Here is a 65,784-nt window from a genome sequence, read left to right as displayed (position 1 = left end):
TCGAGGAGATATGGGAGCTCAATTACTATGGCGAGATGGTGCCAATGTTTCATGTGATGTGGGCCAAGAAGCTCGAAAAAGAAGGCCGATATTTCACCACCATGGTTATACCCGATGCAAAATCGAAGAACGCATCCGCGAAAAATGAGACATGGGTACTCAGTAGCCAAGTTGACCAATGCTTCTTCATCACCGATCCGTCGAGGCCTAGCCGTGTTGTCGTGAGGAGGGGCAAGAGGAGCATCATAGGAATGCAAGGAGACGCCAACGAGGAAGACCTGGACAAGAACGGTGACCCGAAGATCGAGGAGGAATTCGACAAGCACTTCGACATGCCTACTACTAGCAAAGTAAGAAGGAAGACCTCCCTACCCTCTAAAGGTTTTCCGTTCATGCAAAGAAATCTCAAGGTGGCCGGCATAAAGTATTCAAACACCAACAACCGAAAGGGCAAGAAGATTGCGAAGAGACGCTAGAGCTCGGAGCCGAGACGAAGATCTTTTTTTGGTCTATCACATGTGTGTGAGTGTGTGTGTTAGACAAGTACATGCATGTGTGTGTGAGAGAAACAAGAACATGTTTGTATGAGACAAGTAATTTATAATTCTCTACAAATTACTAAATAATGTTGTGTTATTTATTGAAATGTAACTAAAATATGAAAATAGGAAGAAAAATTGTGTGGCAGCCAGGGTTCGAACCTGGCTACTAATGGGCTAACATTGGCCTTAACCACTAGGCTAGTGCTAAGTATCTGTCAGGACACAGCAGTAACATGTTTTGTTTTGCTAAGTGTCTAAATTCTGTGGCGCACTACACAGCCGGTGCGCCACAGAATTAAGGGATTCTGTGGCGCACCTGCTGGGTAGTGCGCCACAGAATTTAGACACTTGGTGAAATAATCGACTCGTTTCTTTCTTCCCCACTCACTAGCAGTTCTTCCCCAACGAACCATAGCGCCCACTATGCTCTCGCAACCACCGCTACCACCACCGCCTAGCGCCACCACCTAGCGCCGCTGCTGCCGAGGAGGAGGAGGAGGAGGACCGCCACGCCGCAGCCGATCAGGACGCCCGATCGAGCCCGAGCCGCCGCCGCAGATCGAGAAGGAGGAAGCGCGATCCCGAGCCGCCACAGCAGAGGAGGATGAGGAGGACAACGCCGCCACCACCACAACCCCGCGCCGCCGCCGTTTGGTGAGAGCCTCTCTCCCCTGTCCCCTGTCCCCTGTCCCCACTCCCTTGTCCCCCTCCCCACTGCCCTGAGCCCCTCCCTTTTCCATGCTCGTCTGGTTGCTCTGCTAGAATTCTTGTTCTAGATGAATTGCTTGATCTAGTACTGTTAAAGGTATTGCTCTGCTAGAATGGCTCTGATGGCTTCATGCCTAATGCTCTACTCCTCTGATGGTTTAGGCTTTAGTAGCTAGGTGTTCTTCTTATTGACTTCTTGGATGAACTGTGTTAATTGAGAAAATGCAGTAGAGCTAATATTGTTCTTGAAGTTCTCTCTGAAAAAGAATGAAGTTTGTTTAAATGAAAATTAAAATGAAGCTGCTACTACTCTGTTGATGTACATGGTTCAATAAAATGAACAATGGCAGTAGGTTTTTCAATACAATGCAGTAGGTTTTTTAATAAAATGAAATGCAACTGCCTAGTTGATTTTGAATTACTGCTAGGATTTGTTGGCAATAGAAAATTTAGGTTTAGAAAATGAAAATGCTTGGGTTAATAAAATGAAATGCTACTGCCTAGGATTTGTTGATTTTGAATTACTGCTTGGGGTTTCAAGAATGCTACTAGTACATGAAATGCTACTATTTGAATTCATTTATGAAATGATCATGCTCATGCTCCCTGGTTGCAAGATGAGAATCCATAGATGGTTTTAGTTCACCTCTGGCCACTGATTAAATAGATGGTTTTAGTATATATACAGTATATATGAAGTGAATATGCTAGATAGAAAATATGAAGCTCCATTTGATACGAAGCAGATGGTTCATATATATAAATTGCTAGGAGATGGTTGAATTGGCAGATGCTTGATTGCTGTATGCTTGTCCATTATATTGGTAGTTTCATATATAAAAATTTAAATGAAAAGCTATGGTGCAGTAGCAAGAACCATTAGTACAATTTTAAAATTTTGGATGCCTCTACCTATCAATATGACAGATTTTGTAGAATATTCCTGAACCAAAAATGCCTCTCCCTAGCAAGAACCATCAGTACATTGTCTCTCCTAACCAAATATGACAGATATTGAAGAATATTACTGAACCAAAAATGGACAGTCTCTCCTGACCCATTTTGGAGAATATTCCCAATGGCTTGTCTCTGACCCATTTTGGAGAATATTCCCTCTTGTGGATTGACATCACAATTCATAAAAAGGAACTTATGGCATTATCCTATGTAACACAACTGTTCAGCTTGTGTTCTCATACCCTCTGTGCCCTCCATCCTATATAAATGCCTAGTGTAGTGAACCAGAAATTCACACCAAACATGGACAACCTCTCCTGGAGTGCAAAGAGGAGGAGCACTGGCTCCAGTGGTGCCTCTAGCTCCAGGGATGGCTCTATTTCCAAGACTTTTTCTATAGGTAGGGCAGACAAGGAGTTGTTAGTGTAACATATGATAAGTGTGTGATGACCCACAAGTATAGGGGGTGTATCGCAGTACTTTCGATAAATAAGAGTGTCGAACCCAACGAGGAGCAGAAGGTGTTGACAAGCAGTTTCGATGAAGGATTCACTATAAATGCTCACAGACAAGTTTTCAGGAGGTTTTGATATAGCAGATAAATGAAATACAAGTAAGTAAAATGCGAGAATAATAATTGCAGCGAGTGGCCCAATCCTTTTAGCACAAAGCACAAGCCGGTTTGTTTACTTATGATGGCCAAACGTTCTTGAGGACACACGGGAATTTAGTCTAGTGCTTTCGCTTCATATAGTTGATTAATCTTCATTGTTTTGATAAGTGTTGTGTGGGTGAACTTATGTTAATGCACCGCCCTTCCTAGGACTAATACATACTTGTGATTAAACCCCTTGCAAGCATCCGCAAATACAAGAAAGTAATTAAGATAAATCTAACCACAACCTTAAACTCTGAGATCCTGCTATCCCTCATGCATCGATATACCAACGGGGTTCAGAGTTCGTTGTCACTCCGGCAACCCCACAATTAGCAAACGAATACAAGATGCATTCCCCTAGGCCCTTAAAGGTGAAGTATCATGTAGTCGACGTTCACATGACACCACTAGAAGAATAACACCACAATTTAAATATCAAACCATTAAATATTACTCAACATAGTTCACTACTAACATTTACACTTCACCCATGTCCTCAAGAACTAAACGAACTACTCACAAGACATCATACGGAACATGATCAGAGGTGATATGATGATGGATAACAATCTGAACATAAACCTTAATTCAACGGTTTCACTCAATAGCATCAATAACAAGGAGTAATCAACAGCGGGAGGAGTTTCCCCTATGAAATAATCAAGATTCAACCCTAGATGTTATAGCGGAGACGAGGTACAGCGGTGGAGATGACGGTGTCGGTGATGGAGATGATGATGATGATCCCAATGAAGTCCAGCTCGATGACGGTGACGATGGCGATGATTTCCCCCCTCCGGGAGGGAATTTCCCCGGCAGATTTCTGCCTGCCGGAGAGCTCTTTTCTCTCTGGTGTTTTCCGCCCCGAGGAGGCGGCTATGACTATCCTCGATGTTCCTCCGCACCTTAGGGTTTCGGGTAGATGAAGTACGCGAGAGGGCGATGGCCGAGGGGGTCGTGGGCCCCCTCCCCACGTGGCGGCGCGTCGACCCTGGTGGCCGCGCCGGCCTATGGGGAGGGCCCATGGCGGCCCTCCTCGGCCTCCCCTTTTGGCTGGCTCCGTCATCTGGAAAAATAGGAGCTTCGGTATAGTTTCCGTCAATTGTTGATCTTCAGAAATATTGTATCTCGACGGTGCTTTTTCCAGCAGAATTCTGACTCCGGTGAATAATTCTCCAATAATCATGAAACATTCAAAATATGTGAAATAACATAAGTATCATCTCTAAATATGAAATATATCAATGAATAACGAGTAAATTATGATATAAAATAGTGATGCAAAATGGATGTATCAACTCCCCCAAGCTTAGACCTCGCTTGTCCCCAAGCGAAACCGAACTCGATAAACAAGACCACATGTTTATGGAGTGAAGAGTCGATAAATAAAATACAGACAAGAAGCATCACATTTATTAATTCACACAAGACATTCTAGTAAACAACTTCCTCATATAACTCAACTTGAAACAAGTAAAGGGAAATCACAAATAAAGGTGCATAGGAAATCATAATTGGTGATGGCAAACTTCGTTCTTGGTCAAAGAACAATTAACAGATTTTACTTATATTTTGAGCAGAGCCTTTATATTAGAGCTTATATGGCAGAACTTACATGCTCAATCATAACAATCTCCTCATAATCATTGATAACCTTCAAAGTCATATTCATTCAGATAAAATTTGTATTAAACAAGGAAAAATAAAAGACATGATTAAATAGGTCACAATATAAATGGTTGGATCACAACAACTCAATTGCTTGCTTGAGATAGAGGGAAATAGGTTTACTGACTCAACATAAAAGTAAAAGATAGGCCCTTCGCAGAGGGAAGCAGGGATTAAATCATGTGTTAGAGCTTTTCAAGTTTTGAAATCATAAAGAGAGCATAAAAGTAAAGTTTTGAGAGGTGTTTGTTGTTGTCAACGAATGGTAGTGGGCACTCTAACCCCCTCGTCAAACAGACTTTCAAAGAGCGGCTCCCATGAAGGACGTTATTGTTGTGAAGTGTATATGTGGATTGCCTAGCCCTTTCCATCAGTTCGGACTTTTGGTTCAAGTGGCTAGTGCATGAAGCTTAACATGGTATCAGATCCCCGGGTCTCAAGTTCAAATCCTGTCTTTCACATGGTTTTCGCAATTAAGCCTAAAAATTGTTGTTGCCCCCTATTTAGCCACTGCTGTTTCTGTGTGCTCTTCTTCTTTCACTTGTTGACTTTCTCTTCTCCCATCACACGCGAGTGGGGGTGTTGTAAAGTGTATATGTGGATTGCCTAGCCCTTTCCATCAGTTCGGACTTTTGGTTCAAGTGGCTAGTGCATGAAGCTTAACAGTTATCTCTACCAGCAAGGTAGATCATCCCTCTTCTCTTTTGTTTACACATGTACTTTAGTTTTATTTATGGATGACACTCCTCCCAACCTTTTGCTTTCACAAGCCATGGCTAACCGAATCCTCGGGTGCCTTCCAACATTTTGACATACCATGGAGGAGTGTCTATTGCAAAATTAAGTTGCTTACTGATGAATCAGGGCAAAACATGTGAAGAGAATTATTAATGAAAGTTAATTAATTGGGGCTGGGAACCCCGTTGCCAGCTCTTTTTGCAAAATTATTGGATAAGCGGATGTGCCACTAGTCCATTGGTGAAAGTCTGCCCAACAACATTGAAAGATAAAACACCACATACTTCCTCATGAGCTATAAAACATTGACACAAATAAGAGATAATAACTTTTGAATTGTTTTAAAGGTAGCACATGAAATATTTACTTGGAGTGGCGCAAAATACCACATAATATGTAGTTATGGTGGACACAAATGGCATGGGTTTGGTTTAAGGTTTTGGATGCACGAGAAGCATTCCCTCTCAGTACAGGTCTTTGGCTAGCAAGGTTGATTAGCAAGCATAAGAGTTGAGGGAAACAAACAAATATACATGTGATAGAAACAATCATGCATCTTCCTTGTAAGCACAAACAATTTTAACTTCAGAATACTAAGCTCATTAGCTAACAAGAAAGAAAGATAATGAAATAATATATCTACATGTACTTCCCTCTTTTCTACCTAAGCCTCAAAGTATTGTTGTTGTTGACCAATTCTAAGTTTGCCAAAACCAAATAGATTTAATTAATGCTCCCAAAGTGATATCAATACTAACAAAAAGATCAATCATATAGCAGAAATTGCAAGCTAAAATGAGGTGTGCAAAAAGTAAATGATAAAACTTCTCATTAATATTTCATAACGATAACTCACACCAAGGGATACATAGATAACCAACTAAAAGAGAGATACTTCCACACTGCAACCATCTTATATTATAACTTCCCTACTCATGATATGACACTACTTGACAGTAAAAAAGTAAAAGATAGTGATGATGTGATACCGCGGCACTCCCCCCAAGCTTGGAACAAACCAAGGGGGTGCCAATACCAATGATGAATTACTCCTTAGGTGGTGATGGTGGAACGACACTGATGGGAGTGAGGAACCGCTCTAGCATTTTGCGAAGCCGGTTGTTCTCCTCCTGAAGTATCTCCACTTCCCTTCTCAGAGCACGGTATTGATCACAAAACTCATCGGTAACCCGAAGAGCTTCCTCCACAACAGGAAAAGAGTTGAGGCTAGGAGCAGGTGGTAAAGGTCCCTGCAAGTTATGAGAAAAAGAACGTCGAGTGTTAACCGATCCCACTAAGATTGTCTTACTCCCCACAGCTTGCCGCTCTCCTTCTATTGATGACATCTTCTTCACTTCCTCCTTGACGCTCTCATCCATCTCTTTCCGTCTTGTCACGACCCTTTCTTCTTCCGCCCATCCAACAAAATTTCCTTGATCTAGATCCTGGAGGAGCTCACGTTTGTGACGCATTGCATAATCTTATGAGGATGAACCTTGTGACGACATCTGAACAGAAACAGGTAGAAACAACACACGACGAGAAGACGATATACGGACCTCGGGGGATCCGGGGGATTATATAACAAAAAAATTCACGACAAAAGGAAAGTACCAGGTCGAACTTGAGTGGGAGAGGGACTCCAAGGAGCCGTCCCCATATGGCGGCGCGGCCAGGGTGGGGCCCGCGCCACCATGTGGGGACGCGCCCTCGTGCGTCTCCTCCGCTCTGATTCGATCTTGTAATTGTTCATATTTTCTAAAAATAGCAAAAATATTGTTCGGAAAGTTAAACGCGGACTTTTTACTACCAAAACAGTTACCTATTCGAAGTCGAACTCTGCAGAACTATTAATTTGATCTTTGATGAAAGTTTCTGGAGTCACCACTCGAATAACATCAACATCTTCATTATAAGAATCTCCAGAAATATAATGATTGAGTCTTTGTTCATTCACTACTTGTGTGGCATCACCTTTCAGCGAAGCAATTTTTATTGCCCCTGAACGATACACCTCCACAATGACATATGGTCCTTCCCATTTTGAGAGTAATTTCCCTGCAAAAAATCTGAGACGAGACCGATACAATAGGACTTTATCTCCAACATTAAGTTCTCTTTTAATAATTCTTCTATCATGCCATTTCTTAACTTTCTCCTTAAAAAGTTTAGCATTTTCATAAGCTTCACTTCTCCACTCATCTAAAGAACTCAATTGTAGCAACCTTTTCTTACCGGCAAGTTTAAAATCTTTATTAAGTTCTCTTACAGCCCAATAAGCTTTGTGCTCTAGTTCTAAAGGTAAATGAAAAGATTTTCGATAAACCATTTTATAAGGAGACATACCCATAGGATTTTTATAAGCAGTTCTATAAGCCCACAACGCTTCCTTCAACTTACTAGCTCAATTTTTCCTATATTTATTAACAGTCTTTTGCAAGATAGATTTAATTTCTCTATTTGATAATTCTACTTGCCCACTAGTTTGAGGATGATAAGCTGAAGCAATCCTATGATTAATACCATATTTAGCAAGAGTTTTCCTAAAACCACCATGAATAAAATGAGAACCTCCATCAGTCATAAGATATCTAGGTACTCCAAACCTAGGAAAAATAACATCTAAAAGCATTTTTAAAGAGGTCTCACCATCAGCACTTTTTGTGGGTATGGCTTCCACCCATTTAGTAACATAATTAACAACAACAAGTATATGAGTGTTACCTTCTGAAGAAGGGAAAGGACCCATGAAGTCAAATCCCCAACAATAAAATGGTAAAATAACAAGAGTATAATTCATAGGCATTTCATTGCGTCTAGAAATATTGCCAACTCTTTGACATTCATCACAAGATAAAATAAACTTTCTTGCATCTTTAAAGAGGGTTGGCCAATAAAAACCTGACTGTAGAACCATTTGTACGGTTCTATCTCCGGCGTGATGTCCACCATAAACACTACCATGACACTTACTCAATATCTCTTGTTGTTCATATTCGGGGACACATCTTCGCATAACACCATCCACTCCTTCTTTATATAAGTGTGGGTCATCCAAAAAATAATGCCTCAAGTCATAAAAGAATTTCCTCCTTTGCTGAGCTGAAAAGTTTGGAGGCAAGTACTTGGAAACAATAAAGTTAGCATAATCAGCATACCAAGGACTATCCCACGAGCTCACCTTTATTGCAGCCAATTGTTCATTTGGAAAACTATCATTAACGGGAACAGGATCATAAGGAATATTTTCCAATCTAGACAAATTGTCAGCAATAGCATTATCAGCACCTTTCCTATCTACAATATGTAAATCAAATTCTTGCAAAAGAAGCACCCATCTAATAAGCCTTGGCTTAGCATCTGTCTTTTCCATAAGGTACCTAATTGCAGCATGATCAGTATGAATTGTGACTTTTTCAATCAACAATATAAGGTCTAAACTTGTCACAAGCAAAAACTACAGCTAATAATTCTTTTTCGGTTGTAGCACAATTTCTTTGAGCAGCATCAAGAGTTTTACTAGCATAATGAATAAAATTCAAATTTTTATCTACTCGCTGTCCAAGAACAGCACCTAAAGCAAAATCACTAGCATCACACATAATTTCAAAAGGTAAATTCCAATCAGGAGGTTCAAATACAGGAGCAGTTGTTAAGGCTTTCTTTAGAGTTTCAAAAGCTTCCTTACAATCATCATCAAAAACAAAAGGTACATCTTTTTGAAGAAGATTAGTAAGAGGCTTGGAAATCTTAGAGAAATCTTTAATAAATCTCCTATAAAAACCAGCATGGCCAAGAATACTACGAATACCTTTAACATCCCTAGGATAGGGCATCTTCTCAATTGCTTCAACTTTAGCTCTATCAACTTCAATACCTCTCTCAGAAATTTTATGTCCCAATACAATTCCTTCATTAACCATAAAGTGGCATTTCTCCCAATTAAGAACAAGGTTAGTTTCTTCACATCTCTGCAAAACTTTATCAAGGTTTCGCAAACAATTATCAAAAGAATTCCCATAGACAAAAAAAATCATCCATGAATACCTCCACAATCTTTTCACAAAAGCCATGAAAAATAGCAGACATGCATCTTTCAAAAGTAGCAGGAGCATGATGTCTACTCACGCTTCTATTTCTGTAGACAGTGTTGGGCCTCCAAGAACAGAGGTTTGTAGAACATCAGCAAGTTTCCAGTGAATCACCCAAGGTTTATCGAACTCAGGGAGGTAGAGGTCAAAGATATCCCTCTCAAGCAACACTGCAATTAAGATACAAGAAGTCTCTTGTGTCCCCAACACACCTAATACACTTGTCAGATGTATAGGTGCACTAGTTCAGCGAAGAGATAGTGAAATACAAGTAATATGAATGATTATAAGTAGTAATTGCAATCTTAAATAAAGATGGCAGCAAGCAAACATGTAACAGAACTTGTTGGAAACGGTGTTTCAATGCTTTGAAACAAGGCCTAGGGATCATACTTTCACTAGTGGACTCTCTCAACATTGATCACATAACTGAATAAATAAATGCTACTTTCTACACTCTCTTGTTGGATAACAAACACCATTCATTGTGTAGGGCAATAAAAGCACACCTCAAGCTGGAGTAAACAAGCTCCACAACATCCGGAGTTCATATTAAAGTAACCTCTAGAGTGCATAATAGACCGTTGCAATTTAGACCGAGTAATAACATAGCATACACACTGTCAACAATAGCTATGAAAGGGGGAATAGATCGCATCAATACTATCATAGTAATAGTTAACTTCATAATCTACAAGAGATTACAATCATAACCTACACCAAGTACTACCTGATGCACACACTTGTCAACATTACATCATGGAGGAGGAATAGACTACTTTAATAACATCACTAGAGTAGCACATAGATTAATAGTGATACAAAGCTCATTATCACATAAAGATCACACCATGGGAGAGAGAGATGAACCACATAGCTACCGGTAGAGCCCTCAGCCTCGGGGGAGAACTACTCCCTCCTCATCATGGGAGACAACAATGGTGATGAAGATGGCGGTGGTGTCGATGGAGATGGCTCCGGGGGCAATTCCCCATCCTGGCGGCGTGCCGAACAGAGACCTCTGTCCCCCGAAACGGAGTTTCGCGATGGCGGCGGCGCCCCTGGAGTCTTTCTGGAGTTTCGTCTATTGGTATCGAGTTTTTAGGTCACGAGGGGTTAAATAGGCGAAGAGGCGGAGTCGGAAGGGCACCAGGGCGCCCTCCCCACCTGGTGGCGCAGCCAGGCCTGGGCCCGCGCCCAGGTGTGGTGTGGGGCCCCCTGTCCCATCTTCGTCTCCCCTTCGTACTTCTGGAACTTTCCCGGTGAAATAAGATGTTTGGTCTTTGTTTCGTCGAATTCCGAGAATATTGCCCGAACAGCCTTTCTGGAACCAAAAACAGCAGAAAACAGGAACTGGCACTTCGGCATCTTGTTAATAGGTTAGTTCCGGAAAATGCATAAAATCATTGTAAAACATGTAGGTATTGTCATAGAACTAGCATGGAACATCAGAAATTATAGATACATTTGAGACGTATCAAGCATCCCCAAGCTTAGTTCCTACTCGCCCTCGAGTAGGTAAACGATAAGAAGGATAATTTCTGAAGTGACATGCTACTATCATAATCTTGATCAATACTATTGTAAAGCATATGAGATGAATGAAGTGATTCAAAGCAATGGTAAAGATAATGACTAAACAACTGAATCATATAGCAAAGACTTTTCATGAATAGTACTTTCAAGACAAGCATCAATAAGTCTTGCATAAGAGTTAACTCATAAAGCGAGTAGATTCTTAATAGAAGGTTTTGAAGCAACACAAAGGAAGATTTAAGTTTCAGCAGTTGCTTTCAACTTTCAACATGTATATCTCATGGATAATTGTCAACACAAAGTAATATGATGAGTGCAAATAAGCAAGTATGTAAGAATCAATGCACACAGTTGACACAAGTGTTTGCTTCTAAGATAGAAAGAAGTAGATAAAATGACTCAACATAAAGTAAAAGAAAGGCCCTTCGCAGAGGGAAGCAGGGATTAAATCATGTGCTAGAGCTTTTCAAGTTTTGAAATCATATACAGAGCATAAAAGTAAAGTTTTGAGATGTGTTTGTTGTTGTCAACGAATGGTAGTGGGTACTCTAACCCCCTTGTCAAACAGACCTTCAAAGAGCGGCTCCCATGAAGGACGTTATCTCTACCAGCAAGGTAGATCATCCCTCTTCTCTTTTGTTTACACATGTACTTTAGTTTTATTTATGGATGACACTCCTCCCAACCTTTTTCTTTCACAAGCCATGGCTAACCGAATCCTCGGGTGCCTTCCAACATTTCACATACCATGGAGGAGTGTCTATTTGCAAAATTAAATTGCTTACTGATGAATCAGGGCAAAACATGTGAAGAGAATTATTAATGAAAGTTGATTAATTGGGGCTGGGCACCCCGTTGCCAGCTCTTTTTGCAAAATTATTGGATAAGCGGATGAAGCCACTAATCCATTGGTGAAAGTCTGCCCAACAAGATTGAAAGATAAAACACCACATACTTCCTCATGAGCTATAAAACATTGACACACATAAGAGATAATAACTTTTGAATTATTTAAAGGTAGCACATGAAGTATTTACTTGGAATGGCAGAGAAATACCACATAGTAGGTAGTTATGGTGGACACAAATGGCATAGGTTTTGGCTCAAGGTTTTGGATGCACGAGAAGCATTCCCTCTCAGTACAAGGCTTTGGCTAGCAAGGTTGTTTGAAGCAAACACAAGTATGAACCGGTACAACAAAACTTACATAAGAACATATTGCAAGAATTATAAGACTCTACACTGTCTTCCTTGTTGCTCAAACACTTTTACCATAAAATATCTAGACTTTAGAGAGACCAATTATGCAAACCAAATTTCAACAAGCTCTACGGTAGTTCTCTACTAATAGGTTTAAACCACATGATGCAAGAGCTTAAACATGATCTACTTGAGAGCTCAAAACAATTGCCAAGTATCAAATTATTCAAGATAATATACCAATTACCACATGAAGCATTTTCTGTTTCCAACCAAATAGCAATAAATGTTGCGGCTTTCAGCTTTCGCCATTGAACATTAAAAGTAAAAGCGTAGAACACTAGTGTTCAATATGAAAAAGCGGAGCGTGTCTCTCTCCCACACAAGCATGATATGATCCGATTTATTCAGAGAACTAAGATAACAAAACGGAAATAAAAGCACACAGACGCTCCAAGTAAAGCACATAAGATGTGACCGAATAAAAATATAGTTTCACTAGAGGTGACCTGATAAGTTATTGATGAAGAAGGGGATGCCTTGGGCATCCCCAAGCTTAGACGCTTGAGTCTTCTTGAAATATGAAGGGATGAACCACGGGGGCATCCCCAAGCTTAGACTTTTCACTCTTCTTGATCATATTATATCATCCTCCTCTCTTGATCCTTGAAAACTTCCTTCACACCAAACTCAAAACAATCTCATTAGAGGGTTAGTGCATAATGAAAAATTCACATGTTCAGCAAGGACACAATCATTCCCAACACTTCTGGACATTACCCAAGGTTACTGAAATTTAATGGAGCAAAGAAATCCACTCAAACACAGTAAAAGAGGCAATGCGAAATAAAAGGAAGAATCTGTCAAAACAAAACAGTCCGTAAAGACAAATTTTTTCGAGGCACTTAACTTGCTCAGATGAAAATCTCAAATTGAATGAAAGTTTCGTACATATCTGAGGATTACTCATGAATTTTTGCAGATTTTTTAGACTCTCCTACAGAGAGATCAACTCAAATTCGTGACAACTAAAAATCTGTTTATGCGGAGAAATCCAAATCTAGTATCAACCTTCTATCAAAGACTTTACTTGGCACAACAATGCAATAAAATAAAGATAAGGAGAGATTGCTATAGTAGTAACAACTTCCAAGACACAACAAAACAGTAGCAAAATAAAAACATGGGTTATCTCCCAAGAAGTGCTTTCTTTATAGCCATTAAGATGGGCTTAGTAATTTTAATGATGCGCTCGCAAGAAATAAGAGTTGAAGCAAAAAAGAGCATCAAAAAGCAAATTCAAAACAAATTTAAGCCTAACCCGCTTCCTATGCATAGGAATCTTTTACACAAATAAATTCATGAAGAACAAAGTGACAAGCATAGGAAGATAAAACATGAGTAACTTCAAAATTTTCAGCATGTAGAGAGGTGTTTTAGTAACATGAAAATTTCTACAACCATATTTTCCTCTCTCATAATAATTTCCAGTAGCATCATGAACAAACTCAACAATATAACTATCACATAAAGCATTCTTATCATGAGTCTCATGCATAAAATAATTACTACTCCCAACATAAGCATAGTCATTCTTATTAATTGTAGTGGGAGCAAATTCAACAAAGTAGCTATCATTATTATTCTCATCACCATAATCATCAAATATAGGAGGCATAGTATAATCATAATAAACTTTATCCTCCATGCTTGGGGGACTAAAAATATCATGCTCATCAAAACCAGCTTCCCCAAGCTTAGATTCTTCCATAGCATTAGCAATAATAGTGTTCAAAGAGTTCATGCTAATAACATTGCTACAACTATTTTGCAAACAAAGTTTCATGGGTTTTTTAATTCTCTCTTCAAACACATCATGTCCTAATTCAATATGAAATTCATAAAGATCTTTAATTTTTTTGTTGTTTTCCATTAGCCTAACTAGTGAAATAAAAACAAGAAACAAAAAGATATAATTGCAGGATCTAAAGGAAATAGCTTCGAGCACTCACACACCGGCAACAGTGCTAGGAAATAGCTTAGTAGTCGGAGGATGTGAATACCTTTTACCTTACCTCCCCGGCAACGGCGCCGGAAAATAGCTTGATGTCTACGCACGCTTCTATTCCCGTAGACGAGTGTTGGGCCTCCAAGAGCGAGAGGTTTGTAGAACAGCGAGCAAGTTTCCCTTAAGTGAATCACCCAAGGTTTATTGAACTCGGGGAGGTAGAGGTCAAAGATATCCCTCTCAAGCAACCACTGCAATTAAGATACAAGAAGTCTCTTGTGTCCCCAACACACCTAATACACTTGTCAGATGTATAGGTGCACTAGTTCGGCGAAGAGATAGTGAAATACAAGTAATATGAACGATTATAAGTAGTAATTGCAATCTGAAATAAAGATGGCAGCAAGCAAACATGTAACAGAACTTGTTGGAAACGGTGTTTCAATGCTTAGAAACAAGGCCTAGGGATCATACTTTCACTAGTGGACTCTCTCAACATTGATCACATAACTGAATAAATAAATGCTACTTTCTACACTCTCTTGTTGGATAACAAACGCCATTCATTGTGTATGCAATAACAGCACACCTCAAGCCGGAGTAAACAAGCTCCACAACATCCGGAGTTCATATTAAAGTAACCTCTAGAGTGCATAATAGACTGTTGCAATTTAGACCGAGTACTAACATAGCATACACACTGTCAACAATAGCTATGAAAGGGGGAATAGATCGCATCAATACTATCATAGTAATAGTTAACTTCATAATCTACAAGAGATTACAATCATAACCTACGCCAAGTACTACATGATGCACACACTGTCAACATTACATCATGGAGGAGGAATAGACAACTTTAATAACATCACTAGAGTAGCACATAGATTAATAGTGATACAAAGCTCATGATCACATAAAGATCACACCATGGGAGAGAGATGAACCACATAGCTATCGGTAGAGCCCTCAGCCTCGGGGAAGAACTACTCCCTCCTCATCATGGGAGACAGCAACGGCGATGAAGATGGCGGTGGTATTGTCATAAAACTAGCATGGAACATCAGAAATTATAGATACGTTTGAGACGTATCAGAGCATTACATAAACCAAAAGGCATATGCCTATAAGCATAAGTTCCATAGGGACAAGTAAAAGTGGTTTTATCTTGATCTTTAGCTCTAACAACAATTTGTGAAAACCCAGAATAACCCTTTTTTGGAACTATATCACAGACTGACCCTCCGGGCAACTCTATTTCACTCATCTAACCCTTTTGTGTGGCGCCCTTCCCATTGGCGGCCACACCTGGCCGAGTGGCGCCCGTGCTGCCGGCGCCACACTCCCATCCGACGTGGCGCCCTCGACGCTGAGGTGTGCTCGAAACTGACGTGGCAGGATGTGTGGCGCCGCCCACATCGGCGCCACACTTTGAAAGTGTGGCGCCCGTGGCAAGGGCGCCACACATCCACTTATGTTTGCACAAAACATACTATAAGACATTTCCCTAGGGACTTAGCCATTTTGGCGACCCTGTTTGTGTGGCGCCGACGCCATGGGCGCCACCCCTCACCATGTGGCGCCGAAGGCACGGGCGCCACACAAAGAGGCTCGCCAAAACAGCTAAGGACTAATCGTCCGGAGCCCTTGGATGTTTTCGACCTAAAAGTTGATATAAGATATAAGTTGACATGTGTGGCGCCGACGCCATGGGTGCCACACAGTGCAATGTGGCGCCAGTGGGAAGGGCGCCACACATTGACTTGTGTTAAAACCATGAAAAGGTTTGACAACAAGAACGTCATGGTTCGACAACATAAAGGTTTGACAACAAGAACGTAGCCAAAGGGACATCACTGCGTGGCAAAGGCTCCCTCCCCCCTCACCTTCTTCTTCTTAGATTCTTCCGCCAGTTCTTCCTTCTCCCTTATGTCCCAAGCCAACTGAACCACAGAGTCGAAGAAATGGTGGCGCTCCTCCGTCTTTGAAGCTTCGGCTTGAGCTCTTTCCTCCTTGATGCGCTCAGCCTCCTTAGCCACCTCCTCTAGGTGCATCCTATTGGCCCTCTCCCTCGCTATTTGAGCAAGTTGCCAGTTCTTCTGGAATTTTTCCCTCCATAGACGGTCCCGTTTGGCCTTGATCTTCTCATTCCTCTTCTTCTCGCGACATATGTATTCCTGATACTCCCTTTGCATACGTGCACGCTCGGCCATCTTGTTCTCGTGCTCCTCCTTCTCCTTCCTCGCAACTTCTTCCTTCTCCCTCTTCCGCACATTCCTGACCGCCTCCTCCCAAACCGACTCCTACTTCTCATTTCCCTCCCACGCCCCCTTCCCCTTGTTGGGTTGAGTTGCCATACTTGAAAACAAAGTTGAGAAAACCAAAGTTAGTCACGGAATAGGAAAATATATAGTACAATGCAATTAGTAACTTGAAGACACATACGAATAAGGCCCCGCTAGGTATCCTAGCATACTAGTACCCCGACGGCCACCATGCCGACCTCTACTAAGCCCTACATGAATCCTTGGTTGCCTTGGAGCTTGTTGCCATTGTGGTTGATGCCTTGCGGCTTGTTGCCTTGGAGCTTGTTGCCTTGGAGCTTGTTGCGTTGGAGGTTGTTGCCATGGGGCTTGTTGCCTTGGAGCTTGTTGCGTTGGAGGTTGTTGCCGTGGGGCTTGTTGCCTTGGAGCTTGTTGCCTTGGAGCTTGTTGTGTTGGAGCTTGTTGCGTTGGAGGTTGTTGCCGTGGGGTTTGTTGCCTTGGAGCTTGTTGTCGTGGGTTTTGTTGGCTTGGAGCTTGATGGCGTGTATTTCACACGTTCGTTGGGCAACCCCAAGAGGAAGGTATGATGCGCACAGCAGCAAGTTTTCCCTCAGAAAGAAACCAAGGTTTATCGAACCAGGAGGAGCCAAGAAGCACGTTGAAGGTTGATGGCGGCGGGATGTAGTGTGGCGCAACACCGAGAGATTCCGGCGCCAACGTGGAACCTGCACAACACAACCAAAGTACTTTGCCCCAACGAAACAGTGAGGTTGTCAATCTCACCGGCTTGCTGTAACAAAGGATTAACCGTATTGTGTGGAAGATGATTGTTTGCAGAGAAAATAGTAAAAACAAGTATTGTAGCAGATTTGTGTTTTAGTATTAAAGAATGGACCGGGGTCCACAGTTCACTAGAGGTGTCTCTCCCATAAGATAAAAGCATGTTGGGTGAACAAATTACAGTCGGGCAATTGACAAATAGAGAGGGCATAACAATGCACATACATGACATGATAAGTATAGTGAGATTTAATTGGGCATTACGACAAAGTACATAGACCGCCATCCAACTGCATCTATGCCTAAAAAGTCCACCTTCGAGGTTATCATCCGAACCCCCTCCAGTATTAAGTTGCTAAACAACGAGACAATTGCATTAAGTATGGTGCGTAATGTAATCAACAACTACATCCTCGGACATAGCGCCAATGTTTTATCCCTAGTGGCAACGAGCACAACACAACCTTAGAACTTTCTCATCACTGTCCCAGGTGTCAATGCAGGCATGAACCCACTATCGAGCATAAGTACTCCCTCTTGGAGTTAAAAGTAAAAACTTGGCCAGAGCCTCTACTAGAAACGGAGAGCATGCAAGATCATAAACAACACATGTATAATAACTTGATAATTAACATGACATAGTATTCTCTATCCATCGGATCCCGACAAACACAACATATAGAATTACGGATAGATGATCTTGATCATGTTAGGCAGCTCACAAGATCCAACAATGAAGCACAATGAGGAGAAGACAACCATCTAGCTACTGCTATGGACCCATAGTCCAGGGGTGAACTACTCACTCATCACTCCGGAGGCGACCATGGCGGTGTAGAGTCCTCCGGGAGATGATTCCCCTCTCCGGCAAGGTGCCGGAGGCGATCTCCTGGATCCCCCGAGATGGGATCGGCGGCGGCGGCGTCTCAGTAAGGTTTTCCGTATCGTGGCTCTCGGTGCGGGGGTTTCGTCACGGAGGCTTTAAGTAGGCGGAAGGGCAAGTCAAGAGGCGGCACGGGGGCCCACACCATAGGCCGGCGCGGCCGGGGGTGGGGCCGCGCCGCCCTAGGGTTTGGCCACCCCGTGGCCCCTCTTCGTCTCGTCTTCGGACTTCCGGAAGCTTCGTGGAAAAATAGGCCCCTGGGCTTTGATTTCGTCCAATTCCGAGAATATTTCCTTACTAGGATTTCTGAAACCAAAAACAGCGAGAACAACGAATCGGCACTTCGGCATCTTGTTAATAGGTTAGTTCCGGAAAATGCACGAATATGACATAAAGTGTGCATAAAACATGTAGGTATCATCAATAATATGGCATAGAACATAAGAAATTATCGATACGTCGGAGACGTATCAAGCATCCCCAAGCTTAGTTACGCTCGTCCCGAGCGAGGTAAAACGATAACAAAGATAATTTCTGAAGTGATATGCCATCATAACCTTGATCATACTATTTGTAAACATATGTAGTGGATGCAGCGATCAAAACAATGGTGATGACATGAGTAAACAAGTGAATCATAAAGCAAAGACTTTTCATGGATAGTACTTCAAGACAAGTATTAATAAGTCTTGCATAAGAGTTAACTCATAAAGCAATAAATCAAAGTAAAGGTATTGAAGCAACACAAAGGAAGATTAAGTTTCAGCGGTTGCTTTCAACTTGTAACATGTATATCTCATGGATAATAGTCAACATAGAGTAATATAACAAGTACAATATGCAAGTATGTAGGAATCAATGCACAGTTCACACAAGTGTTTGCTTCTTGAGGTGGAGAGAGATAGGTGAAGCTGACTCAACATAAAAGTAAAGAGAATGGTCCTTCAAAGAGGAAAGCATCGATTGCTATATTTGTGCTAGAGCTTTGATTTTGAAAACATAAAGAGAGCATAAAAATAAAGTTTTGAGAGGTGTATGTTGTTGTCAACGAATGGTAGCGGGTACTCTAACCCCCTTGCCGGACAAACCTTCAAAGAGCGGCTCCCATTTTATTTTATTTTTGGATGGCACTCCTTCCAACCTTTCTTTCACAAACCATGGCTAACCGAACCCTCGGGTGCACTGCTAACAATCTCATACCATGAAGGAGTGCCTTTTTATTTTAGTTTTATTATGATGACACTCCTCCCAACCTTTGCTTACACAAGCCATAGCTAACCGAATCCTTCGGGTGCCGTCCAACAATCACATACCATGGAGGAGTGTCTATTTTTGTTAATTAATTTGGGACTGGGAATCCCATTGCCAGCTCTTTTTGCAAAATTATTGGATAAGCGGATGAAGCCACTAGTCCATTGGTGAAAGTTGCCCAACAAGATTGAAAGATAAACACCACATACTTCCTCATGAGCTATAAAACATTGACACAAATCAGAGATGATAAATTTTGAATTGTTTAAAGGTAGCACTCAAGCAATTTACTTTGGAATGGCAGGAAATACCATGTAGTAGGTAGGTATGGTGGACACAAATGGCATAGTGTTGTTTGGCTCAAGGATTTGGATGCATGAGAAGTATTCCCTCTCGATACAAGGTTTAGGCTAGCAAGGCTTATTTGAAACAAACACAAGGATGAACTGGTGCATCAAAACTCACATAAAAGACATATTGAAAACATTATAAGACTCTACACCGTCTTCCTTGTTGTTCAAAACTCAATACTAGAAATTATCTAGACTTTAGAGAGACCAATTATGCAAACCAAATTTTAGCATGCTCTATGTATTCTTCACTAATAGGTGCAAAGTATATGATGCAAGAGCTTAAACATGAGCACAACAATTGCCAAGTATCACATTACCCAAGACATTATAGCAATTAATACATGTATCATTTTCCAATTCCAACCATATAACAATTTAACGAAGAGGAAACTTCGCCATGAATATTATGAGCTAAGAACACATGTGTTCATATGAACCAGCGGAGCGTGTCTCTCTCCCACACAAGCATGATGTAATCCAATTTATTCAAACAAAAACAAAAACAAAAGCACACGGACGCTCCAAGCAAAGTACATAAGATGTGGCCGAATAAAAATATAGTTTCGGGGAGGAACCCGATAATGTTGTCGATGAAGAAGGGGATGCCTTGGGCATCCCCAAGCTTAGACTCTTGAGTCTTCTTAATATATGCAGGGGTGAACCACCGGGGCATCCCCAAGCTTAGAGCTTTCACTCTCCTTAATCATATTGCATCATACTCCTCTCTTGATCCTTGAAAACTTCCTCCACACCAAACTCGAAACAACTCATTAGAGGGTTAGTGCATAATAAAAATTCACATGTTCAGAGGTGACACAATCATTCTTAACACTTCTGGACATTGCATAAAGCTACTGGACATTAATGGATCAAAGAAATTCATCCAACATAGCAAAAGAGGCAATGCGAAATAAAAGACAGAATCTGTCAAAACAGAACAGTCCGTAAAGATGGATTTTATTAGGCCACCAGACTTGCTCAAACGAAAATGCTCAAATTGAATGAAAGTTGCGTACATATCTGAGGATCATGCTCGTAAATTGGCGTAATTTTCTGAGCTACCTACAGGGAGATAGACCCAGATTCGTGACAGCAAAGAATTCTGAAACTGCGCAGTAATCCAAATCTAGTACTTACTTTTCTATCAAAGACTTTACTTGGCACAACAAAACATAAAACTAAGATAAGGAGAGGTTGCTACAGTAGTAAACAACTTCCAAGACACAAATATAAAATAAAGTACTGTAGTAAAAACATGGGTTGTCTCCCATAAGCGCTTTTCTTTAACGCCTTTCAGCTAGGCGCAGAAAGTGTAACTCAACTGTTATCGAAGGGTGGTGCACCTACAGCGGGGTTTGGAGTTTTCTCAACCATGCATAGTATATTGGATACATAAGTTTCAGCGTCTCCCTTTTCATTAGTCTTGGGCTTGCTACTCTCATCGAACAAATTTTCAGGAACAAGCCAAGCATAGTTATTTTCTAGTGCATCATTCATAGCTAGGAGTTTACATGGTATTGGTGCTTTGATCTCCCCACCATCATTAATATTATTAGTGTATCTTATTCTATCCATGTCCATCTTTTCAAGGAGACTAACAAAATTAGTATTAGAACCAAGCATATTAAATTTAGCAAAGACCTTTCTAGCTTCTCTTGCTAGACCACCAAATTCTCTAAGAAGGGTTTCTAAAACAAAATCTTTCTTTTCCCCCTCTTCCATATCACCAAGTGTAAGAAACATGTGTTGGATTATAGGATTGAGATTAACAAATTTAGTTTCCAACAGGCGAACTAAAGCAGCAGCAGCAATTTCATAAGTGGGAGCAAGGTCTACCAAGTGCCTATCTTCAAAATCTTCAACAGTACTAACATGGGTGAAAAATTCTTCTATATTGTTCCTCCCAATTATAGACCCTTGTCCTACCGGTATGTTTTTTGCGGTAAAATTAAAAGGAAACATGATGAATCAAGTAAAGTAAATGCAAGTAAACTAATTTTTTTTGTGTTTTTGATATAGCAAACAAGACAGCAAATAAAGTAAAGCTAGCAACTAATTTTTTGTGTTTTGATATAAGTGCAGCAAACAAAGTAGTAAATAAAATAAAGCAAGACAAAAACAAAGTAAAGAGATTGAGAAGTGGAGACTCCCCTTGCAGCGTGTCTTGATCTCCCGAGCAACGGCGCCGGAAAATATGCTTGATGGCGTGTATTTCACACGTTCGTTGGGCAACCCCAAGAGGAAGGTATGATGCGCACGGCAGCAAGTTTTCCCTCGGAAAGAAACCAAGGTTTATCGAACCAGGAGGAGCCAAGAAGCACGTTGAAGGTTGATGGCGGCGGGATGTAGTGCGGCGCAACACCGGAGATTCCGGCGCCAACGTGGAACCTGCACAACACAACCAAAGTACTTTGCCCCAACGAAACAGTGAGGTTGTCAATCTCACCGGCTTGCTGTAACAAAGGATTAACCGTATTGTGTGGAAGATGATTGTTTGCAGAGAAAATAGTAAAAACAAGTATTGCAGCAGATTTGTGTTTTAGTACTCCCTCTGTTCCATTCTATAGTGCCTATTGTTTTTTGGCACGGAAATTAGCGCAAGAGTATTTTGTACACAAGATCCCTAGCTAAACGATTTGAGATCAACGTAAAATTTGGAAAATCCATATCTTCCTAACTTATCATAACAATTTTGGGAGCTGGACGATTTGGGAGCTGAACGGGGAGGGGGTAATTGAAAAAAAGCTAAGCTACAACCTTATATTCTGAAACAAATGCCAAAAATCTATAGGCACTATAGAAAGGAACGGAGGGAGTATTAAAGAATGGACCGGGGTCCACAGTTCACTAGAGGTGTCTCTCCCATAAGATAAAAGCATGTTGGGTGAACAAATTACAGTCGGGCAATTGACAAATAGAGAGGGCATAACAATGCACATACATGACATGATAAGTATAGTGAGATTTAATTGGGCATTACGACAAAGTACATAGACCGCCATCCAACCGCATCTATGCCTAAAAAGTCCACCTTCGAGGTTATCATCCGAACCCCTCCGGTATTAAGTTGCTAAACAACAGACAATTGCATTAAGTATGGTGCGTAATGTAATCAACAACTACATCCTCGGACATAGCGCCAATGTTTTATCCCTAGTGGCAACGAGCACAACACAACCTTAGAACTTTTCGTCACTTGTCCCGGTGTCAATGCGGGCATGAACCCACTATCGAGCATAAGTACTCCCTCTTGGAGTTAAAAGTAAAAACTTGGCCAGAGCCTCTACTAGAAACGGAGAGCATGCAAGATCATAAACAACACATGTATAATAACTTGATAATTAACATGACATAGTATTCTCTATCCATCGGATCCCGACAAACACAACATATAGAATTACGGATAGATGATCTTGATCATGTTAGGCAGCTCACAAGATCCAACAATGAAGCACAATGAGGAGAAGACAACCATCTAGCTACTGCTATGGACCCATAGTCCAGGGGTGAACTACTCACTCATCACTCCGAGGCGACCATGGCGGTGTAGAGTCCTCCGGGAGATGATTCCCCTCTCCGGCAGGGTGCCGGAGAGCGATCTCCTGGATCCCCGAGATGGGATCGGCGGCGGCGGCGTCTCGGTAAGGTTTTCCGTATCGTGGCTCTCGGTGCTGGGGGTTTCGTCACGGAGGCTTTAAGTAGGCGGAAGGGCAAGTCAAGAGGCGGCACGGGGGCCCACACCATAGGCCGGCGCGGCCGGGGTGGGGCCGCGCCGCCCTAGGGTTTGGCCACCCCGTGGCCCCTCTTCGTCTCGTCTTCGGACTTCTGGAAGCTTCGTGGAAAAATAGGCCCCTGGGCTTTGATTTCTTCCAATTCCGAGAATATTTCCTTACTAGGATTTCTGAAACCAAAAACAGCAGAAAACAGCAACTGGCACTTCGGCATCTTGTTAAAAGGTTAGTTCCAGAAAATGCACGAATATGACATAAAGTGTGCATAAAACATGTAGGTATCATCAATAATATGGCATAGAACATAAGAAATTATCGATACGTCGGAGACGTATCAGAGCTTGTTGGCTTGGAGTTTGTTGGCTTGGAGCTTGTTGGCTTGGAGCTTGTTGGTTTGGGGTTTGTTGGCTTGGGGTTTGTTGGCTTGGAGGTTGATTTGAAGCTTGTTGGCTACTTGATGCTTGACTTGTGGTATCATCATTGCCATTTGATTTTTTGCCAGATGTACACTTCCTTTTATTGTGGCCCTTACTATTGCATGATCCACAATTAGTTGGCTCGCGAGCCTCTTGGAATAACTTGTTTTCCGAATGTCCCCATCTATCCATATCTCCGTGATACCTCTTTGTATTTCATCTTCCACGTTTCACAACCTTCCAATCCGGATCTGGCCAAACTTGCACTCAATGATACTCTGGCCATTGTGATTGATCCAAGTAAGGAGAAAACCTTGGAGTCCATGTCCTCTTTGTGGCTTCGATTGAGAACTCGGACTCCCGAACGGTGAACAGGTTATTGTAGTCGACACGTCTAGTGCGTGCCGCTGTTAGCAAGTGGGAGCAAGCCAAATGAAGCAAGAGGGCCTCCTACATGTGCATTCACATGTCGTTAGGGACACACGGAAAGCCCGACCTCCGTGTTGGACACCACCTTGTGTGGTGCCTCCCGGCTCATTCACTTGGTAAACCCAGTCAACATTGTCATAACATGTAGCCATTTGGGAGTCCGCCTTCCTCGCCTGAAATTCCATGAACTCTTCAACATTCGTTGGGAACTCGCAATTTCTTGAAATAGACATTGAACTTCACGAATGTGTATTGAATGATTGCCGTCACGGGCAATGCACGGACACCCTTCAACACATTGTTGAAGCACTCGGCCATGTTGCTTGTCATTTGGCCATATCTCCTCCCATCATCATCATAAGCTCTTGCCCACTTTGAGTTAATATAAGGTGTCTATGAAGAAACTCTTGACCACCCGCGTTGAGGTCTTTGTGCTTCAGCAAGCCGTTGTATAGGTTTGCGAAGAGGCGCTCAGAGTAAGCGAGGCAATAATCTTGAAGAAGGTCAGACAACTCTTTGCTCTTGCATACCCGGTAGAAGTTTGCACAAAAATGCCTCATGCACCATCGGTGGTGCAAGGGAGCATGCCCGGGAATGGCAAGCTCCACCGCATTGAGAATTCCTTGATGAAGATCGGAGATGACACACACTTCCTTTGAGGGTGGTATGACCCTCGTCCTCAATATATGGAAAAACCATTGCCAGTTATCATTGTTCTCAATCTCTACCAATGCAAAAGCCAGTGGTAGTAAACGGTTGCTCGCATCATTTGCTATTGCCACCAATAGTGTGCTCTGTACTGCCCGGTCAAGAATGTACCATCCACAGCTATGACCGGCCTACAATGTTCGAATGCCCTCGTGCATTGCTGGAATGAACAAAATGCACGGTGAAATACCCTCACTCTTTTACCGTCGTGCAATGTCATTTTGGTTGCGGAAGGCTCCACCACATGCACCATGCCCGGGTTAGTTGCGGCCATCGCTAACAACAACCTAGGGACTCGGTTGTATGCTTCCTCACAATCACCGTACAACATCTTGAAGCGGCTTGTTTGGCCTTCCATGCCTTCCCGTACTTGACGTCGTAGGCAAACCGGGATTTCACCGTATCTTGCACGGACCTAATGCTCATGGTAGGAAGCGATGATATCTCCGCCGAGAGCTTGTATGCAACGAACTCGGATGTGAGTTAACGGTGGTCCGGCTGCGCATCCTTGCCATCAAGCTTCGGCCCCCGGCACATGTGAGTTGCTACACAACTTGTTATGTGCCAAGAGGGCCCTTTTTGAAAGGTCTTGCACGGACAACCCATGGGCACCTTTTATCCACACATTTTAGCGTGTACCGCTTCTTCAAGTCCGAGTGAACAATGATGTAAGGGCGATGATGCTTAATGGAGAACTCCTTCAACCATATCTTTAATTAATTCCAAGAAGGTATCAAACGTGAGCCCTTTAGATATCATAGTCGTCCTACCATCCACATCTCTCTTGGATATTGGCCTAGCTCCAAGAAGTAAACTTTTGCCACCATCAACCACGGCTCCATCCGCAAGACTAACATCACGGAACAATGGTACCCGAATATCCCGTCCGGTTACCTTCTTGAAGATCTCGGCTCTTTCGGCTTCCTTAGCCGTCAAGCCATCCTCGTCAACTTCCTCTTCGGGTCCATCATCATCCGAGTCCGACGCATAGCATCGGGAATAAGGAATGGAGTGGTCCATCTCCTCTTGTGTCAAATATTTATACAAATCACCGACATTGTTGTCATTCATCTCAAAACCATCATCGCCGTCATCATGCTCGTCATACTCATTCTCCGATGGAGGTTGTTGGGCAATGGGAGATTGGACAATGGGAGATTGGGTGGCTTCTTCTTGGCTCATGGGTGGTGGACTCCTCTCTCGAACGGGGGAGGAGGACCGGTTAAGGTCAAGCTCGATACGAGCATCAACCGTCTTGGTTGCAAACAACTCCAAAGCCTTGTCTTGTGACCCGGCCACCGTCTCCTTGTAAACGGACCAACGTTGCTCGGAGTTGATACGCATTGTCTTCCAACGGGTGTGCATTCCAAACCCCACATTATGTCTTCCCTCTAGCTCAACACCATCATTTGGCTCATTCCAATTCAACTCAACCCTCACTTGTGCTACCACCTCCGCAAAGCTAGGGCTAAGGTCAAACACCAAGTCAACCTCTTCCGGATCCGGCTCTATGTTTCCCTTTAAGAAAGCATCCTTGTCCACATGATGAACATGAACAATTCTTTCCATCCCCCTAGCATAATGGGAACAACACATACACACATGTGTTCATTAGTTACCATAATCAACATAATCTACCCATACAAACTAACACACTACCATTTCTCCTACTTCAACAACCCTAACATCCAACCAAATCCATCTCCACCCTCAAATCAACCAAATCCACATCAAGGGTTTCACATGTATATTCAACCAAATACACAAAATCAATGGATGAAAAGAAGGGGAACGGATGAGATTGCCTCAAGGAACGGATTGGGAACGATCACCACGGGCAGATCTAACGATATCCAAGAGATTTGAGTAGGGATTTGAGGGGGGGGAGAGAGAACCGGGCGCCTTCTTGAGGGGAAGAAGAAACAGAGAGAGGAGAATGGCTGGGTCGGGCTGGAGTGGGCTCGCGCGGCCACACATAAGTGGATGTGTGACGCCCTTGCCACGGGCGCCACACTTTCAAAGTGTGGCGCCGATGTGGGCGGCGCCACACATCCTGCCACGCCAGTTTCGAGCACACCTCAGCGTCGAGAGCACCACGTCGGATGGGAGTGTGACGCCGGTAGCACGGCGCCACTCGGCCAGGTGTGGCGCCAATGGGAAAGGCGCCACATAAAAGGGTTACATGAGTGAAATAGTTTGCCCGGAGGGTCAATTTGTGCTATAGTTTCAAAAAATGGTTATTTCTGTGTAAATCGCCTCCACCGCACCTGGTGGCCGGGCCACGAAGTATGTTGTCACGTCGCATTGGACTGCTTGGCCAGATCACTCCATTCCTTTTCGCCTCGCGCCTACAAAATCTAAAAGAATCATCAATTTTGGCGGAATCTCAGGAGACTAGGAGGGAGATAACTGCGGCGATCTATACTGGCCACGATCACGAGCCTGCGAGGGCGTGATTATAGGCATCGTGGTTGGTGGTGGCGGTGGTGCGTGACCACATTCGGCATGGAGCAGCGGCGGCTTCGCCACCGGATCCTTGTCGTGCCTCTCCCACTCCATAGCCCTCCACCATCCGCCGCCGGCGAGCACAGAGCCACGGTTGTTGCGCTCGACCGTGAGGAGGCCACGGCGGCACGAGTAGCCAGGCCGAAGCGGATGCGCTCCTACTCCTATGCTGCCGGCATGGGCCTCCCGGATGAGATCGTGGTGTGGGATATCTTCCTCCGCCTCCCCTCCAAGGCGATCCTACGCTGCCGCGCGGTCTGCCGCTCCTGGCGGGGCATCACCTCCGCCCCCGACTTCCTCCTCGCCCACCACCGGCGCCAACCGTCGCTCCCCCTCGTCGCGCTCGACGCCTCTGACCGCGGATTGTCACTCTCCGACGCCACCGCCAAGTGCAACCCACCCATCCTCGGCTTCGACGACTACGACGGCTGGAAGCTCGCAGCATCCTGCGACGGCCTCCTCCTCGTCTCCCTCTCCAACGCCCGCTTCAGCATCTGCAACCCGGCCACGCGTCAGTGCGCTCCACTCCCAGGTCTAACCACCGTCCGCTACATCCACATTGCTGGTCTCTACCCCCACGGCACGTCTGGAGACTACCGTGTTCTGTACTGGAAAAGGCCTGAGTACTACATCCTCAGTATGCAGCAGCGGCACTCGTCCAGGCGCATTGGAGTTCCTACTGCTTCCCCTGAGATGGCGATGGTCATGAGGGAAGAGGAAGGGTTGATTTCTAAAAGTAGGGTTCCACCTATCATGCTGCGCAACTGTCTTCACTGGAAGCCTGCCCACTACGACGATCCCAACTATGCTGCAGGTATAGTTGTTTTCGACACGGTGACTGAGTTGTTCAGGCTTATGCCTGGCCCAGCTGCTGCTGCCACCACTGCCAGCCGACGCACCTCTCTGCATGACATGGATGGTTCTATTGGACTTGGTTGCTTTGATGAGGAAACTGCAACGGCCAAAATCTGGGTGCTGGAGGACTACGAGAAGGAGGTCTGGTCATTCAAATACCAAATTCAACTCCCAGTATGGAGCATGCCTCACCATGCATATGTACAGCGTGTGGTCTTGCCGCACAGTAGAAACATGTTGGTCTGCCGTCACTCTAACTTTTTCAGTAGTTTCATGTTCCATTATGACATGAACGGCAATTTGCTAGAGGAACTCAGATGGGGGCCATGGCGTTCGAGCATTACCAGCCATTGGTTCAAAGAAAGCCTTGTCAAGCATGGCTTCTTCCCCAGCCCAAGTGGTGCATCGCCACTTCTTTTCCGAAGGCTCAGAGGTACCTCAACATACTCGTAATTCATGCGTTAAGCTATAAAGCCATTTTGATGCCTGGATCCAATCAAATAAAACGCCCATTTTGATGCCCGTTCGAGAAAAATTAAACACTTTTATGTACCGTTATACCGAAGATATTTAGTATTGTAATTCCTTGTATGGAAGAAGAGTTATAAATAGTAGTGTTAAATAATAACCATATAATGTACTTTCTGAGACCTATTTTTGATACAGTCCCGACTCAAGACAGCAAGAATTGCTATATGCTGGGTATATAGATACAAACAACATTGTTTTTCTTTGGAGATGCACGAAGATATTTATTTTGCTTGGAGATAGTTTTAAAATATCTTTTCTTCCGCACATCATGAATTACAGGTCTTGCTAGTAGATTTCTCCATGTACTTTGTTATGTGTGATGATAAACTCGGCTATGTTAAGAACACTTCGCTCGTTAGGTGTGCATTAGTAACCTTCATCTGTTCTTTCTCAGAACAGAGTTTGCCCCTTCAGTGTAAACAAAGGGCAGACCAGGACCACCAGTTCTCTATGTTGTGTGACTCTGTACAATCAGGTTACAGTGTAGTGCAGATATTGCATCGAAATTTATATGTTTGGATGAAATGTTGATGGATTAATTCCATTAGCCTTGTACTCTGAGGTTGTATGCCTATGTGCATCTGAATTCAGTGTTTCAGTTATTTTATCGATGTTTGCAATGCATATTTGGTTGGTTGGTTATACACCAAATATAATCAGTTTTCCATTATGAACTTACCTTCAGCCTACTCAGAGTGCATGCCCGTTTAACCTCACCCGGCACAAATCCTAAGATTCTATGGATGCTTGTTTAATTTTAACCTTCGGATCATGTTCTTATTGTAACTTGACGTTGTCTCTGTCTGCCGTTTTTTCAGATGACGGCAGAATTTGATAACAAGTACTGGGTGTCTGGGTTACAATGAGAAGAATAATTTTTGGTGCTGCGGGGGAAAGAGTTTGAACTAGTTGTGCCACATTCAGATACTTCTGTCTGATCACAATATAGATACATGCAATGTCCCACTCCCACGGTTGCTCCTTCAGTACATTTACTTTCGGTTTTCTATTGTATGAATATTATTGCAGTTCTTCTAGTTTGCTTGTACTGGATTAAAGTTCTGAAACCAGGTTTTTATATATACAAAAATAAGTACACCCAGTGCATTATTGTACTGAGTTTGTGCATCCAATGCATTTGTATAGCATTTATCATGGCCAGTGAGTCCACTTTATAAAGGAAGAAAATCCAGGTACAGCAGAGACCAGGAGTACATATACTCTGTGAGCTGACCAGAGGTCTCTTTCATGAGCTCTGGTTCCAGCGGAGATGAATATGGACGTCACAGAAGATGGGAACCTTGTGGAAGAGTTCTACCATGTGTGCTGGCTGATGGTTCGTCCAAGTATCACTTCAATCTCTAAATGCTGCTCATACAATCCATGGAAAATGGTTTGTTTAGTATATCTGTCAAGAGAAAATTCAAACCTTGAATAATTGGCCATGTGTGATGTATGACCTGCCGCCCTTCTCCACATGGGCAGAATCTCATTTCTTACAAATCATGCATACATAGAAGCTGGAAGTTTCCAGGAACCTGCCCAACTTTGGACCCATCTTAAGCTGTCTTTGTTCAAACGTCAATGAACGAGGTATTAAAAAAAAAATCAATCATTGAACAGGAGTACTTTGGATCGCCAGTCCATTGGCCACACTAGTCAAAGTCACTGTTTTCACTTGTACCAAACCAAGGCCTTTTTATGAGCGGCTAGTTGGACCTTGCTCTCCCAGACTGAACATCCTCATTCTTCTCTTGGGAGTTGGGACACTAGCTCAACTCCAAAATCCTGAACCCAAGGAAGATAAGAGATGGCTCTAGTTGGTCAGGCTGCCATGGTTGCGCAGTTTGCAGGAGTCGATGCCTACGGGCTCATCAAGATGATCGCTGAGGCAGCGCAGATGGTGCGCAGAAATAGATCCACCTGCCTGCAGCTCGCTCGGCGTGCCAAGATGATCGGCGATCTCCTGCACCAGCTCCACTCGGCGCAGCTGATGCAGCAGCCGGAGACGAGGAACCCGGTGGAGCAGCTGGAGGAGACGCTCCGGCGTGCGCTGCTGCTCGTCAGGTCCTGCCAGGGCCGCGGGTACCTGTACCGGTGCTTCATGGGGTCGCGGCACGCCGATGAGCTCCGCGAGGTGCAGGGTGAGATCACCTTCTACCTCCAGCTTTTTCCTCTCGTCAGCTACGTGGACACAACCCTCACCTGGGTGAGGCTCTTGAACAAAGGTGCTCCTGAACCTTCATGCAAAGAGGTACAGCAAGTTCAGAGTCAATTATAACTGTTTCTGACAATTTAGCAGAAACTAAACTCAGATCTGAACTTTTATGATTTGTTCTTTTCTACAGGCACCTGTGGTAAGACCATATTTTGTGCCATCCCTGTTCCTCTCGCCGGATGAGTGGTGCTTGGTAGTTATCCAGGAAGTATATTTTCGCACAGTATACACACGGTTTACATCATCTTCTCTTCTTGTAAAAGTTGTAATATCTACTAATCCGTGTGCGGAACTTTGGCATCTATATGCAGGAGTTAACTGTTCTGCAACTGACTAATTATTTATTTTCTTATCATTTCATTCAAAGGATTGACAGTTATTTAGTTAGCACACTGTTTCTCAAAGTGCTAGCTAGTACACTATTTTGCTTCTCATGGAACACGTTAGTGCTTTTGTCTCCAGAGATTTCACCTGATCCAAATCACAGTTGTAAGTTGATCTTTCGTGTGCGTGCAAAATAGGTATGTTAGTATTTAATTTTCCTTGCAGAGATATAGTTGACATCTGACTATCCGAATCTTGGATACTATTGTTTGTTGCCACTGAAGTTTTTTGGTGATTGTTTTGCATCGGGAAGCTTACATTTTGATCCATCAGGATCGCAAACTTCCAGGTTCGGAGGTGCAATTGCTCGTGCCATTGGAACAGAAAGTCGTTCCAGGTTCGAATGCAGAGTTGTTGGTCCCTTCACATGATGCAGCAAAGGTTCCAAAGGCAGCCTGTGTATTGCACCACAGGTGACTTCGCTTGAAGGCCCCTCTATCTCTACATAAACAAAGGTAGCATTTACTAAACCCAATTTGGGATTCATCGCCGAGGAAAATAGCAATAATAGGTCTTGCCATTCTGCATCACATCAAACCTTGACTTGCAATTTTTCACCTGCTTTATTCTTCAGAAAGGCAAGCTACGAAGCAGCAATAAGTCTCAACTCTATTGCTACTGTACAAATGATCTTGTCTTCAGAGCTGAAAGGGTATAGATAAGCGAATCATGGGAACGTTAAACCTTGGTTCAAGAAAAACTTGCCTCCTTATCGAAGTAATTTTGACCCTGAAGAAACCATTTTCAATCTCGGGCGAAATGCCCGTGGCTAGAATTTACAGGAAGTGCAGAGATAATACTATTGTGTTTCTCAGAGATTATTTGATATGTTGCCTTATAGTTGCGCATGGCCACTGATATAGTCACGTACCATGGAATTTCAGCTTCGTCAAATCTGAGTGTTGTCCTGCTTGTATGGTTTCAGAAGAAAATGAATTTCAGCAGTTTCTGGTGTTGTACGGTCTCAAGTCATTTTTTACTCTGAGACCGACGCCCTCCTATAAAAATCAAGAGAGAGCAAATCGACTCATCTCATAATTTTGTGTGAATATGTATACTGCTCAAGCTGCCCTACCTCAGCAAGAGAAAAGGAAGGCATGCATGTGCATCGATGTAACAAGATACATTTTAAAGATGGTAAAATTGTATACCTCCCCAAAATTTATTGCAGATACTTTTATACACATGTGCAAACAATGTGATTTTTCCAGATTTGGTTAACATATACTATCTGTGTTTCAAAATCTAAGACATTTTATAGTAGGCAAACAGCGCAAGTATGATTTTGGTGGTCATCATGTTGGAGCGTACCCGTATAAAATGTATCTTCTATGTGCAATGTGTGCAACCTATCTGGATAGCGTCCAAGAAGTTTTAAAAGAAATAGCAAGATGCATCAAGTGCGCCACAAAAATAATAATTCAGATTCGATCAACAGCAGAATTATATTTGCATATGCATGGATGAGGTTTGAAATTGAAGTTTTGTGACAAGGTAGACTCAACTATGTCTTCTAAAACAAAATCTGTTTAGAGACTTTTAAATGTTCATCTGGCGAGATTGCTGCTAAAGAGCATATATTATGGGTTGTTTTGTGGTACCCTCAAATGAATTATAGCCATTAATTTCAGTCCAATCAATGGCTAAAATATAGTCATACCACAGTCTAAAACTGGAGAGGTACGTTACATACCTCTGAGAATTTTCTCACCTTAAAAAAAAAAACGTAGACGGGCCCAGCCCATTAGACTGGTCCAGCCCAGGATCTACCGATCGCAGCCTGTCTTGTCCATCCTCGTTCTCCAGCGATGGTCCTGCCGGAGGTTCCGCCGCCGCCGCTCTCTGTCCATTGCCCAACTCCGGCGCCGCCGCCTCCTCGCCCCCTCCAGACACCATTACATCCTGAAGTAGACCTACCCCCTCCGCCGCCCCCTTCCCCAATACGTCTCGACGGCGGCGGCCTCCCTCCGATCCGGTTCCTTGTGCGGGCGGCTTCGCCGAGCATTTGTACCCACCGCCGAATCGGCGCGGATCTCGGGCACCGGATTGGCCGCCGGCGTTGCGGAGGGGCTTTATCTGGCGATCGGCATGAGGGAGGCGATGAGCGGCACGGCGTCGCTGTGCTGCGCACGGGGAGCGGCGACTATCCCAACGTCGCTATGACCACAGCGAAGCTCCGTTGCCCCGACTAGCGCTGTTGGTTCTCCTGGTCGCATCCTACACGACCCGCGGCCGGCGACGATCACCTGCGGTTGGAGCCTCCTCTCCAGTGAAGGTAAATCCTCCATTTTTTTCTCTGTTTCCTATTTCTTGCAATATGAGAATGGACAGGATGCATGTTTGTGCCGATAAGGGGATTAGTGGAGTTGCTTGTATGTAATGTGAAGCATATGTCTGAAGCATGATTCCTGTATGCAAATTTGTGAGCCTGATGTAGCTGCCTACAATATTTTTATCAGTTATTTCTGTAAGTATGGACGTCTAGATCAGGCTATTGATGTGTTGGAGAAGATGGTTAGCAAACAGTGTTTTCCTGATATAATAACGTGCAAAACATTCGTTAATGTAATCCAAGTGATTATTGGGAATGGTTAATCAGTGTGGAATACTTAGCTCGTGCAGTTACAGTACTGAACTATAACATGTCACTCGTTTTAAATGTGACCACAACGTGATAATCCTGGTCTATTGAGCAGATACTTAGAAGTGACAGCAAGGACACAATTTCTTAGAACGTTTGCCAATGAAATTCATGGCCAAAATGAAGACTAGTATGTGCAGTCCTTGAGAATTCCTTGCAATTTCTGAGAACGTCCTGCACTTTTTCGTCTCTATTGTTTGACCATGTGGCTGCTAACCAATTCTTCTGCTAGTGTTCTATATAGTTGACTCTTGTCTTTCGTGTATGTTGATGAGTGGGGCAAAGAATGTGAAATTGTGAATGCTAAACCCATGATGGTAAGACAAAATAAGCCAGGATTTTGTTATATACTTCAAGTGTATGTGTGAGATTTTAGACTGAATGGCGACTTTAATACCACTGACATGAGTAGAGTATGTACTTTCAGACTATCACCTTACCATGATAGAATATATTATTCTCTGTTTTCTAGACTTGCTCATTTCAGTGTTGGTTTTACACCTGCTTGCATCGATCTGTACAGTTATTTTTTTCAAATACTCTTAAATATGCCTGCTAACTAGATTTTCCTTCTTCATTGTAAGCATTGTACCTTGTTCCCGATGATAATGCAAGTGCAACCATGTTCTCAAATAGGAGCATTTGCTAGCTTCACATAGGTGATGGAGGCAAGGCTTTGCTAGACGCAGACGAATGCCAAAATAAGTTGTACTCTTTGGGAAGCTCAGGTCTGTACAACATACAGGATTCCGGATTGCCATTGTTGTATATCGGTCTTTCATAGTTGTTTTGCAAAGTGCTTGAATTTTAGGGAACTCAAGAGTACATATTTAGTCCTCACTAGATGGATTTAGAGCTTGCAAAGGCAGAAGCAGACAAAGTTGAAGATGATGAAGAGCTTAGAAACAAGTTGTGACTTATGGTTGCAAAGCTGGGGAACCCTTTTAGTCTATAAAATATTATTTCCCTTATTATTTAATAATAACAAAAATATTATTTCCCTTATTATTTTCTATTTAAAAAGATTTTACTATAAAATATTAATTAACTAAGAATCTGAATTTTTCTCAAACTTTTGGGCTGCTATTGTATACCGGTTCGTTTTTGAAGTGAGAAGCCACGGGAAGCTGTGGGAAGTACCCCGGGACGTGCCTATGGGCTTCAAGTGTAAATGTGAGAAGTGCTTGTAGAAGCCCATGCCTAGAAGTTAGGTGTTTGGCTGGGCTTGTGCTTTTAAAGACCCAAAAGCAGTAAAAGCTCAAGCTCCAGCCCAAACAAACATGGCCAATCTATGGCGAAGCAGATTTGTCATTCATGTTGCTAAGATACCATGCTAAGCATATTCTGTTTTAGATGGACCTGTTTAGGACAAGCAAGCTACACTATGCGTTAAGTTCGTCTATGTGATATCTTATAGCTAAGTTTCATTGAGTTGTGTAAACATATGTCCGTTGTATCCTTTACAGAAGAGAAGTGCTTCCATGAACAATGAAACTTGTCCGTTATATCGAAATTTCGTTGAGTTCTGCAACCTGTGTTCAAAGGAATGTTTTGGAGACCTTATCTATATCCAAAAGATCACCATCATGTTCACTAGTTGTTGTTGGCCCTATGAAGTACTCACAGTGACTCAATATTGTTCTGTAATGCACGAATCTGAATGTTTTGCGTTGTCGCATTCCAGACAGTGGTACATATATCAATAAAGAATTGTGAATGCTTCCAATACTTATTTCGTTCCAGGTATATAGCCACATTTCAGTGGAAAAAATGTGCTCTCTTCTCAACAAAGTATACAATACCACCAAATTTATGAGTGAACAGCTTAAAAATCAATTGATCAACAACACACACCCAGAATGCTTCAAAGCTTCCAAGGATAGCTTTTATTTTCATGGGCAGGGGACCCAGAATGCTTCAAAGCTTCCAAGGAGAGCTTTTATTTTCATGGCCAGGGGATCCCTCCTTGTTTAACTTAGCCGCAGCCCCGACACTGTCCGTTTTCAGGGAGGGCATTTGCAACTGCACTTCCTTTGCGAGTAGGAGCGCTCTCCTGCGTGCCATGAGCTCTGCATCTTCAACATCGAAGGTGTGAGGGAAAAAATGGGTCGCTCCAGCAATGAAGTTTAATCCCATATGAAAAAGCTGAATAAATATGTCAAACACAAAAAAGAAAGTTCAATCTCATATATAGCATGCCAAAATTTCCACTAGGAGTAGTTCTCAACTTCTCATTTGCTTCGACAGTTAATGTGTATTTGTCTCTTTGACATATTCACATTCCAATGTTGACTGTGACCTCATGCTCACATACCTACTGAGTTCAGTTCTTTCACTCTTTGCATTGGACTTAGGATGGTATCAACATTTAGCTGAGCTATAACTTTGAACAATATTCAGCAATTATGTGCAGATCGAGGTGCAACAAACAGACCCGATTAACTATTATCCTAGCCTGAACAAATACTCCCTACAGCAAACAATCCTAAGCAAGTGCTCAATGTCTAAATCCAGGGATAAACAACATCTCTTGTTTCTCCTAAAACGTATCATAAGAAGGCAAACACATGCAATTCCAAAATGAAGTTACAGTATGATTTCCCCTTTATATTAAGTATACTTTCATGTTTAGTTTGCTTCTCTCACCCTTTGCATGAACCGAGCAATGAGAAGGGTTTAACTAAATTGATTGGTCTGCTGATTTCTGAATCTCCAATGCCTATCTAAGCTCATTGTATCTGACTGTGACCTCATGCTCATATACCTACTGAGTTCAGTTCTTTCACTCTTTGCATTGGACTTAGGATGGTATCAACATTTAGCTGAGCTATAACTTTGAACAATATTCAGCAATTATGTGCAGATCGAGGTGCAACAAACAGACCTGATTAACTATTATACTAGCCTGAACAAATACTCCCTACAGCTAACTGAAAAAATGGCAACAGAGCCCTGCATGTGCTGCAGAGTTCAATAATGCCCATTAAATCATGGTCAGATGCATTACTTACATGGATATTGAGATGATACATTTTGTGCATAAGAATATCCACGGCATTCAGTAACACACCTAAACTTCATATCGAAGATGCCGTTGTGTGGGGTGTCGTCGGCGGCTGCTCCGTGCACGCAGATTTGACGAGCAGAGAGGGGATTCGGCGGAGTCACGTAGTATCCACGGACGAGGCCTCCGGTATGGAGGAGGCGACGTCGCGCTTTTCTAGCGTTGACGTGCGCGAGGTGGTGGCCACCTGCGAGGTGGATGCGGCGTCGACGGAGGTGACGAGCGCTGTGAAGGTGGCGGCGACGTGCATGGTGGATGTGGCGGCCGTGTGTCGGCTGTGTGGGTGCTGGCCACGAGCGCGGTGTGGGTGTGGCGGCGTCACTGCTGGAGGTGGCGGTGGCGTGGAAGGTGGATGTGGTGGCGGCGTGCTCGGCTGTGTGGATTCTAACCGCGCAAGCTTTGAGGCGGCGGCGTGCTGATACTGTGCAGTTTTGCTTATTTTTCATTAACTACATCTATTTGGACCTACTGGGCCTAATCTCTCTCGCCTGATCTCAGCCGTTAACTTAATTCATACCTCTCCTTATTTTAGAGAAGTAAAAGGACTGTAAAAGTTGCCATTATTATATGAGTTGTGCCCATGATGTATGTACTCTTTGGCCATGTTCAATCAGCTAGAGCACCTTATTACAAAGTGGCACCAGACTGGTGGTTCATCTGGCACACTTGATGCTGCAAAGCATGACAACAACTTCCGACATAGAGGGCCGATCTTCGACAGGATGGTGAACGCACATCAGCGCTATCTTAATGCATTGCATAATCTGTGCTCTCTCATTCTTCTTAGCAGCTAATAACGGATCCATAAGCTTGTGCAACTTCTTTCTATGCCTGCGTGCCTGACATAATTTGAGAAATATTCAGCATCTTGATTTATTGAAAGACAAGGTTTTTGCGCAAAAGGAGAAATGAGGAGAATGCAGCTAGTGCTACCAGGCTACCAACGAGGCTCCGGACACATACAAAAAATCGGTAGCGATCAATAGTAAAACATTAAAGTTGTGCAATTATAAACAATAAATATCATCAAGGAGTTCAAGAAACTGTGGAGCTGCAGCTGTTCTGCACTAGTGCAGTGGCACATCATCCATCCACGAAAATGGATCAGTATCTAGCAATTACAGCTATGCTGAAATAAAGTCAATCCCGTAATTAAATGCTTCACTGCATACTTTTAAAAATACTTACATAGTCAGGAAGAGATCCTAGAGATGCGCTGTGCATATAAAACCGAGACAACTTTCCAGCTATAATCTCAAGAAGTACAACGCCAAAGCTGTATACATCTGTCTTGTCCGATATCATTCCAGTAGCAACATATTCAGGATCTGCATAGGCACTAGCAGATGAAAAGGGATCATCATGACTATGCACGTGAAAGCACTTCAAAAAAGAGGATAAGGCAAGAGGGTTGACACTTCCAACTGGAATGTTGAATCAGATGAGCACTTACTATGTGCCACAAACGAGCACTTCTGCAGTCATACTTGGAGTTAATTTTCTAGCCAGACCAAAATCAGAAACTTTAGCGTTCATTTCACGGTCCAACAGGATATTACTTGCTTTTAAATCCTTGTGGACAATGCACATCTGAGAATGCACATGCAGATAGAGAATACCATCCGCTATCCCTTTTATTATTTGAAGACGCTTAGACCAATTAAGAATTTTTCTTTTTGATTCATCTACAAAAACATGAATGCAATGTTAGAAATAAGTACTTGCTGAAAACGGCAAGAATTTTTTTTATGAAATAAGCCCTGATGTAAGTATAACTTGCCAGCAATGATACACGCCAAGCTTTTATTTGGCATATATTCATAGACAAGTATCTTTTCTTCTTGCTGAACACAATAGCCAAGTAGCGTGATTATATTTTTATGTCGAAGATTTTGAATGATTTCAATCTCGGCTCTGAACTCTGCTGGACCTTGATATGAAGATACCTCATGTCTTTTGACAGCAATCTCAAGACCATTAAGAAGTTTTCCCTGAAAATATCAGATGACAACATTATTGAGGGGATTAGAACAATATTTCGGGTGCATAGTGAGATCCACTGTTGGTTTCCCTTGCTGGTCGGGTGATCCAGGAGAGCAAATGCCCACCATCAGTGGTGTTACCGTTATGTGCAAGCATTTTTTCAAGGGAAATTTCAGTTGGAGACTATCAACCGAGCATTGTTCTTCCTTCTAAAGAAATACAAATATCTCCGTAATGTCAAATAAGAAATTGACAATTTATAAACATTTAAGCTCTAGTCAGATAGGGGAGTGGAACATCAAGCCCAAGATAAGTTCGCAAGCAGTATTAAAACATACTAGTCTACAAGCTTCATCCCACTGAAATTCAGTCATGCTTCAACTAGCAGGTGTGGAGAAACATAAAGGACCCCCACACAATGTCAACCTACAGCCAGTTAAGGAGCCGAATGACAAAGGGATTGGTCACCCCTCCCACAGACAGGTACAATTACTTTAATAAGCTGACCGTCCCAATTCAGCATATGAATTTGAATGACCCACCGCCAATTTGTTCTTCCTCTGCCATTGGATACCACGTAAAACTATTCTAAAAAGCGGGTTCATCTATTGGAACAAGCTGATAAATTTCAAAATGCCCTCTTGTCAAGGTTGAAGCACAGCTATTTGGACAAAAAGTACTATGGAAGTTAGATATGAGGGTGAACTTCACATTTTAGTCACATTGGGTTGAGAAGTCAAGTTTTTTTATATTTTATCTCTTAGGTGGGAATCTGAACTTTCATGCCTCAAGTGCTATAGACATTTAGTATCACAAGCTCTTAAGTGGTTCAAGATTTTGTCTCATACTACTTTTTGTCTCAAGAAAGGTTACCTTGTAAGTATAGCCAAATCCACCATGTCCAACCATGTTTCTCCATGATAAATTGTCAGTAGCAGCCAGTATCTGAGATAAACTAAAATATGACAACCCTGCTCCTTTTTCAACACCGAAGAGATTTGCCAATTCTTCCATATTTTTAACTTTACCTGGTTCACAGGGAAACTTCACCTTGTCATCTAGTACTGGAGGCATATTTGGAGTAAACACTCTGCGTACTTTTTCTAAGGGATAACTTTATAGCTACCATACACATGACATAGTCAGGATTACAGGGTAAATTATGACTAAACTAGAGCCATAACCAAAGTTTCCTTATCTTGTCCAAAAAAAACGGTGCAGTTTTCTTCTCGACGACTTCTTATATACAATGACACATGCTTTGGCGTGTTCTCGAGAAAAAAAGGTGGAGTTAATGGAACACTCTCTGTCAGGAATCCTAGTCATATTCAAGCTTTCTAAAATGAAACTAACAAAGTGACAAAGTATTGTACTACCTCCATTTCAATTAATAATCCCTATATGTTTTTTTAAAAGTCAAACTATGTAAAGTTTGACCAAGTTTTTAGTATAAATTAGGACGATACAAAATCAATATCGTTAGATACATCATGAAATGTATTTTCATATGATATCTATAGAATATTATAGTTGTTAACAGTTTTTTCTAAAATTTTGGTCAAAGTTTACTTAGCTTGACTTTTCAAAAAAAGACCTTATTCATTGAAACGGAGGGAGTAGGAAGCTGATCCTTTTACGATACTAAGATAATTTTACTTTTAAAATCTCTTTCGTGCACTAAATCATAACATCGTTAAAGTTCTTTTGCCCACACAAGTTTTCATCAGCCCAAAGGATGCTGCAACTCTGCTGACATAGTATTTAAGAAAAAAAAATAGATTTAAAGAAAGACCTTAATGTGATTTATGGCACCTATTTACAAGTTTGAATAAGTTGTCAATTAAGTGCATGAACATACTTGTTTCTTGATCCTCCTCAAATTTTGAAGGAAGATAAGTTTCCGGATCTTCTAATTCAGTTGCCTGGAGGGCCTCCCTTCTGAGCCTGATGTAGTATCGAATACATTAATAAGATATGCTGAAGAAAGAAATTAAGATATGACTATTAAAAAAAAATTCTTTTTGTTTGTAAGCATCGGGTTAACGAAATGGTGACTGTGATGTAGGTGGAGTTTGGATGATGATTCATCTGACCTAGAATTGTATACTGCACCGACTTATGCAAAGATAGCAGATTAATTTGATACAGTGCGGTCACGGTATTCATTTTGGTTATAATATGAAGACATATGTTGTCTAAAACGTTTTATTCTATGGTGTGATAAGAAGATGTGTGTTTCTCAAAAAAAAAAGTGAGAAGAAGATGTGTGTGTGTGTGTGTGCAACTGTGTATCATTCACTCTACACCTCAAAGAAAAAATAGCTAGAAAATGAAGCAGGTTCAGGGGAATCCAGAGTCATGATATGAATTATACATAAAAAGATAATACCATTCACAGAAGATACCTATCTTCATGTTCTGGAGGATGTACTGCATGTAACTCGTCCATTGTATCCTTGGAGATTCAAAAAAAATGGGAATAAGAACATACTTTTCCTCTGGAGTAAACATTATGGAAATGGTTAGCAAAAGTTCCATCAACAAACTGGAGTCAATGTTTACAAAAGCTTGAATTCTAATATCAAGTATGATAGCCTCATAGGTGAAAGAAAACGCGATCGCATCAACGATTACAACCACAAACTAAATTAGCATAAGCGATCTCTGCTAACAACAAATAGCGTTTTTGAAACAATAAAACAACCTAATCTGAAAGACTGAATTTAATTGGAAAGCACCAGGTCCAAATTCGTTTCTCTGACCAGGCGTCACTGATTGAATTCCTCCATGACCGCATGGTAGGTGAAAATGAAAGAAGAATTCCGCACATTTTTTCCATGGATAAAGGTACATCACATTTGAGCAAAAAAAAAATATGACCATTTCTCTAAGACTTCAGAAGTTGCATGGTCTTGAACTCGAGTTGTTTAAGATTATAATGGATCTGAGAGTGTTCGTATTAGGCTAGTCTTTCATGATTCAAATAATTAACTAAAATTGAAAAATACACTTTCTTATTTACTGGGTAACTGAGAGATCTAAAAAGAGTAAGGTCTATAACCAAATCTGTAACTGAAAAGCTCATGCACATATGTAGTTGTACCGTACATTTACCTCTAGCTAGAGAAGACAATATCAGATGATGTACCTGTGTGCCTAAAGGGCGGGCTCTGTTCAGAAGCTGCTCAAAGGTACGGCTGGTGTCGACGAAGCTGACAAGGGGGAAGAGCTGGAGGTAGAAGGTGATATCGTTCTGCACCTCACGGAGCTGGTCAGCCTGCTTGCCCCCCATGAAGCAGCTGTATAGGTAGCCGCTGTCCTGAGAGGATGTGATGAGCATGTATGTATGGCGGAGGGTCTCCTCCAGCTGCTCCACGGGGTTCCTCGTCTCTTGGTGCTGCATCAGCTGCGTGCTTTCGAGCCGCTGCAGAAGGTCCCCAATCATCTTCACGCGCCGCGCTAGCTGCTGGCAGGTCTCCCGGTTCCTTTTAACAGTCTGCACAGCCTCCACAATCATGTTGATGAGCCCATACGCATCCACCCCGGCGAGCTGCGCCATGCTCGCCGCCTGACCCACGCCGCTCCATAGCGCCATCTTCTCCCAACTAGTTTGCTGCCAGTGCCAGGTCTACCTTAGAGAGCAAAGAAGAACAAGTAAAGAAGCACCCAGTACACACGACACAGCTAGAATATGCCATAGGACATGGAAAACCGGGGAGTCGCAATCTAAAGGTCCCTACATGAGCAAGACCCTTCTATTCTCAATTCTTCACGCATTTGAACATGGAGTTGGGGAGTTATACAAGAAAGCTGCTGTGATAGGATGGCCACATCCAAATTGTTGACTCAGAGAGTGGACTATTCTACGCTGAAAATAGGATCTGAACCACAACGCTTACCATGCCATCTACCACGCAGAAATGCAAGTCTTTCTTGCTCCCTGGCTACTCACACAGGTCCCGAATTTTCAGCGAGCACATGGGAAAGGGTCCAGGCACCACCCGAAGGACGCATCACTTCTGTGGAATTCTCACAAACACCCGTGCTGCGCCAGAGAGGTGGAAACTACTCCACCTATGCAAACCCCTGGCGCTAGAGAGACGGAGACCACTCCACCTATACAAGGACCCCCTGTGCTTAGCCACTGGCCGGAGCACGCACTCGCTCACCTTTTTTTCTTCTCACGCTCAGTCACTCTCACTTTATACAACAGGAGCCGCTCTCTCGCGGCGCTATCGATGAGCAATCGGCTATACATCTCGTTTTGTTCCTATGGACTAGGCACGAACAATGGTTGACCGGGCGTCATATCTCCCGCCATATGATATAGGGATTTCTATTTTCGTGCCCTCAGTTCCTTAGTTGTGCTCAGTTTTCCCAGCTCCTTAGTTTTTCCTCAGTTTTCCCCAAGTGCTTGTTTGAAACCCGCAGAAGGCAGCTTAGACGGCAGGATTCCCGTTAAGTTGACCGCTCGGTGCTGACGTGTGGGGCCGCGTCGTGTGGGCCCGCGTCGCGTGGGGCTGGTAGAAAGGGACCGCGTGGGACAGGACGAGATAGCGTTTGGTTGCACGTGAGCAGGAGGCTGGGTTTTGTCTCTCTCGGCCATTGGCATTTCCCTTTTGAGAGTACCTTTTATGCCTCCTTCTCTCTGCCTTTTTTCACCTAATTAGTATCAAATCTAGAGAAGCTTGCATTTACTGTCTTTCTTCAATTATTATTTGTGCCTTTTGGCCCTCGTTGTTTGCCCAATATGGCAGCAAATCTAGAAGGGAGCCCAATCTAGTACTCCATCTAGTCCATATGTATGTAGTTAAATCTAGAAGCAAATCTACAGGGAATGTACGATAAATTCACAAGGTCATATAGTAGAATAGGGATAGATAATATAGATAATAAGCTGCATTCAGCAGCCAAACATAGTAGGGTTCGAGGTTCTTCACAGCAGTACAGTACCATCATACTAACAACATAACAACGAGGGATCCCTAGCTAACAATAAAGGGATCCCAACAACAAAATGGAGGAGACAGCAGCAGCACACGTCCAGGACTCCGCCTACCCCATCTGCCTCTGCCTCCACTTGTTGCTCCCCTTGGGAGCCTTGGGCTTGAGCGGAGGCATGCGCCCGCCGGAGATCTCCACCCGCTGGATGCTGCGGAGGTGCATGCCGAGCGCTAAGTGCTTGGCGCGGAAGGAGTTGGGGTTCACCGACGCACCGACCTTGGGGTTGGTGTGGCCGATGTTCTCGGCATGCGTGAGGACGCAGTTGAAGTCAGTGCCGCCGAGCCTCCTAGTGCAGAAGGGGCACCTATAGACACCCTTGGCGACGTCGAGGTAGGAGACGTACTGGCCGACCTGCAGCCTCCGCAGCACCTGGCGAGTCTTGACGTCCTGGTGCTCGTCATCGCTGCCGACGTCGCTGCCAGACAGCTGATCCATATCAAACGGGAATTTATTAGTGAATGAGTTGCAAACGTGCATGATAACAAAGTTAGGAAAAACAGAGGCAGCCTCAGTTAGAGTGGACACGATTATATGTCTACAGAGACGGTGTAAGCGAACCAAAGCTCATGCACAACAGATTTGTACACAGAAATAGTTCGCTGAACCCTCCCTGTAAAAATCTGTGCCCACCGATTCATCATAGGCAAAGAAACAGATTTCAGATCTGAACTTGAACACATTCCAGATTATTTGCAAATTAAACGGTTGATATCTTTTGATTCGTGCATAAAATAACCGATTGAGATCCTATGATTACTTGCATAAATTAACCGATTGAGATCCCATTATTACTTGCATAAATTAACCGAACGGCCGAACCCCAAATCTTAAACGAAATCAAGGAGGGATCAAAGCAAAATGGAATAAAATCGGCGCAAATATTAGCCCAATACTCATCCATCCACAGATCCATCTACACCAGCACAAATAGGGTTCAAAAAGGAATGGGGAACAAAAAAGGAAGCAAACCGTAGTTACCTCGTTCCATGGGTCCTCTATGGAGGTGTCGTAGCGGTTCGGGGGCGGGACGTACGGCACCGGCTCGTAGGGGTCCCATCCCGGCGGGATCTGGCCGCGACCGGCGGCAGCAGCCTCCGATGCACCGGCGGAGGCGGCGGCGACGTCCGTTGAGGGGACGGCGGCGACGTCCGTTGAGGGGACGGCGTCGAAGAGGGAGGCGTCGCGCTTGGAGCCGCCGGCGCCGTGGACGATGGGATTGGCATTCTCCTTGTCCATCTCGCCGGCAGAGGAGAGGGAGAGGGAGAGGGTTTTTTGCTTTGGAGAAGATGATGGGACGTGAGAGAGGCGGCGTTGCATAGGCGAGTGAGAGTGACCGAGATAGTGGGAGGAGGCGTCTATAAAGGCAAGGGGTGGTTAATGCGACCCGCGTCCTACGCGTCCACCGCTGCACGTCCGCACGTCTTGGACTTCTGCAATGCGCCACGCGTCCACGATTGCACGTCTTCGACTTCTGCACCGCGACCGGCGTCTACGCGTCAACAATTGCACGTCTTTCATTTCTGCACCACAACACGCGTCCTCGAGTCTAACCAAGCACCACCACTTTACGATGGTGGGACAAAAAAACGGCACAATTTTCCCAGTTTTTAGCAAAAAACACTAAACACGAATTGATCATGAATTTAGACTGTTTCTGACCAATATGTTAAGTCAGATTTGTTGACGTGGAGTGGGGCTCAATTGACGGACCACTTACAGTAAATAAAAAAGATCTTTTTTTTAACCTAGCCAATGGCTTTTTCATTGATTAAGTCGAAAAATAAATTGAACGGTTTATAAGGGAAATTGTCGTGTCATCCTTCGTGTTTGGATACATAAACATGAGAGCATACTCTTCGACCTTCTTATATTTTGGTAACCTTTCCTCCTTGAATTCAAGCCTACGCTCATCGTATATCCCCCCTCCCAAATTTTTTTTTGCAGAAATCATCTTAGTTAGGCTCGTTTCTAAGCTAGCAACAAGGGAGGATAAAACAAATGGTGAAAGGTTTAACCTCTCTATAAAAGACTAACTGCTAAAACCTCCAACATCGAAAACACAATAAGTTTTCCGTGCAAAATAAATTTTCAATGAACTAGATCTTGTCATGAGAATAATCATATTCTCATGATATATAAATCATCACATGGATACCAAATAACAACCAAGAAATATGATGAAAATGATTGAAGGGTTTGAGCTCTCTCCAAATGACACAATCAAGTTACTCACTGGGGATCCCCTCTTCTTGAACCAAGACACTGGTAAGAAATAAACCCTATCAAGAACAAACCTTCTCCGTGTGCATTCTGTTTGAGCTAGATGATGAAAATCTTGACCGCTTCAAGAATAAACGTCTTTCTTGATTGTGCTTACTGGATGAAGTCTTACGAAATGCTCCCTAATAATAAACCACTATGGGAGAGCTTCTTCTTCGGCATGTCTTCATATATCTATGATCACGAAATGATGGAAAGCTTCAAGCTCATGATCTCGTCGAGATGGTTCATCTTGAACTTTTACACCATTTCTTCGACTTCATTATGTTGATGTCTCGAAGATACACATGAGATCTCACTCAGTCTTCTTCTTCAAGATATGCTTGTCATTAGATAAACTCTCCCATGACCAAACTTTGGATCACTCCTTGATTAATTCCTTGGTCATCGTTTTATCTTCTTCTTCCAACCTTGAAGCCAACATATGGTTCAAGCATTGTCTATGGAAAAAATCTACATGCATAGATTAATGTAAACATTAGTCTATAGGGATTGTTATTAATTGCCAAAACCACACATGGGGGCTCCATGAACTTTCACTCTCCCCCTTGTCTTCCTATGCCTTGGTGAGCGCGCTAGAGTCAGCTTTCCTACCGCCGGCCGGAACAAGGGGAGGGTGAGTTGGCATGGCCGCGGCCGCTGCGGCCTAGCCCGCGCCCTTGCCATCGGCCTTGATTTTTGTTGCCCTTCACCTTTCCTTTTTGATGGGATTCGTAGCATAGAAAACAAAAAATTTCCTACCGCAAGAACGAAAACCAAGCCAAGATGCAATCTAGAAGATGGGAGCAACGAGAAGATCATGAGACTAACCCTCGAAGATTTCCAAAGCCTACGAGATTAGATCTCGTTGTTGCAGAAGATGATCACTTGTCGCTTTCAAAAGCGCGTAGAAGATCTTGACAGTGCCATGGTCGGGCAGCACCTCCGTACTCGGTCCCACGTTTGGTGTTGATGACGACGTCCTTCTCCCCGTTCCAGCGGGCAGCGGAAGTAGTAGATCCTCCTCGGAATCCCGACAGCACAACGGCGTGGCGGTGGTGGTGGAGAACTCCGGCAGGGCTTCTCCTAAGCGCTACTAGAGGTGTATGAGGAGGAGGGGCGGCTAGGGTTTGGGGAGAGGGGGGCGCCGGCCTTGGTGCCTCTAAGGGGTGCGGCCAAGGTGTGGTTGTGGTGGCCGGCCCCCTCCCCTTGTCCCTCATTATATAGGTGGAACCCCCAAGGGTTTGCCCAAGTCTTCGAATAAGACCCCAATTCAAAAACTACCATATGGACGAATCCTACTTGGGGTGGGACTCTCCCCTTTCCCTTTGGTGGGGTGGCCGACCCCCTTAGGTGGAGTCCACCTGGGACTCCTCCTCCCTTTGGCTGGCCGGCCAAGGTTGGTGGAGTCCCACCTTCCATGGTGATTTCTTCCGGACTTTTCTAGAACCTTCTAGAACCTTCCATAAATACACCGGATCATTTTCAAACTTAGAAAATGACTTCCTATAAATGAATATTATTCTCCGGACCATTCCGGACCTCCTCGTGATGTCCAGGATCCCATCTGAGACTCCGAACAAAACTTCGAACTCCATTCCATATTCCATATCTACTTAAAATGACATCAAACCTTAAGTGTGTCACCCTACGGTTCGCGAACTATGCAGACATGGTTGAGAATCTTCTCCGACCAATAACCAATAGCGGGATCTGGAGATCCATAATGCCTCCCACATATTCAACGATAACTTAGTGATCGATTGAACCATTTACATACGATACCGACTCCCTTTGTCACGCGATATTTTACTTGTCCGAGGTTTGATCATCGGTATCTCCATACCTTCTTCAACCTCGTCTCCGACAAGTACTCTTTACTCGTACCATGGCATATCATCTCTTGTGTACCATTCACATGCTTGCAAGCTAATCAGACGACATTCCACCGAGAGGTCCCAGAGTATATCTATCCGTCATCGGGATGGACAATATCCCACTCTTGATCCATATGCCTCAACTCATACTTTCCGAATACTTAATCCCACCTTTATAACCACCCATTTACGCAGTGGCGTTTGATGTAATCAAAGTACCTTTCCAAGTATAAGTGATTTACATGATCTCATGGTCGAAGGACTAGGTAACTATGTATCGAAAGCTTATAGCAAATTGAACTTAATGACGTGATCTTATGCTACGCTTAATTGGGTGTGTCCATTACATCATTCATCTAATAACATAACCTTGTTATTAATAACATCCAATGTTCATGATCATGAAACTATGATCATCTATTAATCAACAAGCTAGTTATACAAGAGGCTTACTAGGGACTCCTTGTTGTTTACATAACACACATGTATCAATGTTTCGGTTAATACAATTATAGCATGGTATGCAAACATTTATCATAAACACAAAGATATATAATAACCACTTTATTATTGCCTCTTGGGCATATCTCCAACAGTCTCCCACTTACACTAGAGTCAATAATCTAGATTACATTGTAATGTACCTAACACCCATGGCATGCTGGTGTTGGTCATGCTTTGCCCTAGGGAGAGTTTTAGTCAACGGATCTGCCACATTCAGATCTGTGTGTACTTTGCAAATCTTTACTTCTCCATCTTCGATGTACTCGCGAATCGAATGAAAATGCAGCTTGATATGCTTCAGCTTCTTGTGTGACCTTGGTTCTTGTGCATTGGCGATGGCACCCATGTTGTCACAATAAATGACTAGTGGGTCCAATACACTAGGAACCACACCAAGCTCAATAATGAACCTCTTCATTAATACCGCTTCCGATGAAGCCTCTGAAGCCGCTATGTATTCCGGTTCAGTTGAAGACTTCACCACCGTGCACTGCTTGGAGCTACACCAGCTTACTGCAGCACCATTCAATATAAACACATACCCAGACTGAGACTTAGAGTCATCAGGATTAGTGTTCCAACTTGCATCGGTGTAACAGGTTACAACGAGCTCTTGGTCACCGCCATAGTAAAGAAACATAACCTTAGTCCTTTTCAAGTACTTCAGGATATTCTTGACCGCTGTCCAGTGTTCCATTCCTGGATGACTTTGATATCTGCTGGTCAAACTAACAACATGTGCGATATCCGGTCTAGTACACAGCATGGCATACATGATAGAGCCTACTACCGAGGCATAAGGGATCTTGTTCATCCTCTCTCTTTCTTCTGCCGTAGCCAGACCTTGAGTCTTACTCAAGACCTTACCTGGCAACATAGGTAAGAACCCTTTCTTACTTTCATTCCATTCTAAACTTGTTTAGAATCTTGTCCAGTATGTACTTTGTGAAAGCCCTATTAGGCGTCTTGATCTATCTCTATAAATCTTGATGCCTAAAATGTACGTCTGCTTCACCAAGGTCTTTCATTGAAAAACACTTATTCAAATAACCTTTTACACTGCTTAATAGTTCTATATCATTCCCAATAAATAATATGTCATCTACATATAATATCAGGAATGCTACAGAGCTCCCACTCACTTTCTTGTAAATACAGGCCTCTCCATGACACTGTATAAACCCGAAGTCTTTGATCACCTTATCAAAGCGTCGGTTCCAACTCCAGGATGCTTGCTTCAGTCCATCAATGGAACGCTGAATTTTGCATACCTTGTCAGCATTTTTAGGATCGACAAAACCTTTGGGTTGTACCATATACAACTCTTCCTCAATGTCACCATTAAGGAACGCCGTTTTGACATCCATCTGCCATATCTCATAATCGAAAAATGCAGCTATTGCTAACAAAATTCTCATAGACTTTAGCTTCGCTAGAGGTGAGAAAGTCTCATCGTAGTCAACTCCTTGAATTTGTCGGAAACCCTCTGCGACAAGTCGAGCTTTATAGACAGTAATATTACCATCAGCATCTGTTTATCTCTTGAAGATCCATTTATTCTCGATAGCCTTGCGGCTATCAGGTAAGTCTACCAAAGTCCATACTTTGTTATCATACATGGATCCCATTTCGGATTTCATGGCTTCATGCCATTTGTTGGAATCTGGGCTCATCATCGCTTCTTCATACATCGCAGGGTCTTCATTATTGTTGTCCACAATCATGACATTTAGACAAGGATCATACCAATCAGGAGTGGTACGCTCCCTTGTTGATCTGCGAGGTTCAGTAGCTACCTCGTTCGAAGTTTCATGATCATTGTCATTTGCTTCCTCTCTTATCGGTGTGGGCTGTACAGGAACATCTTCCGGCACTGCGCTACTCTGATCTACGAGAGAAGGTTCAATAACCTCGTCGAGTTCTACTTTCCTTCCAGTGACTTCTTTAGTGAGAAACTCCTTCTCAAGAAAGGTTCCGTTCTCGGCAACAAAGATTTTGCCTTTGGATCTGTGATAGAAAGTGTACCCAATAGTTTCTTTAGGTTATCCTATGAAGCGCATTTCTCCGCTTTGGGTTCTAGCTTGTCAGGCTGTAACCTTTTTACATAAGCTTCGCAACCCCAAACTTTAAGGAACGACATCTTAGGTTTCTTCTGAAACCACAATTCATACGGTGTCGTTTCAACGGATTTAGATGGTGCCCTATTTAAAGTGAATGCAGCTGTCTCTAATGCATAACCCCAAAACAATAATGGCAAATCAGTAAGAGACATCATAGAACGAACCATATCTAAGAGAGTTCGATTACGACATTCGTACACACCATTGCGTTGTGGTGTTCCTGGCGGTGTCAACTGTGAAAGTATTCCGCATTTCTTTAAATGCATGCCAAACTCATAACTCAGATATGCACCTCCGCGATCAGAACACAGAAACTTGATCTTCTTGTTACGTTTATTTTCTACTTCACTTTGGAATTCCTTAAACTTCTCGAAAGTTTCGGACTTATGTTTCATAAAATAGATATACCCATATCTACTCAGATCATCCGTGAAGGTTAGAACATAACGATAACCACTGCGCGATGCTACACTCATTGGTCCGCACACATCGGTATGTACGATTTCCAATAAGTCTGTAGCTCGCTCCATTGTACCAGAAAATGGAGTCCTAGTCATTTTTCCCATTAGACATGCTTCGCATCTATCAAGTGACTCAAATTCAAGTGACTCAAGAAGTCCATCGGAATGGATTTTCTTCATGCGCTTCACTCCAATATGACCAAGACGACAGTGCCACATATAAGTAGAATTATCATTTAATTTAATTCGCTTAGCATCAACGTTATGAACATGTGTATCACTACTATCGAAACTTAACAAGAATAAACCATTCATCTCAGGCGCATGACCATAAAAGATATTATTCATAAAAATAGAACAACCATTATTCTCTGACTTAAATGAATAACCGTCTTACATTAAACAAGATATAGATATAATGTTCATGCTCAACGCAGGCACCAAATAACAATTATTGAGGTTTAAAACTAATCCCGAAGGTAGATGTAGAGGGACCGTGCCGACAGCGATCACATCGACCTTGGATCCATTTCCAACGCGCATCGTCACCTCGTCCCTTGCTAGGCTTCGTTTATTCCGTAGTTCCTATTTCGAGTTACAAATGTGAGCAACCGAACCAGTATCAAATACCTAGGCACTAGTACGAGAACCAGTAAGATAGACATCTATAACATGTATATCAAATATAACTTTCTTCTTCTTGACAAGGCCGCTCTTCAGATCAGCCAAGTACTTGGGGCAATTACGCTTCCAGTGCCCCTTCTCCTTGCAGTAATAGCACTCAGTATCAGGTTTAGGGCCAGCCTTAGGCTTCACAGGAGGCGCGGCAACTTTCTTGTCGCCCTTCTTGAAGTTCCCTTTCTTAGGTTTGCCTTGCTTCTTGAAACTGGTGGTCTTGTTGAGCATCAACACTTGGTGCTCTTTCTGTATCTCAACCTCAGCAGATTTCAGCATGGAGAAGAGTTCAGGTAACTCTTTGTTCATGTTCTGCATGTTGTAGTTCATCACGAAGTTCTTGTAACTTGGTGGCAGTGATTGGAGGACACGATGAATACCTAGTTTGTTAGGAATCACTATCCCCAAGTCACTGAGCTTCTTCGCATGCCCGGACATAGCGAGCAAGTGCTCACTAACGGAGCTGCCCTCTTCCATCATGCAGCCAAAGAAGTGTTTCGAGGCCTCATAGCTTTCCACGGCCGCATGAGTTTCAAAAATAGTTTTTAGCTCATGGACCAGCTCATAAGGATCATGGTGCTCAAAAAGCTTTTGGAGCTTCGCCTCTAGGCTGCACAGGATGGCACACTGAACTTGAGAATACCGAATCACCCGAGTCTCGTAAACATTCTTTTCGTCCTCAGATACTGCAGGAGGTGGAGGGGGACCTAGCGGTGCTTCGAGCACAAATTGCAGATTTCCACCATTGAGGAAAATCCTCACATGACGGAACCAGTCGGTGAAGTTGCTACCATTGCTTTTAAGCTTTTCTTTCTCTAGGAACTGGTTAAAATTGATTGATGGGGATGCCATGATCTACAACATATTTGCAAAAAGTTTAGACTAAGTTTATGATAAATTGAGTTCAAATTTTATTCTAAAATTAAACTAGGTGAACTCCCACTCAAAACAATATCCCTCGCATTGTCTTAGTGATCGCACGAACCAAATCCACTACACCAAGTCCGATCATCACGAGACAAGATGTAACTTCAAAGGCAAACACTCAAAGTGTTCACATATCAATCATATGACTCATGCTCTACCTTTCGGTATCCCGTGTTCCGAGACCATGTTTGTACATGCTAGGCTCGTCAAGGAAACCTTAGTATCCGCGTGTGCAAAACTGGCTTGCACCCGTTGTATGCACATGTAGAATCTATCACACCCGATCATCACGTGATGCTTCAAAACGACAAGTCTTAGAAACGGTGCATACTAAGGATGAACACTTTATTATCTTGATATTTAGTGAGAGGGATCATCTTATAATGCTACCGTCGCGATCTAAGCAATACAAGATGCATAAAAGGATTAACATCACATGCAATTCATATGTGATATGATATGGCCCTTTTGTCTTTGCGCCTTTGATCTTCATCTCCAAAGCACGGACATGATCTCCATCATCAACAGGCATGATCTCCATCATCGTCGGTGTAGCGTCAAGATCAATGGCGCCATCTTCATGGTTGTTCTCCCATGTAGCAACTATTACAACTACTTTGAAATAATACATCAACATGAAAAATAAAGACAACCATAAGGCTCCTACCGGTTGCCACAATACAATAATGATCATCTCATACATATTCATCATCACATCATGGCCATATCACATCACCAAACCCTGCAAAAACAAGTTAGACGCCTCTAATTTTGTTTGCATATTTTACGTGGTTTAGGGTTTTCGAGTAAGATCCAATCTACCTACGAACATGAACCACAACGGTGATACTAGTGTTGTCAATAGAAAGAGTAAATTGAATCTTCAATATGGTGGGAGAGACAGACACCCGCAAAGCCACTTATGCAATACAAGTTGCATGTCGAGCGTGGAGCAAATCTCATGAACGCGTTCATGTAAAGTTAGCCCGAGCCGCTTCATCCCACCATCCCGCAAGATGCAAAGTACACGAACTAAAGACAACAAAGCATCAACGCCCACAAAACAACTGTGTTCTACTCGTGCAACCAATCTATGCATAGACACGGCTCTGATACCACTGATGGGATTCGTAGCATAGAAAACAAAAAATATTCCTACCGCAAGAACGAAAATCAAGACAAGATGCAATCTAGAATATGGGAGCAACGAGAAGATCATGAGACTAACTCTCGAAGATTTCCAAAGCCTACGAGATTAGATCTCGTTGTTGCAGAAGATGATCACTTGCCGCTTTCAAAAGCGCGTAGAAGATCTTGACGGTGCCACAGTCAGGCAGCACCTCCGTACTCGGTCACACGTTCGGTGTTGATGACGACGTCCTTCTCCCCGTTCCAGCGGGCATCGGAAGTAGTAGATCCTCCTCGGAATCCCGACAGCACGACGGCGTGGTGATGGTGGTGGTGGAGAACTCCGGCAGGGCTTCGCCTAAGCGCTACTAGAGGTGTATGAGGAGGACGGGCGGCTAGGGTTTGGGGAGAGGGGGGCGCCGGACTTGGTGCCTCTAAGGGGTGCGGCCAAGGTGTGGTTGTGGTGGCCGGCCCCCTCCCCTTGTCCCTCATTATATAGGTGGAACCCCCAAGGGTTTGCCCAAGTCTTCGAATAAGACCCGAATTCAAAAACTGCCATATGGACGAATCCTACTTGGGGTGGGACTCTCCCCTTTCCCTTTGGTGGGGTGGCCGGCCCCCTTAGGTGGAGTCTACCTGGGACTCCTCCTCCCTTTGGCTGGCCGGCCCATGGTGATTTCTTCCGGACTTTTCTAGAACCTTCTAGAACCTTCCATAAATACACCGGATCATTTTTAAACTTAGAAAATGACTTCCTATATATGAATATTATTCTCCGGACCATTTCGGACCTCCTCGTGATGTCCTGGATCCCATCCGAGACTCCGAACAAAACTTCGAACTCCATTCCATATTCCATATCTACTTAAAACGACATCAAACCTTAAGTGTGTCACCCTACGGTTCGCGAACTATGCATACATGGTTGAGACTCTTCTCCGACCAATAACCAATAGCGGGATCTGGAGATCCATAATCCTCCCACATATTCAACAATAACTTAGTGATCGATTGAACCATTTACATACGATACCGATTCCCTTTGTCACGCGATATTTTACTTGTCCGAGGTTTGATCATCGGTGTATCCATACCTTTTTCAACCTCGTCTCCGACAAGTACTCTTTACTCGTACCGTGGCATATCATCTATTGTGAACCATTCACATGCTTGCAAGCTAATCAGACGACATTCCACCGAGAGGGCCCAGAGTATATCTATACGTCATCGGGATGGACAATATCCCACTCTTGATCCATATGCCTCAACTCATACTTTCCGAATACTTAATCCCACCTTTATAACCACCCATTTACGCAGTGGCGTTTGATGTAATCAAAGTACCTTTCCAGTATAAGTGATTTACATGATCTCATGGTCGAAGGACTAGGTAACTATGTATCGAAAGCTTATAGCAAATTGAACTTAATGACGTGATCTTATGCTACGGTTAATTGGGTGTGTCCATTACATCATTCATCTAATGACATAACCTTGTTATTAATAACATCCAATGTTCATGATCATGAAACTATGATCATCTATTAATCAACAAGCTAGTTATACAAGAGGCTTACTAGGGACTCCTTGTTGTTTACATAACACACATGTATCAATGTTTCGGTTAATACAATTATAGCATGGTATGCAAACATTTATCATAAACACAAAGATATATAATAACCATTTTATTATTGCCTCTTGGGCATATCTCCAACAGTCTCCCACTTGCACTAGAGTCAATAATCTAGATTACATTGTAAGGTACCTAACACCCATGGCATGCTGGTGTTGGTCATGATTTGCCCTAGGGAGAGCTTTAGTCAACGGATCTGGCACATTCAGATCTGTGTGTACTTTGCAAATCTTTACTTCTCCATCTTCGTTGTACTCGCGAATCGAATGAAAACGCAGCTTGATATGCTTCAGCTTCTTGTGTGACCTTGGTTCTTGTGCATTGGCGATGGCACCCATGTTGTCACAATAAATGACTAGTGGGTCCAATGCACTAGGAACCACACCAAGCTCAATAATGAACCTCTTCATTCATACCTCTTCCGATGAAGCCTCTGAAGCCGCTATGTATTCCGATTCAGTTGAAGACTTCGCCACCGTGCACTGCTTGGAGCTACACCAGCTTACTGCAGCACCATTCAATATAAACACGTACCTAGACTGAGACTTAGAGTCATCAGGATCAGTGTTCCAACTTGCATCGGTGTAACTGGTTACAACGAGCTCTTGGTCACCGCCATAATAAAGAAACATATCCTTAGTCCTTTTCAAGTACTTCAGGATATTCTTGACCGCTGTCCAGTGTTCGATTCCTGGATCACTTTGATATCTGCTGGTCAAACTAACAGCATGTGCGATATCCGGTCTAGTACACATCATGGCATACATGATAGAACCTACTGCCGAGGCATAAGGGATCTTGTTCATCCTCTCTCTTTCTTCTGCCGTAGCCAGACCTTGAGTCTTACTCAAGACCTTACCTGGCAACATAGGTAAGAACCCTTTCTTACTTTCATTCCATTCTAAACTTCTTTAGAATCTTGTCCAGGTATGTACTTTGTGAAAGCCCTATTAGGCGTCTTGATCTATCTCTATAAATCTTGATGCCTAAAATGTACGCTGCTTCAACAAGGTCTTTCATTGAAAAACACTTATTCAAATAACCTTTTACACTGCTTAATAGTTCTATATCATTCCCAATCAATAATATGTCATCTACATATAATATCAGGAATGCTACAGAGCTCTGTAACATCCCAAGTTTTCAATAAAAGGAACAAGAGAGAAATTCAAGAATCCAAAAATCAGAGCCAACAAAAACTTTTTCCTAGCATATAGGACTATGCATATAGCTCACCTTATTAATTTATTTGAGTGTGCTTTTACCATGATGCTTGCTTATGTGTTTACTCTCACTCTAAAAACCTAACCATGATCACTTGATCATCCAAAGTGAAATAAAAAGAAAATAGAAAAGAAATTATAAAAATCAATTTCACACCCACATATGGCCTATGCCATTTTTACAAATCTTTAATCTAGACCAATTTGGTTTGCACCATTAGTTGTAAATAGATACTAAACACTTATTAACACTTTTAGAAACAACCAAACTCAATTCAAATCAAATTTGAATCAAATTTGTGATCACATGTGATTATGGTCATGTGAGACAATTTCAGCAAGATACCCACTTTGAGCCCCTGGTTTTCAACTTTTTCTTCCTACACTTGGCCAACTCTTTGTACCTCTTCCAAGATCTCATCAAGGACTACAACTTTGCTCAAGGCACCCACCTCAAACTCTGTCTCAAATTCAAATGGCAAGCAAGTAAAGTAGGGACTTTGAAATAAATACAAGATCATATGACATGTGATTTTGCAAACCTACACCATTTTGACCACCACCACCTCCATTCTACTTCTCTTCTTATATGTTTACACTCCACCAAAAATCATCTCAAATTTCCAAAGTAACTTTCTTTCGGCCATTTTTACAAACACTTGGTGGGCAGGGACAGAATTGATGCCCATACGGAAATTTGGAGATGGACTTGGTCCAACTCTGAGCCACCACCGCAACCCCGGAGCCTCCTCTCACTTCACCACACCAGTATCACCACTTGCACTGGCCATTGTTTGATCACATCATCAAAACCATGCCATGCCGTGGCATGGCATGCCACCATCATGCCACCCTCACCTCTGGCCATCTCTGGACCGCACCACCATGTCAATCCTCTTCCTCTCACCTCTCTGGACACGCTCGTGCACTCCCTTGACCAAGACCGAGCCTGCACACGCCAGCACACGCGCGCCCAGTGGCGCCCAGAACATGCCCATGCCGCGCCAGAGCGCGCATGGCATCCACTCTGGACGCGCCAGAGCGACGGCCGCCCGGAGCCCCTGCGTCACCTCCGCTCGCCATCTCTCGCCAGTGGACGCGCCAAGACACCAGCTCGCTCGTGGACACGCCCGTTTGACCGCTGCATCGCCGTGGCCCTCATCATCGTCGACGCGACGCAGCTCTGGCCAGCCCCTTCCCGTCAAGCTTCCCATCGCCACTGAGCCTCTGTCGCGCCACGATCAAGCGATGCGTTAGCACCAGTGCAGCAGCAACCCAGAGCACCCATCCCTTGCCCCTTCGCAACATCGGAACGGCGACGACGACGACGACTGCCGTTCCGCCCTTCGGCCACCTCCCGCTCCTATAAAAGGAGGGCCTCTCCCACTGATTTGAGCACGCCAACTTCTTCCTCTCATCCCCACATCACTCCTCTCCACTTCAATTGAATCGATTAGCCACTCCATCGTTGGAATTGCAAGCTCGCCGCCGCCGCCAGTACACGGAGCACGCCGGCGAAGGAGACCACCTCAGGCGACGCCACCGCTTCCGAGCGCCTCCTCGTCGACAAGCACGGTCCCTGCGCACATCTCCGACGACCGCCGGAGCTCCGACGAGCTCGTCGACCCCTCGCCACCGTCGCCGCAAGTTCATCTCTCGTCGTCGACGACGACGCTCCACGGCCGTTGATCCTCCTTCTAATCGCACGGTTGGGAATAGCCTGTACCGTTTCGCTGTTAAAAACTCACAGACAGGTGGCCCCCACCATGTCAGCTGGCCCGCTGCGAAGCTGGGCCGGCCCATTTCTTCTCCGCACTGCCTAGCCCGTTAAATCTCCCGCCAGCCCACGATTCAAATTCAAATGGGAAAAATAGAGAAATAATCCAATCTGATGTCAACTTTGAAATTTAATAGGGACAAATCTACTAGGCCAAATTTTGCAAATTTTATATATTTGGAAACCTTAGGAAATTATCTACACAATGCCACTGGATTAAACCCTAGATCTATTGTAGAATTAAAGTGAGAAAATAAACAAGGCAGGGACTTTTCTGCCTTAGAATAATTAGTAAAATTTAACCATAAATGCTTTTCAGTTAATTCCAACTCCTATAATTCACACTTCACTTATACTAATTGTTTCTACAAAAACTAGCAAGGTGGCCCGCGCACATGCGCGAGCAACATCTTCATTGTTCCTTTTTCTCTAAAAATAAGTTGAAAACAGTTTTATATCGTCTCATTTAGAAAACATGTATGCAAGTGTTCTTCCTAGGCATAGCACATATGTAGGTATCAACGATACACAATCATTAATCGTATGTTAAAACAGTGCTAAAGTAATATTGTGCCAAATAGTCGCACAACATTCAAAAATTGTTGTCAATCAAATGAACAATAAGCAGCAATGATATAGATCAAGGCTAAGATATCCGTATATATGCTATTGTTCATACTCATATGTGCAAGATTATATATAATTGTTACAACACGGTCAATTCTTCTTTATCTATGCATCACAACTATATAAACCGAATATGATCAACAGAGTCGTTTTTAAATTTGATATAAGACATACATAGAAAGGTGGAACACATATAATCAATTCGGTGAAAGGTGAGACTGCCCTTAAATTTTGCATATAAATAAGAGGTGTCACTAAGAGAAAAAAAATAGCCTGGTTCCATATATTCAAAATATGTAATGGTTCAGAAATTGAGATATCTTGAAGTTCTCAATCTTTCTAAACCGCAGCTTGTACTCAAGTGCCATATCTTTTTGTATATCCCTATCAGAAAAAATCCTTTAGGTATCTGAATTCTAGAGATTGTTCATAATCTTTCGAAATGGTGGATTCCTACTAAGGTACCATACCTTTATGTTCCATAGCTTCGTAGCTGAAATACTTCAACCTGCTTTTTTCTTAATCGAAGAAAACATAGTGATCAATCAGCTTTGATATATATGTTGTTGGTATTTAATAAGTGTGAATTTGACAGAATTAGAACTTACAAATTCATATGCTATTTTGATCTATATACATGTACAGTCTATTGATACGTGCATTGTACAAACCTTACTGATGTACACACCAAATAGAAGAGGTATACATCTATGCATGGTTAAGTACTGAAATGACAGTGCGCAAGTAAGCTAACAGGTGACTCACACAGGTCTAAAGAATGTTTTGTAATATAATTTATTTATAATGAAAAGTCTATAGAGTTAACAGTAAGTTTCTAGAATTTAACTATAGTTTAACTATATATTGTATGGTCGGCGAAAAAAGAAATTTCTAACCAAAAAATATATTACTACAGCCATCCAGAAAAAGATGTTGCAATTTTTTCTAAATTTGGAGTATCTAGACATTATTTAGTGCATAGATACATTAGAATTTAGATAAATCTGGGACATTGTTTTCAGGACGCAGTATATTATTTTAGCATTAATCGTTCTATCACTAATTTCTTTTATATAAACAATCTTATGAGATATTTGGTAATTTTTATATCATGATATATCATGAAAACAAAATGAAGCAGTAGGAGGCCGCTCAGTGGGGTCACTGTTCCGCTCTCTGCTGCCAGGGGACAATGTCGGGTAACTTTATGCCCAGGAGCGAGCAAATAAGGTTGCTGTTGTGGAACTATTCGGCATCATCCTGCATGCATTAACATTAGCAGTACATTTTTTCTTACACAAACCATAATAATTAATTTAATCAGTGAGGCATGCAATGAGATAGGATAACCAAGACAAGATCCACATCAAATAGGCACGTCCCAACCTGCTAGTACTTCGTTAGGGCATGTACAACTCCAGACGCTTACATAGACACGTAGGTGAAAAAGAAAAATTACAGAAAATTAGATAATGAGCTAAGCGTCCTAGCTAGCAACGCTGTGCGCTTGTCTGGTCGGTAACAAAATTTTGTAAGCGCCCTCCCATCCATCACGGGACGCTAAACAAAAGCTGGGTTAGCGCTCGGCGCTCAGGAAGGAGGCGACGCCAAGGATAACCCTGAGATCGCCTAGGATTTCGGCATAACGGACAGGAAAAAGATCCTAGCGCCTCCCTTTAGTGTCCGTGTTGTACATGCCCTTAGACATGTTTTCCTTGTGCGTTCCGTCGGTGAGCATCATGCGGCAACCGAAACACGAAAAGTTTTCCTTCACCGCAGTTGAATAATATCTGCGCGTGCATACTGGGCCGATGCAGACTGGTGTTCTCCGATGAGCAACTACTGAATCGCTTCCTGCTGGCATCGGACTGCTCTCAGTCCCTCTGCTCTTGTTCCGTATTGACTCTTAGTACATGCATTCAGAAATTTATTATATGTTGGCCTGTTAGGCTAAAAAATTACTCGCACAAGTCTAAAGTTAGTTCCTAGGAATATACATTTATGAATTAACTACTATATGTCAATATAATTCTCTAGGGTCGATGAAAGAGTAACAGCGACAACATATTATGTTCAGGGCCGGCTCTGGCCCAGGGCAAGAAGTGCGACGGCCCGGGGCCCAACCAAAACGGGGGCCCATTATTTCTGGCACAGTGCATATAGGAAAAGGTACAAGAAAAAAAATTAGATCCATCTAGCAAGCACGCAGCCTAAATTGGGCCCATTTATAGAATTCGCCCTCGGGCCCTCCAAATCCTAGAGCCGGCCCTGATTATGTTATCAAATCAATTGTTGATTTATTATTAATTTCTCATATATTCTACGATCATGTGAGATATTTGGTAAAAATTACACCTGCTAGAAGGATGCGGCTGGAATAGCTTGTATTGTATCAGAAGAAATCAATAATCTTGTCTAAAGGAAGTACGCTTTTGTGAATTTCGAGTATACAATGTGTACGCCAACTGTTTTTTCTTACCCGCTAGCCGCTGAGGCGGGTTTGGCTCATTATTCTCTTTTTTTTTAAAAAAAAGTTAAGAACGATTCAGGTTCATATGATACAAAACTAAACCCTCGCGACAGAGCAATTAGTGCAGTAATGCTTTTCTTCCATAATGACAGATACTCTTATGTTGATCTGCATTTCCCTATAGTTTCGGTACAAATGCTGGAAAATACCCAATATTGAAATTTGTTTAGTATATGGTACAAATCTGAAACTTTGTGCCTTGAAATAAATTCTAAAACTTTGCAACACAGTATATGCTTGTATTGTGAAAAAATAGATGGTTTCGTCAGAGGAAAGCTCACGTGCCATGCATTACCTTGCTTTGGTTGTCGGGCAGTGTGCATGATTCCATCTATGGATTTGTATAGCTGCATGTCTAAAACTGAAACCTGATGAAGTTGATCCGATCCATTTGCATGTCCTGGAGGAGAGGGTCGGTCGGCTGATTGCACCTAGAAAAATACGCCAACGGTGGAAAAAATACTTGATCCATGTGCATATGCGGCATGGGGAATCAAATCCATTGGCTAAGTGCATCTAGGTAAATACGGAAGCTGTGGCAACATACTTGAGAACACGCTAGGGATAGAATACGTGATGGTGGCATCAAATTGCGTAAGCACGTACCGAGGCGTTTCGTTTTGACAGCGGCGTTAACCATGCATCTTCAATAGATCTCATACGCTTCCTAGTATTTGCATGATACAAGAAGGCTATCGATCTGATGCATGGAGCAGGTCATCATAGTCGGCCGGCCGGCCGGCCGGCTGTGAACACCTAGGCAAGCTACTCGTATTCTTCCTTTTCTTTCCAGAGAACCCAACGGTGGCGGCGCTGGCTTTTTTCTAGGTTTCGATTTTGACTATGGAATCAGTTCTATTAGCAATATTGGAGATTGAAAGGGTACGCTGAAAATTTAAGTAAGGGCATTGGTGGGTAATTTTATTGTATTTGGGATGTCAATTAATTAGTATAGAGATCATACGGTCTTGATTGTCTAATTAACTTAACCGATGGTCAGATGTTTCTGTTTTTTGTGGGATGTGGGATTTTCTAACGGTTTCTCTAATTTCTGGTGAGCCCGTAATGCACTTTTAATATATAATAGATATGCCATGCTTACTTTGAATGATCATGGCCTAGTTTAATTAAAGGACCTTATGGCTATTTCTAGTCAAAGATATTGTCCAAAACTATTAAGAAATCTTATGGGAGTGTTTCTCTCATTTAAATCTTGTCACCACCAATTCAAAATGAGGTAGAGACTCTGGTCATTAGGTCTCATATAAATTGTTGGTGATATTAAATCTTTACCATGCTAGGATTAAATGGTATGAGGTGTTCACCTCATTTAAATCATTTTCTCAAATGATAAGTGTGAAGAGGTTGACTTTGGTCAACCTAGGTCACATATTATTCATGAGAGAAATTAAATCTTAATAAGATAATGAGAGGAAATTATTTCTCTAAGTAATTGAAAATAACACCTAAGTTAGTATGAGAGGAAATTAATTTTCTATAATAAGAAAAACACATCCACCAACTTAATAGTAATGTGTGATGCTAGTTTAAGTGTGTGAATAATGTGTGTGCTTAGTTTAGTATATAAGTTTGGTATGATGATTGTGTACCCCGTATTCGTATTTTAGACGCTAGTACCGAGGAGTACCAGGAGGAGGAGGAGGTCTACTTCCAAGGAGAAGAAGACCACTTTGACCAATTCCCCAACCAAGGCAAGATAATACTCTTGCAAAGTGCAAAGCTCACCATGAGCAAGGCATTACCCATTTTACTTTATGTTCATGATCCTACTTCCCAGTTTTACTTTACAAGCTTAGTTACTTTTGTTTTATCAAAGTACTTTTTGATTCATGATTCACTTGGTTAGTATTGGATTAGTACAAGAGTATCAAACTTAGCCTAGAAGCAAAGCAAGTTACTTAGCACCCCTCACACTTAGATGCTAGTGCTAAATTAAAATTGACTACTCTAGATGGGAACTTGTGTTTGTGAAATGATGATGTTGAAAACCTTGGAATGATGAGTCATTTCCATTGAAAGATTTTGAAGGTGAATATGACATGAATTTGACTTGGTGAAATGACAAAAACTGATGATTGAGTTGGATGCGATACCATTCCAATTTTTGAGTACCCCCACAATACCTGATTATGGGTAAGGCTTAGCTGGAAATTTATGTGTCTTAGTATGGGTTCCCTCTGAACACACATCATAGGGGTTATGCTTGAGGCTGCCTCCGTTGTTGAGAAATGATGTGAATTGAGGTGAATTGTACGGCCAAGCCCTGTGCAGTTCCCGGGTTAACAGTTGGTTTTCACCGGGAGGCCAAGCTCATGGGGAGAGGTGCCTATACTAGGGTGTGTAAGTGAAAGGTTAACGGTTGATGATCCGCGTACTGAGTTACGATTATTCGGGGTTTATCCCTGACGGATGTAATCAAATGTTGTGGCACAAGTGTGCAACCTCTGCAGAGTGTAAACCTATTCGAATAGCCGCGTCCGCGGTCATGGACAGTTGGAAAGGCCATATTGTTTCTGTCATCAGAATTTATATCTTTTTGAACTTGAATGGTGACTTTGCATTTGAATCACAACAGAGTTGTGGGAATGACACTAATGTTCCCACTTGAGTTAGTTAGCACATGAGGAGTTGTTTACTAAAATGTTTCTAAACTAAAATTGGCTTTATGCAAATAACCTTAGAGCTTAGAACACTCTCAATAGCCATGTTAGTACTTACTTTAGTATTAGTTTGCGAGTACTTAAAGTACTCACGGCTTTGTCCCTGGCTATTCAAATGGCCAGACTATGAAGCCGAGCAGCAGTACGAGGATGACGACCAGCAGGACGTCTACCACAACTAGGAGTTTCCGACGTCAAGCGTTGGCCTGTGGACTAGAGAGTCCTTGTACCTTACGCTTCCGCTATGAACTTGTGTTTGTTCGTTGATCAATAGATCAACTATTCGTGTAATATGGATCATGTGATTCCACTTTGTAAGATCTTATGGTTTGTAATGAATGATGACTGTGATACTTAACTATTATGCCTCGCAACAACAATTTCCTGGGATTGCGATGTATGACATAATAGGCATCCGGACTTAAAAATCCGGGTGTTGACAAGTTGGTATCAGAGCCATTGTTTGACCTTAGGAGACCCTAGTTAGAAATGGACGTTCTGAAAATTTAGTTTCAAAAATGAATGAAGTATTTCTGAAAATTTAAGTCTTTGTCTTCTCTTTAAGTTCTTTGGAAAATAAGAAGTCATGTTCTTCCTTAGAAATATACCTAAAATTTTGCCACACTTGTTCACTTCTCTAACTTAATCCTTCACTTCACTTTCAGATGGAGCCCGTGAACACGAAGTTTTACCAGCTCGGGAATGGGGGAAGCTTGATCTTCGAGCACGACCTCAACGCCCTGTCCGACCACCTTGGTCGCCCGCACCCAGAGTTCCACGGAGCCCAGGTCTCTGACCAGCCAGGAGGCGAACTACAGTGGATCATCACTGCTGACTTGAGGGGCAAGATGGAGCCTCCCACTTCTGAGAGGATCCTCTTCTCCTTCATGGAGAGCAACTGGCTGGACGGACTTGCCCGCGCCTTTCAGGAGGGACTCGCACGCTTGTGCGGGATGAGCTGGGAGGCACTCAAGCACCCTCGTTTTTCTCACCTCGCGAGGCGTAACTCTGCTGGAGAGCCCATGGACATGCCGCTCCACCCGGAGCTGAAGCACCATATGGAGCATCTCGACTTCATGCTGTACCACACTCAGCAGGATCTCGACCACGCCCGTGAGTACGCCAACCAGACTCACGCCCGCATCATCGAGCAAGGCGACGCCATCAAGATGCTCGCCAATGACCGCAGGAATCTCCGCCAGCAGCGGACAAAGAAGGATGCCACCATCACTCGCCTCCGCGCGAAGATAGCA

At 43.0% G+C, this 65,784-nt stretch overlaps 2 protein-coding genes across 2 annotated transcripts; one reads left to right on the top strand and one right to left on the bottom strand.

Moving 5' to 3' along the window:
* Window positions 1–30,469: 30,469 nt before the first annotated feature.
* LOC124701663 (cell number regulator 13-like) lies at window positions 30,470–32,624 on the top strand. Its single transcript, XM_047233760.1, has 3 exons — window positions 30,470–31,066; window positions 31,161–31,869; window positions 31,989–32,624. The coding sequence occupies exons 1-2, from the start codon at window positions 30,623–30,625 to the stop codon at window positions 31,365–31,367; spliced, it is 651 nt and encodes a 216-aa protein (XP_047089716.1). The 5' UTR covers window positions 30,470–30,622; the 3' UTR covers window positions 31,368–31,869; window positions 31,989–32,624.
* A 5,062-nt stretch (window positions 32,625–37,686) lies between these two features.
* LOC124701662 (G-type lectin S-receptor-like serine/threonine-protein kinase At1g11410) lies at window positions 37,687–42,734 on the bottom strand. The gene is made up of 8 exons (XM_047233759.1): window positions 42,251–42,734; window positions 41,508–41,557; window positions 40,961–41,046; window positions 39,976–40,130; window positions 38,900–39,110; window positions 38,573–38,804; window positions 38,308–38,458; window positions 37,687–37,958 (listed from the first exon to the last, which is right to left on the bottom strand). The coding sequence occupies exons 1-8, from the start codon at window positions 42,695–42,697 to the stop codon at window positions 37,773–37,775; spliced, it is 1,518 nt and encodes a 505-aa protein (XP_047089715.1). The 5' UTR covers window positions 42,698–42,734; the 3' UTR covers window positions 37,687–37,772.
* Window positions 42,735–65,784: the final 23,050 nt, after the last annotated feature.

This window comes from Lolium rigidum, chromosome 3 (genome assembly GCF_022539505.1).
Source record: "Lolium rigidum isolate FL_2022 chromosome 3, APGP_CSIRO_Lrig_0.1, whole genome shotgun sequence".
Taxonomy (NCBI): Eukaryota; Viridiplantae; Streptophyta; class Magnoliopsida; order Poales; family Poaceae; genus Lolium; species Lolium rigidum.
This window is presented reverse-complemented; position numbering and strand designations above follow the sequence as displayed.

Bases quoted from the DNA above. Each gene is read 5' to 3' on its own strand.
- LOC124701663 (XM_047233760.1), top strand. From the start codon at position 30,623: ATGGCTCTAGTTGGTCAGGCTGCCATGGTTGCGCAGTTTGCAGGAGTC. The intron at 31,067-31,160 runs GTACAGCAAGTT...TCTTTTCTACAG, and splicing joins CTGAACCTTCATGCAAAGAG to GCACCTGTGGTAAGACCATA.
- LOC124701662 (XM_047233759.1), bottom strand. From the start codon at position 42,697: ATGGCGCTATGGAGCGGCGTGGGTCAGGCGGCGAGCATGGCGCAGCTC. The intron at 41,558-42,250 runs GTACATCATCTG...TGAATCTCCAAG, and splicing joins CCCGCCCTTTAGGCACACAG to GATACAATGGACGAGTTACA. The intron at 38,459-38,572 runs GTAAGTGCTCAT...TTCATCTGCTAG, and splicing joins GTGCTCGTTTGTGGCACATA to TGCCTATGCAGATCCTGAAT.